Source organism: Fringilla coelebs (genome assembly GCF_963513975.1).
Source record: "Fringilla coelebs genome assembly, chromosome: 2".
In the NCBI taxonomy this organism is placed as follows: domain Eukaryota; kingdom Metazoa; phylum Chordata; class Aves; order Passeriformes; family Fringillidae; genus Fringilla; species Fringilla coelebs.
The window spans coordinates 34,881,583-34,953,671 of record NC_140029.1 but is presented as its reverse complement, the minus strand read 5'-3'; the positions used below and the strand labels follow the sequence as shown (position 1 = coordinate 34,953,671).

At 41.1% G+C, this 72,089-nt stretch overlaps 2 protein-coding genes across 3 annotated transcripts in view; both read left to right on the top strand.

The window, feature by feature from the left end:
* The first annotated feature begins 20,385 nt into the window (after positions 1 to 20,385).
* Positions 20,386 to 49,842, top strand: P2RY8 (P2Y receptor family member 8). Its single transcript, XM_084200974.1, has 3 exons — positions 20,386 to 20,424; positions 23,880 to 23,965; positions 48,599 to 49,842. The coding sequence occupies exon 3, from the start codon at positions 48,666 to 48,668 to the stop codon at positions 49,740 to 49,742; it is 1,077 nt and encodes a 358-aa protein (XP_084057100.1). The 5' UTR covers positions 20,386 to 20,424; positions 23,880 to 23,965; positions 48,599 to 48,665; the 3' UTR covers positions 49,743 to 49,842.
* A 14,248-nt stretch (positions 49,843 to 64,090) lies between these two features.
* The window catches only part of ASMTL (acetylserotonin O-methyltransferase like), a 25,373-nt gene continuing 17,374 nt past the window's right edge, over positions 64,091 to 72,089 (top strand). For both annotated transcript variants that reach the window (XM_084223928.1, XM_084223927.1), the window contains exons 1-6: positions 64,091 to 64,222; positions 65,207 to 65,338; positions 67,064 to 67,111; positions 67,744 to 67,808; positions 68,800 to 68,861; positions 70,807 to 70,915. In XM_084223928.1, the coding sequence (XP_084080054.1) occupies positions 64,130 to 64,222; positions 65,207 to 65,338; positions 67,064 to 67,111; positions 67,744 to 67,808; positions 68,800 to 68,861; positions 70,807 to 70,915 (509 nt within the window). In that variant the 5' untranslated portion in view covers positions 64,091 to 64,129. The remainder of the gene's footprint in view (positions 64,223 to 65,206; positions 65,339 to 67,063; positions 67,112 to 67,743; positions 67,809 to 68,799; positions 68,862 to 70,806; positions 70,916 to 72,089) is intronic.

Sequence of the window (72,089 nt, the reverse complement as noted above, 5' to 3'; positions counted from 1 at the left end):
GGGCTTAGGTAGGAAGGAGCTCATTATCTCTGTTCACGGTGAGTTGAACATGATTTCCAGGCTTCAGATTGAATAAGAGTCACATCTGGAACTTTTTTTTTCTTTTTTTCTCATTGAAAGGTGGCATCTGAACAAATTGCCTGAAAAATTTATACTCCCCATTATTCTGTCTAAGAAAATGTTAGATAAGCATTTAATGTCAGAAATTCAACTGATTCTGCCATAGGGAAAGGATATGAAGAAATAAGACCCTGTCCAGCCCTATTTGTTTTGTGATACTGTGGCTGCTATTTCTTAATATTGAGTTATACAGGGCTAAATCTGGGTTTCGGTCTACCTTTGCTCCATCTCTCAGTGAAACAAATTCCAGAAGAATAAACCCCTATACCCCTCAAAAATATTTTACCCAAAGTCCCATGGATTGTAAGTGATGCGGTTTTATTTTTCTATATTGATTGTGTAATTTTGTAATGCTGTACTGTAACAAGCCACATTTTCTTAAAAATGTCTGTATGGAATTCAGGCTTGACCGTAGTTAAATAAAGCTGTGAAAGAACCCCTGTCTAAGGCAATAGCTCTTTTCTAAAAACAGCGTTTCATTGCTATATCTACTGATCTAGTTAATTTATTTAGCTAATTATGTATTTTGCTCTTGCTCAGTTGTGTAATTCCACTTGTGTTTTATGATGCCAAGTACTTTACATATATAAATCCATCTCAGAAAAAGTCTGAGGTTTTCAGAACTGCTTTTGTAATTTAAGAGGAGCCTGAGTCAGATTTTGCCTTCTGAAGTCACTTAGGCTTCGTAAAGAAATATTTTCCTCAGTGTCTCTTTCCAAAGACCAGCTAGTGTTAAACATGGGCAAGGTTCCCACAACAGCAGCAGTGAGACCTGTGTGACAACAAAACCCAAAACTCAGAGAGCTGCTCAGTTTATTCTGCTTGTTCTTAACAAGTCTGCTGCAGGGAGAGAGGCTGTTCTTGTGCTCCTGCCTGCGTATGAATTCAACAAGCTGCTGAGAGGGAAAGTCAAATTGGGGTGATGAGAACAAGGGAAGATGGGTGAGATGTGGGTGCTGGAGGGACAGTGGAGTACGGGGAGATGATCTGTACTGGTGGTGACACACCATGGTCAGCTGGTTAATGTGGGGAGTGAATTGCCTGTTCTGTGGAAAGCTTTCACTGTCCTGGAAAGACAAATGTGACTTTATGAAGACTTTATTGAATTAATATTCACTGCATGTAGAGCTTATGAATACTCAGGCTGAAAACATACAGAGCTTATCAAGGATTTCAGATAAAGAAATTTATTATAGCTAGGCAAAAGGTTCTTTCCAAAGACAAAGGCTAGTACTGAAGTGGGTTGTGGGAACTGTTTTTCTTGTGAAAGAGTTCATGTGAAAAAGTCTGGTTTCTGTCTTCACTTCGCTGTTTTCCTCACAGGACAGTTGCTTGACAATTTAGGATAAACCCCAGGGAGCCAGTGAAAAAGTCCAATGGTTTTCACTGGTTTTTATATGACTTCTTTTAGAAGGATAGCATTTTACTTAAGGAAACTGACACCTTCTGTAAAAACTCCCATTAAAGGACTAAAGCAGATCCTGGAGTCTTATAGATTTTGCCCTCCACTTCTGTTTGATATGATGCTAGAACTAGTGAGTTCACATCATAGCCTATACATATACCTCTCTGGTGAAAGGGTAAATCCTAATGAGAAATGTCCAAAATACTTCCTTTTCTGTTCAGCTGTGCTCTTTTTTTCATGCGCTTGCATCTTTATGTGCACACAGAGTAGCTGTATTATGGGGATTTTTTCCCCTCAGTTTTGTGCCCTGATTTTTATTTAGGAAATTACTGGAACCTGTAAAACCAGGTATGTTCACTAATGACAGTAGCTAAACATGAGCAAGAGAATCCTCTCTGTTTTCACTGTTCCATAAGGATGTCACAGCCACTGTGGGCTGCTCCATAGGAGCAAGCTGGGAGCCAGGGGTGGCCTTGAGGTTGGCAGGGCCATGCCCTCCTGTGGCAGGTCAATCCATCAGCGAGGGAGCCAGGATAAGATAGGGATGGTGCTCAGGGCCAGCCCAGAGCCCTGCAACCACCTGGCATGGCCCCAGTGATGAGGCAGGTGGGAAGCCCAGTGGGGGCAGTAGGTGGTGGCCAGCAGGTACAGGCTGCGCACAGACTGTGGGGTAGCTCAGGAAAGGGCCACGGCTGAGATCTGGGTGTGGATGCAGTTCCCAAGAAAGTGGGAGCTGTAAAGTTACTTCAGTGATACTTCTGGCCCTTTCTGCCCTGACTCTTTTCCAGCAGTGAGAACCCAGCCAGGCTGCAGAAACAGGGGCAGCACCCCCAGCCTGGGAGGATGGGGGCTCAGCAGCAAAGCTGGACTGAATTTTTCTTGCATCACTGAGAAATGCTGTTGTATTACCTGGAGAGTTTTCTTGGAAGCATATTGCATTATCAGCAAAGTCTCTGGGTTCCAAATAGGGCTCTCTGGGTCCTGGAGCATGAGGCCAGCAGTGTGAAAAAGCTTTAGGGTCCAGTAGGGGCCAGTGTGGCCATGGCCAGAGGAGCCTGTACTGGGGGCAGAGGCTGCAAGGTGTTTGTGCAGCAGACAGGGGGCATACTCAGTAAAATCCTTGAGGGTTTGAAGCTTTCAGAAGCCTCAAGCTCCTGGAGGAAGGGCACCACCCAAGGTGTGTTTCCTCAGAGGAAGTATAATTTCTTAGAATCTTTGGTTTGTGAGAAATGGAAAAGGAGTAACATTGTGTGTATAGTTTCGTTCTGACTCAGACCAAAGCCAAAGTTTAAGAGAGCCTGAACTTCCCGGAAACTCAGAACCCTTTCTGATCATCTCTGGAAGAAGGCTTGCTCCACTCACCATTTTGTTCTTTAGAACAAAAAAAATTGATTTCTGCACAAGTCCTTTTCAAGGAAGCACATTGTTTTCTTGCAGTTGTAACTGAACTTTACAGCACAGAATATATATATTAAAGAAAAATACTTTAACAGTAGAGAAAAGAGAGGACTCTAAAGCTATAATGAGGCAGAAAAAATTGGAGCAGGTAAAAGCCTTGAATGCTGAGATGACCCTTATTTACATTTACTTCATACAGCCACAAAGATAATGACTTTTTTTTATTGTGGTAGGACTTACTGGTATCAGGAAGGGATAAAAGCAGACAGTTTTAAAATCTTTCTCGTCAGACAGCAGTTAGACCATAACAGAAATGTAAGTTGATAATAGTGTGGCTCATATATATTTCAATACAAAGTTTCAATGTGCTACCTGATAGTTCTGTGTGAAAAAATATTGCTATGGATATAACAGTCATGAGCATGCAAATGAGCTTCATATCACTTGTTTTAGATGTTAAAGTCTCTTTCCAGGCAGTGATGTAGCTCATGTTACACTCAGGTAAAAGATCTAATATGAACAATGTAAGGCTTTTCAGTTTCTTATCAGAGAAGCTTTTTGGTTTTTTATAGATTTATCCCTACCTCACCATACACAGGCAAGTGTAGGGTGTTATTTGGATGAAATCTTTCATGGAGAAGCAGCTGCATTGCCAAAACCACATCAATATAGAAGTCTTAATTGATTCCAGGAACTGGTCTGTATAGTCTGTCTGACCCCTCCTAAGTGGCTTCCACTTCAGGCAGTTTGCTACAGGAATGAGGTTCTAGCCTCACCTGGATACAACAAAGTAAAAATTAACATCTTCTTGTTCCTTGTGATATGCTACAGGGAGGAAGCAGAACTTTGTTGACAGTGTAAGTGCAGTTTCATTCATGGATTGAGACTGTGGCCATGCCATAATATGAAAGCCAATAGATTTGATCTTTTATGCCCTCATGTTCAAATGTACAGTAGGAACTACCATAAAATCTGCATGAGGCCACAGCATTGACATGAAAAGGCTTTAGGCATCTGATCTGAGACAGAGTAAAATGTCCTTTTCTTCAGAGGTGTTTTGGGTGTTTTATTACTGTTACTAGAACAGTAATATGGGAATGAGCTTTAAATTACAACCCTCCACTTGGGGCTCAGAAACCTGACAATTCAGTCATACAACAAAGCCATGGCATTAAACATGTTCTGCCTGTCCTGCTTTGGCACAATTCCCTGGAAGTGAACAGGAATCCAAAACTGAGTCAGCAGCACCTCTTGCTATGACCCTGCTCAACCTGAGGCAGCTCTCCGACCTGCTGAGATAAGCACGATGCCTCTCTGTCCTTCAGTCTCAGGCACCTTCATCCAAGGATCTCCTCTGATGTGGAGCCAAGTCAGCTGCACTGAGCCCTGGGCCCAGTAGTGTCCCAGGAGCTCTGAGGTAGGTGCAGGGGTTTTGCTTTCAGCATCTGAAAACTCATGTCACTCCTCAGCTGAGTATTCAGGGTCCTGCTTCAAGATGGCTCTGTTATGTTAATGCTTTGTATGAGTGCTGATCCCTTGCAGCATTTGTGAATTGGACTGGCTCCCACTGAAGTTGTTCTTTGAACAGTACTGAACTTTGAGAACTGTATTGTGGGCCATCGCTTCTTGGACTTCAACATTCATCATAATTTTTTTAAGGCTTTTTAAATTATACTTCAGGCTGTCTGGGTAAAACTATCAGGACTGTTCAGTTTTTTCCTCACTTCCTCTCATTTGTATCAAATCTCCAAATAACGCAAGGAACCCCCCTAAAATGAGATGCATTGAGAATCCCTTCCCACCTTCTCCCTGTACTTCAGTATTTATCCCTTGCCTTCAAAATTACCAGAATTTCCTATAGCTTGTGTCTCCTCAGCCCTGAGGATCAGCTGCATCCAGAAAGGGATGATAGACACCTGGGAGGAATGAGTCAAATGGAAAGGAAGTCAAATGCTTGGTATAGATGAGTAAACTCCTATTGGGGAGTTCAGGAAGGAGATGGAAGGCCAAGGATTAAAGATAACCTTTTTGAATTCTGAAAAAAATATTGTTAGAATGGGGGAGAGGGAAGGAGAGGAAGAGAGGAAGGGCATGATAGTAAAAATAATTGTGTATACAAGTGGAAGAAAGAGAGAATATTACTGGGTGTCAGAGCTCACCACCTCCTACTCTGGGACTGCAGATATTCCAGTATTTCCATCCCAAGCTGTATTCTGTCAGTCTTGATATTTGCTGACCACAACCCAAAACTTTTCCATTATTGTAACACCAGTGTTCCTGCTCATGGCTGATAAGTCCAAGCTTTTCAACTCTGAATCACCAACCAAGACTGAATACATGCTCATGTATTCAGGGAATAGGGGATAGAAAGTACATGGACATAGGGTCAAAAAGCTATTAATTATACCAGTAGTTTCTTTCTTGTTTTTTCCTTCATGATTACTTTACATTGTTGGTTGAAAAATAGAATATAGCTCCAAAGAGCAGAAACAGATTTGCAAGAATTATTTGAGTTGATTTGTGCTCAAAAAAACCCAAAAAACAAACAAACAAACAAACAAACAAAACCACAAAAAACCAAACAAAAAAACCCAAACAAAATAAAAAACAATAACAAAACCAAACCAACGACCCCCACATATTTCTAGAGTTTGGAGCAGCCGAGGTGCTGCTGGAGGTGCCGTGCTAAACCAGGGATGGGAACTCCTGTTGTCATGGCACCACCTGGTGGGACCTGCTCGTCCCTGCAGTTTCCAAATCCCTCATGTGATGGCAATTCCCCGGAGAGTGTTTTGCATTTTGCCCACGGCTAGTCTTTCAGTGGAGCCCAGATACACCCGGAGCCCAGTCCATGATGGGGCACAGGCGTAGCCAGGTCTTCAAAACTTTGTCCCATCATCACGCTCCAGGTTTCAAAAGTCAAGTCAGGTGTACTCCAGGCTCCTCCCCTTGCAAATTGAGTCTGATTTATCCGTAGATACTGAGCCAAAACTGCAGGTAGTCTTGTGTGCAGACAGAAAAGAAAAGGAATTGTGGGGCTGGGAGTGCAATAATGAAGCTCCTCTAATGAGCAGTATCAACAAAACCTGTTTTTTAGCATGTATGATTGACATTAGTAGTCCTTTGCATCCATAGAGGCAAGTAGAGCGAGGTAACCTAGAAATAGGCATCCTCTGACTGAGGTCAAAGGAAGAAGAGGAATTTGGGTAGGTACTTAAAGAGCAAGCTTTCTCACAGTGTACAGGGATAGGGTGGTTTTCATGCTATACAATTTGGCATTCCAAGCTAATTCTAAAAGTGTCATTTAATGAGCGCTCACTTTCCTTTTGGTTTTTCCTGTTGTTCTGGAAACATTTAGCTTGCAGTCTATATCTCTGTGCTGCAGCTGCCACAATATCCTTCAGAGAAAGATTCTCCTACATCTTGCAAAAGCAGCATGATGTGTCAGTGCAGCTGCCTGGGGTTATTCCACCAGGTCATATTCCAAACTGTTGATGATGCTGGATTTTTTCATTTCACTGTGAGGAAGTCTTTTGTGGATAACTATTACTGGTTAAGGTTCAGCTCCATATCACCGAAAATCCTTTTTTTTTTAATTGCATTAATTGGTTATTTTTAAATTATAACTTGAACTTTCTTCTTCACCTATTTTTTGCTCTTAAGAGAAAGTTTTCCATCCCCATAGTTGCAGGAAAAAGTTCAAGATATGGATCTCAGTGAATGACAACCCATAAAGTAGTTATTTAAGCAATACATAATAAATAAATAAATTATTTGAAACCATTTCTTACTAGTTATCACATCTAGGATTTCTAGGTGCATGAGACTGGCAGTAGGACTTCCAAGTAAAAGTGTGAAGGAATAAAAAAGCATTACTTTCTGGTCCATTCTCTAATTCTGCCACATTTAATTTGAAAGATCTCTACACATAACTAGCAATATTATAGACTTAATCTGTTAGAGCATCAGTTGCACCAACTGGTACTAACTCAGATTCTTTTTCTAATGTGTACACCCACATATGTCATAGTTATATCACTTCATGAGAAATGGGGATGGGAGAGAGAAAATCACTTCTATACTTGTCTGTTATCAGATTTCATCTAAGCGTCAGTCTAAAGTAGTTTAGTTTTGTAGGCTGAGTATATCAAGGCTTATTTTGGGAACCTACATCCTGAATATATACTCAGCAATGGTTTTAATGACTTTAACTCATTAAAAAACCTATGAGCTAAAACTTTGCCTTTCTGGAGTAAGTCACGAAGGATGGGATTCAGCTCATGTGAATTAAATAGTCTAAAATGCAAGAGTGTGGGTAATTCCTGGAAACTGGGGAGTGATAGACACTCCTAGCTGGAAAAGAGATTTAATTTCTTGCCAAGGAGGAAGCGATGGAGAGGGGGAGAGGAGGGAGGCAGGTCCCTGCTGGTGATCAAAGTTTTCTAGTTTCTGTTGCATCTGACCGTCAGAGCAGGGCCCAGACAGGTTCCTGAAGACATCCCAGGCTCTCCAAGTCACAGTCTCAGCTAGCCTGAGAGAGGCACACTTCAGTCTGGCATTGGTTCATGGGGCAGCAGTTTGAAAATATAATCTGTGGGACAGACCCCCACATTGCCTCCAGTCCAGAGCCTGCTGAAGGGGTAAAGCTGGGGAGAGTGTGGGTAAAAAGCAAAGATTTGGAAGTGAGATAATTTGATTTTCCTGAAGCTGGCCGACAACAGAGGAGCATTGCAGACACTTGGAGTAGCATCTGGCTTGGCCATCCCTCCTGCTGTGTCCCTTCCCTTCCCTGGGACAGCAGCTGTTTGCTCCTGCCTTGTTCTGGCAGGAAGAGGAGGATGTTTGTGGTGCCAGCTGTTGCTGTAGGGAAAGGGGAGCACAGCTCATCTCAAAAGTGGGGAGCCAGGAGGTTCTGCGCAGAAGGAGGATCTTGCAGCAGGTGGGAGTAAAGTTTCAGGATTTGATGCTCGTGAAGGTCCATGTTCCTGTATGGGTGTCAGTCAAGGCTTCTACATGTGTGATTAGCCTACCAAATAATTAAATTTAAATGTATTCAGTGTAGCTCAGTGAGCTGCAATTAGTGATGCACTAGCCTTATTTTTTATCCCATATTTGCTCATATTTCTTCTCCTTTATAAATTGGTAAATTAAGTATTCCCTAATGCTTCATCAGTAGGAAATGCAAACTAAATGTGTCATAAAATTGCTGATTTCAAAAACACATTTCATTTTTCTCCATTGTTATAAACAATAGATGGAGCTGAAACCTGCAGGAAGTATGTCTTATCATCCATGGCCATGGGCTCGTTAAAGACTCAGCCTCTCACATTTGGGGTATGTTTCTAAGCACAGAGGTTACAAACAGATCACTCCATGTGTTAATAAAAGCTAAGGCAGCCACTCACATCTGTGTGTGGAAAGTCAATAATGTCTCCACATTTGAGGCAAAGCAGGATCTGCAAGATAGAAAATTCAGGACAAATTAGTTCATGTTTTGGGAACTGGGGCAACACAAAATATTTTGCTCTTTTGGAAGCTTACATGTGCTCAGAGTTTTGAAAATCTAGCTGCCACTGCAAGTTCAAAAATCAAAATCTTTAAATTTCCATCAAGGCCTTAAATTAAGGTTAAAGATACTTCAACATTAGAAGTGGAAAAAGAAATCAAACCTGAGAAAATTTTATTTTAGATCTTAGCCTTTTCACAAAGCCATAGTGCCCAACTACATAGGAAACCAAGAATTTCTTGATTATTTTTTCTTTTTTGCTTATCTCATTTGGCTTCTAGCTGCTTCTTAGGAGTTTGTTCAGTGCTGAACTGGTCAATGAGAACCAAAGAACATGCTGCTGCAGATGTTTTTGGACTGAATTTTTGTTCCCAGTAAGCCAAACAGGCTTGTTTTTCTGCCACTGGATCCAGCATCCCCAAAGGTGTCCAGGTCATGTGAGAGAAGAGTGGCTCATAGTGGCCGGCAGGTTGGCCACCTTAACTGGCATAGCTATTGCTGCATCCCACGTCTGCGTTAGAGCTACGTAAATGTGTTAAACAAGCCAAGTGAGCTCAGCACCTCCCCTCAGGGCCCTTCACCATTTGCATTGCCTTCCCTTGGACACTTTATAATGGCTTTATATCTTTCTTATATTGTGGTGCCCTGCAATTAGTTGAGGACTTAGCATTTGTAGCTCCAGGAGCTGAGCATCACGGCAGAAGCCGCCAGGAAGCCACCATCACCTGTCTTCTCTCATGCTGGCCCAAGACTTCCTCTACGCCTCACTAACCTCACTAACCTTGCAGCAGCAGGAGCTGGGGCAAGTGAAAGTTAGAATTTCTGAGGTGGTAAGTGGGACTTTTTTAGAGGATGGATGGAAAAAGTGAAAACCCACATAATGCTCAGGGAGGAAACCCAGGGAGGGATGGAGGGACTTTCCCTGAATTCACATAGGGATGGTGCTTTTCAGTCTCCAAATTCCTCCCACCTCTCTCCTCCAGTTTCTGTTGTGGCAAACTGTGGGGTGAGAAGCAGCAAGCAGTGACCCCTGCCCACCTTCACAGGGGGGATGGGAATCACAGGAAAATGAGCAGCTGGGTGGTGTAAGAGCAGAGCTTGCCTTTAGGCTGATTGCCCATCTCTGTTCTTTAGAATGACACCTCAAGCACAGAGCATGGCAGGTGCCACAAGGCTGTTCCCAGCACAGTGTTAGCATGTGCTTCCCTACCAGAGAAAGAAGGAATACCTTGACTGGGGCTGAAAACATGCATTAAAGGAAATATTCAACTGGTGGAACAGCTACTCAGAATGCCTAAGAGAACACACTCCTATGATACATTATGTACCAATACCTAAATTGCTTTTACAACTAGGAGACATCTTAAGTACTGCATAAAATAACTATTAAAACTATTTATGGATGAAAATGTATATTCTTTTCTGAGATGAAAATGAAGAAGTAAAAAGGTTTCTGATATGTATGGCACTTGTTCCTTAAAAATATATATAATATATAAATTTTTTAAAAAAGGGTTTCTTCTTTACTCATTTGGCTTTCTTCCATAAAAAAAAAAAAAAAAAAAGGGCCTTCTTTTTTCACTTTGTAAAGCAGTTTGAGTAGAGATCACCAAATCCATCCTTCAGCTGTGGCAGCATTGGGTGCAAAACAGAGGAGATGCCCAAGACCAAAAGCTGCACACTGCCCTGTCAGTCCTCTGCCTGCTCATTCCCCTGCTAGCCCAGGCTTCTGTGAGGAATCCTGTAGCTGCCCTGGGCTTGGGCTACAAGCTCCCTTGGTGCCTTGGGCTCCCTTTGTGAAACTCCCCCATGAACTGACCGGCAGCCCTTTGTTTTACAGCACAAATGCCTGCATTGCCTGCGGTTCTCAGCAAAGAGCCAGCTCCTCCGCCCCGATTTCTGCCACCCTGCAGACGCTGCTTTCTGCAGAAAGAGCTGATGTTCCAGCTCAGGCTGCACACAGAAGCCTCAGGCACTGCCTGAGTGCCTTGACATTGCAACAATTCGAGGTGTTCAAATCTGCTGCTTTTGGTGTGCACCTTCTCCAACTCTTTAATTTAGGAAGACACATCACACTTTTCATTGCAGGAATGACAAACAGCTAACTGATCTGTTTGTTTCCCTGACCTACATTTTCCTGAAGAAACACTGCTTACATTAGAGATGCTGCTTTGGCTCACGTGTCTCTTACTGCTCACTAGCAATGGCACCACAATTATTCAAAAACTTCTTACTAAAAACTTTTCACTTCCTCTTGTACACAGTTCAGGGAAAAAAAAAACACACTGGTGCTTTCAGCTTTGTATTGTGTAGCATTTTTATGATGTGCTCTATGCCTGAAGCAGTGATAACAATAATCCAGTTAGCCTGTGTTGCCGAACTGAAGAGTTTGTTTGGGGTTATATGAGCTTTTGTTGGCATTAAATAGTTTCCACTTTGATCCTGTTGTTATTGTGCTGCAAAGAGTTTCAATGAAAGGCACAAATGAAGATCTGCAGATACATTGCTGAGACATGCATTGGAAATGAAGATATGCTGAAAACTTCCTGAGACAAGAATTGCAGAACTGAAAATGCATGTAATCTGGAATAGATGCCCATTTCATGATTCCTTGGGAACCTGAAAAGACTGCTATATTAGACAGCAAACTGCTCTCTGCCAGAACAATTGTAACTTCTTTGGGAGACAATTACCATCACAAAATAGCTCAGTATGAATAACTCAGTATGATCTTTCTTGGCATCAGCACCCTCCAGCATATGAATGTCTCTGAATTAGAAATGCAAGGTGTACATTAATGCAGGGGCCCTGCACCCTGTTGGACTACATTTCCTGGGCTTAAAAAAATTCTTCCAAAGCTTCTTTCCCTTTTGCATTCCTAAAGGAAATGACTCAAGGCAATACAATAAACATTCAGTCATGGAGCAAAGAAATATCTGGACTGAGAGCAAAATACATTGTTGCCTGGGTCAAGGCTAAGTGCAGATGAGTTGACAGACCCTGCAGTTAAAAACTGAATGGCAGAAGGATCCACAGATTATCTTCAATCTGTCTACGTAAATTTAGTTTCCTCTTTGCCATCAGTGTTAGCGCTGTTGATCACTGAGTGTTAGCACATTGCACATACATTTCCTAATGGTGTTTGTGCTTTATCTGCCATTTCCGGGCACCACCCGTCATGTTACATACCCCCAAATATCTGAAGGGTAAGACAAAGACAGCACAGCAGAAAATCAGCCTGGTGCTCTGCACCTCTCCTCCCTCCAGGTACTGGCCTTGCAGCCTCACCTGCTGCCCAAGGTTTGCTCCCAGGAGCGTGTCTGCTGCCAGGGAGACTCAGCCACAAGAGCAGCTCCATAGGGCTGTAGCTGTGCCCTAAGGGAGCCCAAGCTGAGCCACAGCCAGAGCACTGTGGCTGTCCAAGCCACCAGGTTTGCATGTGAGTCTGCCACTCCCCTGGAAACCTGCGGCTAAAAGGACACCTGCCACAGCAACACGGGTCACAGCAATATCTGTCACAGCAACACCTGTCACAGCAACACCTGTCACAGCAACACGGGTCACAGCAACACCTGTCACAGCAACACCTGCCACAGCAACACCTGCCACAGTAACACCTGTCACAGCAACACCTGCCAAAGCAACACCTATCACAGCAACACCTGCTACAGCAACACCTGTCACAGCAACACCTGCCACAGCAACACGGGTCACAGCAACACAGGTCACAGCAACACCTGCCACAGCAAGTACCCCAGACAGCTCTTGGCCAGCTGCCTGGGCACTCCTATAAAACTCCTACAGGGACAGCTAGATTCACAGGAGTGCTGCAGGTGGCAGCTACAGACCCTCCTGACCCATGTGCTTACTTCCTCCCTTCTTTCCCCTCCCCACTGCCCTTCCAACACAAGAGCCATAAGCAAGCAGGCTTTTGCCTGAGTCACCTCGATGTGCCTGCCCTGAATGGGAGAATTCTGAATGCACAGCTTTGCAGGCCAAGGCAATGAGGATGTCAGGAGCAAGCCCCATAAGGATGTCAGGAATACTGGAATCATTCCAAGAGCTGCCATGGTTTACTTGCACCTTAGCAGTGCTGGGTACATAATTTGACCCTCTCTTTTTTTTTGTGTGTGATGGTCTCTGGAGTAATTACAAGAATAAAAGTACAAGACTGATGCATTTATCATAGGAAACAGAATCCAGGTTTCTGATTTAAACTGCTATACAGAGCCTTTTGGAAATGTGCACGACCTGACCTCCCCCTCTCACACTCCCCATTCCCTTTTTGCAAGAAATAACAAAATTTTTTTTGTATCTTGCTGAAACGATTTCTTAGCAAATGTGTGTCTGGAGAAATCAAGAGCTTTTCTGAGTTTAATAGCCATGCAATAAATAATTAATGAGCAGTAAGATCATCTGGTTTTTTTTTATTATTTTCCTCTTTTTTAAAAAAAAAATGGGTAAAAACTGACTTCTCTTGAGTGAGACACCTTTTAGCAATGGTACATGATAATTTAAGAAATTGGGTGGAGTACTTCCTTCCTGCTATCTGTAATGAGTGAGAAGTTAGAGACAAATAGGATGTCTTATGCAACATCTGAAAAACAACCTTTTAACAGTTAAAAAAAAAAAAAGTTTTCCAACCTCCCTGTTGGGCCTAATCCTGAGTCTTCTTTAAGACCCAGATGACAACCTGGTTCTTGGTAGATGGAATTGCTGGTGCTGTCCAGCTGGTAACTCTTTCACCTGTTGTTTTCTCTTCTTGCTCAGTGGGCAGGCTTGCTTCTTGCACACCTTTTCTTGGGGGTAAAAGTAGATTTGACTTCCAAGGTATTTCTGGTGGCAGACAAGACTTGACAGCGTCTGCTTACCCAAACACGGATGAATGCATTTTCCCAGCAGCTGTGGGATGCAAGATGGGGACAAAGGGGAAAAAACACAACCAAAACCTGCAGGGATCTCACCATCCTGTATGCAATTGCCACAGCCTCCTTTTTCAACACCCTCCACTTGAGAGCACAAGGCTGCTCTGAACCATCAACTGGCCACATTTCAGTTTGTCTCACGTACATCTGGGCAACAAATCAAAAAACACCTTCGCTTTTCAAATAGCTTAAAAAAAACCCCAAAAACAAAAAACAAAAAAAACCACCACGCCCTGAAATACTTTGGTTGATAAAACAAAAAGCAAAAAGAACCCCAAAGCATTATATTTTTTTTTCAACTACATACGATACTTTGCTTCCCTAGGTATTGACTTTTGCAGGAGCTGACCATTTTCCTGCTGGTTTTGTCCAGTGGTCACAAGGATCTAGGAGGATGGTCAGCCTGAGGAAAGGCTTTCCCATTTGCATGTCCTTCATTTTGGGTTGGACTAGGTGATCTTTAAAGGTCTCTTCCAACCCAAACCTTGTATTATATCCATGACCTTGGTTAATCAGGGAACAGGCAGACAGGAAGCATTGGTTTCCTGCCCACTAGCCACTAAAGTATCTGGTCTGGCTACTGAGGTCTGACAGGAAACAAGTCTGGTGGATAAGGGACCAAGCAGCCTTGACAGCTGGGGGAGAAAAGTGCATCCCATTGTGAGATCAGGTTTGTGGCCACTTGAAGAACCTGGCTGTGCACTTGAAGAACCTGGCTATGGGACCTGATGAGATGCATCCCAGAGTCCTGAGGGAATTGGCCATTGTAGTTGCCAAGCCACTCTATGATATACCAAAAGTCATGACAATCAGGATTGGAATTTCTTGGTGACTGGAAAAAGGGAGAACATTTTACCCATCTTTAGAAAAGATAGAAAGGACTATGGGAACTACAGGCCTGTGAGCCTTGCCTCTGTGCCTGGGAAGATGATGGAACAGATCCTCCCAGGATCTGTGCTAAGACACATGGCATGGAGGATGGGGATGTGACTCAGGACAGTCTGCACAGCTTCACCAAAGGCCAGTTCTGCCTGAAGAACCAGGTGGCCTTCATCAGTGGGGTGACTACAGCAGTGGACAAGGGCACAGATGCTGTCTGTCTGGCCTTCTGTAAGGCCTTTGACATGGTTCTTTCCTACATCCTTCTCTCTAAGCTGGAGAGAGAGTGACTCAGAGGGTGGATTGTCCAGAGGAGTAGGAATTGGTTGGATGAATTTGCCCAAAGCTGTGTCCCTAGTAACAGCTTTAACCAGAGCCTTGCCCATACTGATTGCAGTTGGTCAGTCCCTAGGAGTTTCAAGGCATGATCCCTGGATCTGAGACCCAAGAATATGTCTGCTTTGGTTGGCATGGTTTTACCAGCATCTCCTCTGTGAGAACTATGGGGCAGAGACCCAAGACAGAGTTCAGTTCTGGGGTAACACTCAATTCCTTCTACCATAAGAGTGTAGAGGAACCCCTGCTTTCTGTAGGACCACAGAAATTTGTCTCTTGAGCTGACCCCCACTTTGGGAGGGCTTCAGAGCAATGGGGGATGTGGCCATGTCTGCTTACTCTTAGGGGCTCAGCTCAAAAGGTGCCTGGAAAATGGCAACTACTGATTACATTTTCTCCCAACCTAAGTTACCTTGGGTAAATTTCTCATCACTCTGCTTGTCTCTGTCTGAGGGAAAGTTCCCTCTGTGAAATGTAACAACCTGATAGACCAAAGTCATGCATCCTGCCTCTTTCCAACACTTCCCTCACAGAATTAACACCTGAGGTTCTCAGTCCTAAGTGTGGGTCTTAGGCTCAAATTCAGAGGCCTTTTTTTTTTTTCAAATGAAAAATGACAAACAGAATTGGACTTAACACAACTGGAGGAAAAATACTTCCAATAACTAAACACTAGGTAAGAAATTCTGATCCCTGCACTTTTTTCCCCTCCTCCTTTACAATGACTGGAAAATTAAGGGAGACTCATTTATGTAGGGATAACACTCTGAAATAAAAATAAGAGCAAGGGGAAGTCACTTTTAAAGGCTGACTGACTATCAGGATTATCAAACTGAAATCTGCCTTGTATGGGTTAGTCAGACCAGCAGTCTGTCAGCAAATGTGCTATTTTCTGAACTATTTCAAAGGCAGTTAAAGGTTTTCTCAAAGCTGAGTCAATTCAAGCTAAGGCTCTAGCTGCTTAATGCTGTGCAGGGGGATTTATTCACAATGAGCTTTTGAACCATCACAATGGAGGCAGTGATCAGAACAGCAATGACAGAGTGATTAGAACTTTAAAAACACTACCATGGTGAGGATCAGAGATACAAATCTCATTAATTTCTACTAGATCAAGAAACGTGTGCTTTATTTTGCAGTGATTAAAATTTTAATGTCAGTCCAGAGGCATTTTTTCATTTGGGATTTTTTTTCTAAAAATGCTCTTAGGGAGTCCAGGGACAGCTAGACTCACAGGAGTGCTGTGAGGTGGTAGCTACAGACCTGGAAACAGAGCTCTGATGTTTCACAAAATGGGGTTTCATTTCAGCTGCAGGAAACTGAGACACCTCTTGGTTCTCATACAAGCATCACCTCCCTCCCAGGAGCAGTCACCAGATCACAGACTTACTTTGCACTGAGAGTATTTTAATATTTTGTACAACATTGAACAGGAAAGACAAATGCTGCATCTGAACTTGCACTCTCATGCATGCCACAATGCATCTGATGAGCCTGGTTATTCCTGATTTGGTGGCTGTGCCCTCTGCTTCATCCTACCTAAGAGCTTTTCCCCATTTTCTCTGCTCCCTTGCTTCTCCACCCCACCTTGCACATCAGAGAGTATTAACTCTCCTCTGCCATCTGTCATCACTCTCCCTCTATTCCTTCACAGACTTTGCTTGCAATAAGGTCTCATTCACCTGAACCTTTGCTGTAACAAAAACATATGCCAGGAGTCTGCTTTGGAGAATCCCTCCAGTTTTGCCTGAAAACCAGGAGGAAGGTGTGAGTGTGTTTGGAGGGGGAGGAGATGCTGAGACTCTGGAAGTCTTGAGACAGTTTGGTTCAGATGTGTGACCAGGATGCTCTCCTCAGTGTAAAAAGTAGGAAGTTTCCCTGGCTGTGGTAGAACAGATCTGGAGATACCCTGGCCCCAAAAGGCTCTGCAGTCCAGTGACTGAAATGCTCCCCCAGAGGATGGAAGGCCCATTCAAAAAAAGCAAAGACCCACATCATGTACTACTACCAATGCCCCTCAGTTAGGCAGCAGCTCTCATTTCCTATGACAGAAATTTCCTATGCTGAAATAAAAAGATATCAGTTTGAAAACACTGACGTGAATTTTTTCACTTTGAGTTTTTTTCCCATTCATTTGCTCTTGGTCACCATTACACAAACCTGCAGTTTGGAGGTTGAGTAACCGATAGAAAAAATTTTTTGAACCTTGAAAGTTTGGGGGTTGGGTAACCGACAGAAAAAATGTTTTGACCCTTGAAGGCTGTGACATAGGCAAGGAGCCATGTCACATCTCATGTGCAAGGAAGAGCTGTTAGGTACATTTTCTTTCTCACCATACCACCCCTCCACAGGCCTAGAACATCTGCAATGAACCTAACTAGAAGCAATTGGCTGAGATATCTGCTTATTCCTTAAGAACTGATAGGAATGTCTCCTTTCTGGAAAGCTCCACAGGTGATTTCAGGCTAGCACTAAAATGAACAATCAGTCATAACTGAGGACTGGAATTTCTTCAGATGTGTAATAACATCATAGCACACAGGTCAACAGCATTGGGCAAAAAGGCGTTTTGCCACCTGGACAATGAGCACCAAAGTCATGTATTCTGCCTGCCATGTATTCTGTCTTTCCTATCACTCTTGGCATCACAACTCAGTTCTGAGAATGGGTGAGCGTTCCACAGATTGGAGATAACCAGATTGGTTTTGATTCTCCTCATTCTTTTCACTGGTTGCCTGCCTGCTATTCATCCCTCAAAAAAGCTCACCTTGCTATGGGACAATTCATGCCATGGTTATCTCACCTGCCAAGCACCTGAGCCCTGGAGATCTGCTCAAGACCTCCTGGTCCTGGATGACAGAGAAACAGAAATTCTCAGAAAACTCTTTTTCCTTTCCTTCATGTTTGCTATGATACAGAATAGATTCCCCAAACCCTTTTTCCTCCTTCTCTGTTCTGCTTGTCTTCCTTCCACAGATCAGGGACTCCTTCTCTCAGTCTCCCTTGTTCCTGCCACCTTCTCTCACTTCCATACAGATTTACCCTTCTTCCATCTTCTCACTCCCAAATCACAGGACTTCTTTTTGGGGGTTGCCCACCGTCACACTCCAATATCACTGTGCTTACAGACCTCCCACCTGTGCAAGCTGCTGATCTCTGTGTCCCAGTGCATCGATGGCTGAGCCCCAACCAGAGCTGCACAGCTCAGCTCAAGCTGAGATGGGGAGCCCCTTGGGAAGGTGGAATGACAGCTTGCATCTCTCTTGTTTTCATGTCACAGCTAACATTGTGCCGTGTCCTCCCACTGTTAGAACTTCCTCTGCTTAGGCATGACAGGCCAGGTCTATCAGAGAGACCCAAAAGCAGTTCCTGTATTTAGCCTGCAATTCTGCGTTCCTCCAGACCCTCCTCAGCTGCAGAAGAGAATCCAGTGTTTGCTTCTCTGGGAATAGCATTGCTGTTCATGAATGATAACATTCAGCCTTAGTGCAGCTCCCCAGAACCGTTTATTTTTTCTCTTTTTATTTTCCAAAGGGTTGGTATGGCCTGAGGCTGGGTAGCCCTCAGCACCTTGTGCAAATCAGGTCCTCATCTGCATCTGCTTCCTCTGGGCTCCAGGAACCAGAGGCACATTCAGGTCAACCTCAAGGCTGTTGCAGATTGACTGTAGAGGAAGACCTCTGCACTGGAAAGATACTGAGGAGCTTTCAAGCATCACTAAAAAAAAAAAAAAGGTCTAAAATGCTACCAGACTAGTCTGAAATATCTTAAACAAAAGTCATGTCCCTGTCTCCCAGGAGAACACAGTTGAATTGCAGTTTTTTTTTACCAACAAAGTCAGGAACCCAAATACTCATAGACTGCTTCAAACAGCTCCAGGGAAGACTCTCAAAGTGAACTCCAGAGCCTGCTGAGCTCAGTGAGAAGCTAAATGTGGACTCTACCCAAAGGAAACTCACCCATAAATATTCACACTGTTTCTCATAATCATTCTGAAAGACATGACCGGTCTTTAGAGAGATGCTTTCTTAGCACTTAATTGCTTCTGAGGAAATTTTAGCATGGCCAAATGAACATCATCAAATTGATTACCTTGTAGAAGTAGTATATTTCATTATTAAATAATTTTCTTTTCATTATACTCTGTTATGATGTATCACAGTATATTGTACTGTAGCATTAATTAATAATATATTCATTTTAATACTCCAGGACTGTAGAATTTAATGGTTTCTTACCAAAAGTACATGCTGGGTCATTTCATTCTGAATTTCCCCAGTTTTAGAGAGGAAAGCTTCTTTAAAATGGGTAGTGAATTAAAAGTTGCAAAATATTAATTATTTGGAGCCTTAAGGATCAAAAAGTTGAAAATAAAAAGCTCTATTTATAGCCTGCTATATTTAAACTAAAAGAAGATTGTTTAAAAAAATAACAACCAAAGAAGTGATTCAAATCTCACTTTTTGGATGAGTTTTAGGGGGTTTGATTTAATATATTTTGTACTCTTTGAAGCTATGAGACTGAACCTCCTTCCTGTTTACCTGTGGGCTCATGGTGAGAATAATGACAGTTGGTTTCAATTTTTTATATGTGGAAGTGAGAGGAGTTAAAGCAAGAACTTGAGTCTCCATCCTGCAACTGTCTTCAAATCAAAATGCCCTGGTGTTTCTGCATATGCAGCTACAGCATCAATAGCCGCAGCTTGAAGAGTCACACAAATGTTTTGTCCTCCATTCCAAGACAGCACTGAGCAGCAGCTCAGATCTAGAACCTTGAGTATCATCATTCTTTTTGTGGTGTACTGTAAAAAGATAAACTTCAGGTGCAGACCAGCCTCATCAGTGTTTTGTGGGAGCATGCCTCTTGAGTCTTTGTTACTGGAAATAATCATTGGGAAAACAAAGGTAAAATTTAACTTGCACAGAATAAAGATTTTTTGTAGTTTTCGTAAAATCTTGATTGCATTTTAAAAAATTATGTGAGCTTATGTATATACATAACAGAAGAAACTCTTATTTGGATGTAAAATTCCCAGATAGAGTTTTGCAAAGGTCTTTTTTCCACTGCCTATATTCAAGAGTGCCTTGAATGACAAACTCTGCTGTAGACATCTACAGTGCAAATGCCCAGAGCAGCTTGTGGGCAGCTGGCCTTTGATAGCTTTCAGGCTAGTGGGTGTTTATAAGCTCAGTCTCAGAAATGCCTTTTAGTCAAACGTAAACATTTAGGCAAGGAAAACAGGTTTTAGGCACAGAGGGGTTTCACATGCAGAGGAGTAACTCCTGATACTCTGGGATGCCGACTTTCAGCTGGAGACCTTCTGCTGTACAAGTATCATACACCACATGTATAGAAATGCTTGTCCAGGCTGTAATGGATGCCACTCCTTCAAACAAACTCATTTTTTACCTTGCTCTCTTGGGCACCACGGCACTGAATTCATGATGAGAATGTTGCTCCACTACTCTAAACCTCTTCTGCAAATGAGAGTTGTGAGGTCAAGCCATTACTCTGGGTCATTTCTGCATTTCATTACATAAGCGTCACTGGACAGTAAAATGTACTTGGTCACAGCTATGCAGAAGTTTTTCTCTTTCATAGGGGTGATCAGAGTCTTCTCCTCTGGCCACCTGCATATTCTCATTGTGAAACAGAAAGCATGTATAGGGCAGGGCATTCATTATCAAACTGCAGTGGAACTGTACTTGAAAGACTTCGAAGGAAGGAAGGAGTTAATAGCTGCAAAATAGTCATTTCCTGAGTCCTCTGGTTGGATGAGTAAAAACTTTCAACTATTTCTATTTCTTCTGTGTCATTTAAGAGGCTTTCAAGGTGCACTCTACTTCTCAGACCAGGTAAGGAGTACAGCTTTTCACTTCTTGATTGTTTATTCATAATAGTTTCTTAGAGAAGCCAGACTCAGTCAAGACTGATTTTTCTGCCTCCTATTATTTACATCTGAAGTGAGAACGAAGTTCATTGCAATCCAAGAAGTACATGTGTATCTTTGTGCCAGATGACTGTGAGCTGTAGAAATAAATGAAGAACTGTATGGCTTAATAATATAGCAAAGATCATTAAGAAATTATGTTGTACATATTTAGAAGTCAGAATTATTACAGCAAATACTGCAGAAAAAGAGAAAGAAAATGCATCACCAGTTTTGAGGAGTTCACTCTGCAGGAACGACTAAGAAAATTAGGAGTTCTCAGGTACAGTTTGCTTTAGTGAGGAGAGTGTGTCTTCAACAACTCTGATTTTAAAAAGAGGAAGAATGAGCTTCTACATATTGGAGACAGAAAAACAATCAAACCCAGATAATTTTGAACCAGTTTAGTTTTAGTTGTAAATCTGGACCTGATATCTTTCTTTAGCTATTGCAGAGTCATGTACTGTACTCATCCTGAGACTGCTCCAGCGGTTTGCAACAGCCCAATATGCACACAGAAGTGACTGTGGAACAATATCATAAAATGATGCAATTTCATCAGGGTCTTTTGATGCATAAAAGCTGAACTCAGGCACCAGAAGAAAGTCCCACAACACAGTGCACTTTACCATACGGCATTTGTTGCTTCTTAACAGATAAGGAGAGGGATTATTTGTGTGAAAACCTTTTTGTTTTGTTCAGTAGTTCAGAAACAAGCATAAAATAGCCATCTGTGGGGAAGTTATTGTAATAATGTGCTGTCATTGTGTCATCATACAGAAAGGGAAATTGTATGTGCCCTGCTGATCCCTGAGTGAAATCATACACTGGTATGGCATTTGTGGGTTTTTTTAAGACTGGGTTTTTTTGCATTTGTGGTTTTTAAGTCTTTGCTTGTTATCAGTTTTAATGTTTGGATATTGACTCCTTGAATGTTTGGTTTAAACGCTTTCTGGATTTTATACATAGTAGTCAGGAGAATCTAGTTAGGACTTTTAACAGCATTGGTTTGAATCAGATGCAAAATTCCCATCCATGTTGGGACTTAATTCCTAAATCATTTCCACTTTTCTTGTGAAATTGCTGTTAGAGTAGCAATTGAATAGAGTAGCAATAGAGTAATGAATTTCACCATCAACAGACTCAATGATCCACATGAAGTTTTGTCACTGCATCTACAGATAGGGACTTGATATGAATCTCAGATGGTGCCAGACTTGTGCCCTGGTTTTTGCAGCTGCCCTTTGCAGGCAATCTGCTCAAGAGCCCCAGTCTGCCCTTGCAAACAGCTGTGTCAGATCAGAAACAACCAGAGAGCATGTCACCGTTCTGCTAGGGAAGAGGCTATGGCAGGGCTAGAAGCACTTGCATCAGCCTTAGTCTTAGTTTGAACATCGGTGCTAAGCAATTTGCTGTTCCTTACGGGTCTGAATGGCCTTGGTTGGTAAATAGGTGCAGCCTATGCCATAGTTTGCTGAAGGAAAGGGGCTGAGGTGTGCCTACAGTTCTGCAGACACATTTCCCAGTTACTGGATCGGCACGGCTCAAGGGAAAGTGCTCAGCAGCTTTGTGCGGGAAGAGCAAACGGAATCCAGGCATGCCCTGTCACCAACCAGCATCTTACCCACTGCTTGTGTATTTACCTTCTGTCGCGCAGCGTGGGTTTGGGTTCAACTCAGGTGCATCTGCCCATGCAGATAATTAGGCTTTCACTGATGACTCTTAGTGCAGCAAAGGCAGCTCAGGTGATATAAAATGTTAGCTCTCGGTGCCCTCTTTCAGCACCAGGATCTTTGTTTGATGTGGGAAGAGGGTGCACTCCTCTGTCGGAGGGTGCAGTATGTTATGTGCAGCGGTTAGGTGTGACAGCACTGAAAACAAACAAATAGCAGAAAGGTGATTCATTGTATGGCAACTTTGGTCTGCCACAGTAACTGTTACGTTCTGGTCAAGCGGCAAGAAGGGAGAAACCCAGACACAGCTCAGCCACAAGTTATTTTGCGGTAGACACTCCCCTGTCCTGCTCAACAATGAAGGCACTGTGTCACCACATGTCTAAAATAGGTGCTGGTGTTGTGCCCGTGTATTGTCACTTGCAAACTTCACACTTGCACAGTTTCCAGATAAAAAGTTGTTTTGAGACAGAAGTTCAGGGGGGTTTGCTGCTGACAACTAATGGTTGCAAAGCTTTCAGTTGGACAGAAGGGAGGTTTTCTTATCAGGCATATTTATTGACACTGGTTCCATGCTCTTCACAGCATACAAAAGGAGCTTGAAAATGTAGCTCTCCTCTGAAAAGTGACATTACAGAAATGGCATTACAGTTTGGACCTTGACTACTGCCTCCAGAATTCCTGGATGAAATGAGCTCTATTTATAATTAAATGTCTGTGGGATTGTTTTTTTGGCTTGATTATTCTTACTGCCAGCTCTCAAATGGGAAAGTCAAGCCGGTGTTCCTCTTGGGCTCACTATTTATACACAGGAAATCTCAGAGGGACTCAGCCTGAGAGTTAAGATTGTTACTTAAAATAGGTTTTAATGGGTAATATAATCCAGTTTTTGTCTAAATTTAGTTGCTAATCAATCAGAAATATCCCACAGGATTAATTTTCTACACCTTTGAATCAGGTAATGCCAGTTTTATCCATCTCTTTTCATATATGTTTGATTGGAAGCCTTCTGTCCTTACTGAAATTTTCCATTGGTAATCTTATTTTTCAGTGTTGATGAATACTTAACTAAAGCTAAATATCAGAGAAAGAGGGAAAAAATCTGTGTAGGCTTCATGCAACAGCTCAATAATTAAATACTAGGTTTTAGCTGTGATTGATATTCTAACAGAGAGATTCTCCCTTTTTGGCACAGAGACTGATGGGGGTTCAAGAGTTGTTCAGGCTGGGGCCAAGGATCTGTAAGTTTGGTCATCAAGAGCTGCACATTTTTGTCATAATTTCACCCTACTGCATGAAAAATTCAGCTCAGCAGCTGGTGAATTGAAAATCCTTGCTTGCCCAACTGCTGACTAAATCTTGAACTAAGAACAGAAATGACACCTTGCTATGGTTGTGAAGAAGCAGCTAGGGCTACTTAGTGTGAGATACCCTGCACCTGATTCACATCTGCACAAATGAGAAGGGAAAATAGCAAAGTAACAAGTATGTGCTCTGTTATCTTCTCTTCATCTTCAGATGTCTATATTCTGAAGCAGTAGTAGTCCTCAGGTATGTTTTACAGCTAGTGAACCATATTTTTAAGGCTGTGACAGAAAATAGAAAATGTTATCAGTGCTTGTCACTGTCAGTGTTTGTAATTATCTTTTTTTTCTTTTCTTTTTTTTTTTTTTCCCTTTAAAGATTTCTTGTTTGTGCCTTTCTGCAGATCTTACTCATAGAGGAAATCTGATCTGCTGCAGCACGGAAACATCAGCAGTGAGATGGCGAGACAAATTCCTTAGGGAGCTGCCTGTAAGTCTGGTCAACATTTAAGATGAAAAGTTTTGCATTTTCTTTGGCAGGATGTTACATGCAGAGTTTAGCTGTATGAGGCAATTGCTGAGGCAATAAGGGAATATTCAGGAACACAAGCTTTGAGTAGGTGAGTAAGCACAGAGGCAGAAATAATCTTGTTACGATTTTTTCTTTCTTCCCTGCCCCCTCACCTTCTGAAAACATGATTGGTCTTTGAGACTCACCTAATCATGCCCAATTGAAATCCTGTTCTCCAGAATCCTGGACACACTGAATAGACCACACTTTAGGGAAAGCTGTGAGAATAAGCCTTTTGTACTCTTGTTACTTCACCTTGAGACAGCCAAGCATTGCTGGGATCAAAGGGAAATCCCCTGGAACACTGGCAGTGGTGAGAGATAGGGTAGGAAACTGTGGATAAATCAGCAGTGAAATGGTGAGGATGAGACCAAAAAAAGGAAAACTGGTAGTTCAAACTCAGGGTAGATGAGGACAGAGGGTGGGATCTGGAGAGCAGTTAACAGGAGGAAGAGAGGCATTGGGTTACATGCTGATGATGATGAAAGTGCATCTGTAGAGCACAGCAAGGTGTGATTCTTTCAGGTTTTTCCCCCAGAAACTCTGGAGAAACCCCTGAAATATCCAGGTCTCAAAAACATAGAAGTAAATCTTGGAGGCAGCACAGGTGTGTCTGCACCCTCTAGTGGGCTACAGAAAATTATTTTTACCAGCAGAAAATTACATTACACAGAATATGCTTTTACCCAGCAGTAACCTTCCACTTCATTTGCTGGCACCAGTCATATCCTGATCTTTAGCATATTTGACACACCTGTAATAACAGTTTTCAGCCTCTATAACATGATGGCTGCATCCAAAGTTCTTTTTCTGGGATGGTCTTTTGTCTGTCATAACTCCTGAACTATACAAGAAGTTGATTGTGGCTCTGAATTGTTTGAGGGAGCATTGGCTGGTATGAGACAAAACCATGCCAGAACTGTAACAGCCCAGCAGTTGAATTTCATGATCTGAGCACAGTTCTGACAGTGTTAAATTTACTAATATTGACATGCTTTACATGTAGTAAAATCTCCCTTGTGCAGGTGGTACACTCCTCAGCATCCTAAGGTATTACAGAATTATTATTATTATTACAGAATAATACTTCAGCACAAAAAAAATCAATGAACAACCTGTTTTAGTGGGAGACCATTTCCTGTCTCATTGCTCAGCTCTTATCTACTTGCTGCTGGAGGACATGTTCTGACTGAGATGTAGAACTACAGGAAAAAGCAAAGCAGCTTTGTGATATTTTAGTGACTGAATAATGTTCTGGGAAATATGATTCTGCCACTAATTCTACCTGGAAGTAGATGCTGATAAAAGCTTTTGTGATGGTCACAAAAAAGTCACCTTTTTGAGAAAAGGATACATGTGAAATGCCTGAAATAGAGCTAGAATGGAACTTCAGAGCTTCAGCTCTGAACAGGGAAAGCTCTGATGCAGTCTCTGACTACTGGGGGGATTATACCATAGTAGTTGCTTCTTATAACACAAGATAGCAGCATTTAAGATACTTAGAGACAAAAATAGAGAAGATACCCATTAGCAATTATAAGAACAAATGGATTTTGACAGGACTGAGAAAGCTGGTCCACCAAGAAGAATGCTTAAAGAATGTCAGTGAAACTCTTTCTTCTTTACAAATACAGATGCTTGCTTTTAAAAAGGTCAAAGAGTAGGAAATAGTGTAACTCCTCCTCTAGAGCACGCTCCTAGGAGAAAGAGCGTGCACATTCAACTCTGTTCTTTGGAAAGTATTTAAAGGCTTATCCACCTCCTTCCTAGGTAGTATGCTAGAACTATGGGCTGGGCTGAATTGCACCCAGCTAGTAGAGGCTGGAACAGCAAGCAAAAGAGGACAAAAGAGGTCAGAAGCCTGAAATACTATTCAACTGGAAGGCTAAAGACCTTATCTCTAGTCTTGTCTTCAGAGACAGTTTCAAGTAATCACTGGATAACTCCAAAGGCCAAACTAAAGAGTAGATTCCAGGCCATGTGCACTTGACAGCTGCCTTTGTCACTAGACTGGAGAATCTCTTGTACTCTTTCATGGTGTTTTCATCTTTTCCTGAGTTGTTGTATTGGTAATTTTTTAGTGTGCATCTCTGATGTGAAAGATGGGCAGTAAGGAGAAGCTTTGAGGCTAAAGCAGTCTCCAGCTCAGATAATCTAACTCCCATGGTCAGACTTGGAGGGCAGTTTAAGGCATCTATTTCTTGAAATTAACCGCTGCATTATTGTTCAGACAGGGAAGGGAAGTGGTTTTCTTCTATCAAGCATCTTAAAAAATTGTAGCAAATTATATTTGAGCCCCAGAAAGAAAAGGCAACAGGGAATTTTAACAAAAGGAACTTCGGCAAAGAGGTTCAAGGTCTCCCTGTATTTTCCCAGTGGGAGTATGTTCTGTGAGAATTACTATTTTTTCCCCCAATTTTTCATGTTTTTAAGGCTCATCCTCTGTCTGCACTGGATGATCTATGTGGCATGTGAAGTGTGCTGACTTCACAGTTTTCCTTATCACTTTTCTGACTATTTCAGATCCCATTCTGAGACACCTGAGTCTTCACTGGTGCCTTCATCCTTCCACCCATGTGATGCTTTTCCTACAGAGCTTGAGAGTCTGTTTCAAATCTGGTTTCAAGGGGTTATGCTTTCAGAAACAGGCACCAACTCTGAGTTCCTAATTTTCAAATGCTTATTAAAAGATATCTGGATCTGACTTGCAGACTATTGAGTACTGACAAATCCAGGCATGGTCAATAGAAATGTGGCTTTGAAACTAACATTTTATTTAATGCCAAATGCTCTTAGAAATCAGGTCCTAGGTAACTTAGGGTGTTCATTCATCACATTCCTCCTTGTAATATGGGGTGAAATAATCTTTATATTAGACGAAGGCTGCAAATAAGATTATTTTTGGGCATTTTTATGGCATCCATCAAATTATTTATTTAGTTTTTAGGACAAAAGTATGAGCAGTGCATTTTACATAGGGCATAGTGTCATTTATTGAACAATCAGGAGAAAAAATTTTTCTGATAGGGCCTTTGGAAATTTGCTGGGAAGGCAGTGGTTCCAACAGGAATCAAGTGGAAAAAGGCAAGCTTAAACATGTCCATTTTCAAGGCTGTGACCTGTAGAGTTTCTTGGCAACTGATTGAGTTCAGTTAGACTAGAGATAGAGAATCTTGGCTGGTTTACTGTTTTCAGCTTGTCGACTTACACCATTTCACTAGTAGGATCCTTCAGCTAAAAGGCAACCAGGGGAACCTGCTGATGAAATTCTGGCTCTCAGGATTTTCAGCTGTTTATTTATTCAGGCTGCTAGAACAACAACCTTCCTGAGAAGAATGGGCACTGTGAGCATTTCAACATGAAAGGAAAAGACATGACATTTTCATAAGGGACACCTTCTGTTCCCCTCAGTCACAGGTCTCTGCAAAGCTGTTGGTCTCAGTTACACAGTGTTTAAATCCTCAATGCACAGATCAGAGCTGCTGGGGTCTTTAGAAATACACAGTTAGTCAAAAAGTTTGCAACCTATCCATGATTGCAGCTAACAGAAGCTGGCTGCTAGCACATGAATGTGAGACTGAGTTAAACAGAAGCAAGATTAAGACCTTAAGCTGGACTAAACACTGCCTTGCACATTGCATACATCTCCTTATCAGCCCGATTTGTGACCTGTCTATACAGACTTAGGTCACAGAAAATCACTGGAACCCAGTCTTTCACATGAAGATGTCCTTCTTGGTCACCCATTCTTCCCATGGGGCACAAATATGTCTTCAACCCCTCTAAGAGGATGAAGAATGAAGTTTCCTGTTAAGTCTCTGGCTTTTGCAAGCTCAGCAATTCTCAGCAGTGCAGATACATAATCTTAAAATCCGGTGTTGGTGGATAAATAGCCTCACAAACCCATCACTGAGGTTTTTCATGGGGAAATGCATGTTAAATGTTTGACATTTAAAACCATATCTACTTGTGAAAATTTTTTTTTGAGCTTTTTAAATGAAATGTTTTCTACCAACACCTCTTCTCTGAGAAATAGGACATAGCACAGTTTTACATGTTATAGTAAGCTGATAGGTTTGCTCAGCTCACATGTCTTTTCTGCTAATGTTTGTGGGTTGAGTACATAATTGCCCCCACATGACAGGGGCAGAGATCATAGCCAGCATAGATCTCATTATCCATGTCATTAGATCATAGCCAATATGGATATCAATAACAAATATGATTGGTCTGCCCTGAGCTTGGAGATGTTTGCCCTGAGTGGGGTGGATTCTCAGCACTTCCCAGTTTTCACTGCTGCAGTATGGCAAAAACTAACTGCAAACTCTCACAGCAGTGCCTGGGAATCACTTTGTTAAATGTGGAGCACCAGCATGTGGAAAGACTATTGCTGTGTCAGTTAGCAGCAGGAGAGCAGAGAGAGAAAGAAACCAATCATATTAGAGAAAAATCAGTTCCTTTGTTGTGCCTGTTTTTCTGACTGCTCCAACTTGTCTTGGGGACTACTGCAGTAGTCATGAGTGTAGAAGGAAAAAGGGCTCAGTGAAAGGCATTTTGAACAGTTAGGATGAGACAGTGACACTGCCCCGCAGGGGGACATAGCACCAACACGTGTGGATCCACTGGCTCTGGAAACAGTAGAAAGCACTGGTCTGTTTTCCTACTGTGACTTACAGTGGAATAATATATAATGAATATTATCCTTATTGCCATTGCACACATCTACAAACTTCTCCTGAGTTATTATGGCCATTACACACAGAAAACCATATGCAGTTGCACTAATCAGGAAAAGGAGCTAAAAAACATAAGGTGGAATTATAAATGTCTGAATTCCTGGCTTTCATCCAGCCAATTCACATTTTTTGAGAAAGAGAGAAAGGAGAAATATAGACTCATGTACATAGGCCAAATATCTTTTTCAAACAAAGCTGGACAGCAGCTGGGCTCAGTGGCTCTCTGGGTTTTATTTACATCCTTGCTTCTATGTTAAGGGTAAGGTGAACAAAAGTGTGATACCTGTTCTGGCTGACAGTTGCCCAGGTCATTCCCCTCTGGATTGTCCTGCATTGGATCCTTTCCCTACAGGTGAGGCTGCATTGGCTCACCCACACACTTCATTAATCTGGTAGGAAAGTGTACTGAAATATCAGTCTTTCACTTCTAAGTCTGACTGCCCAGCTGGTTTCTGTGAATAGCATTCATTGACTGACTCAGAGAAAGAATTGCCTGGCCCAGCATCTCAGTGTAGGTTCTCTCTGTTATCTCCAGTGTGCTCCACTGAGCCCTAGCCCTCACCTTCCATTTCTGCAGCCCAGTGTCACTGTGCCCCTTCACTCTCTTCTGGGAGGGAGACAATAGATTCAGGCTGAGATTTCTGCATGGACATTATTGTCTCAGTGCTCTCCTCCTCCTCCTCCAGAGAAATGTGCTGTAGAAACTTGTGGGGGCTTATTTCCTTTTTTCAGATCTGAGCCAAAGCTTAAGTCTCTTGATGTGTAGCCATCAAAGGCATCAAAGATAAAACACTCACAGTAGTGCTGGTAAATAAACATCTTGCAGACCATTACTCACTGCCTTACTGTTTCATGCACAGAGTTAAATGGGATTATATAGAAGCAGAAGGTTAAGCTTGCAGTAATTAAACTTCTAAATAGTTTTGAACATCAAAATGAAATGTTTTCAATTTTATCTATTTATTTTATATTTTATTCACATTTATTTCACTTATGAAATTAATTAGTCCTAAACCATCCTTAATCTAAATCCTTTCCACAACAACTCACATTGGTGAGAAATTATGCTATAGATTTTGGCAAGGCCCTACATACAGACAATTGCAAATGACAGCACTTTTTTGAATACATCTGCAATGTATCTTATGCATTAATTTTTTTATATGTTAGGGCTACAAAGATTGTATTGGTACTGAATCACTACAGTCGATCATGATAAATGACAAGAGTATTTCCCCAGTGGAGAAACAGCCAAATATGGTACAATTTTTTAAAAGCCAACAGAGCATCCTCAGATCAGACTTACAGAGTATGTAGATGTTCTTTGCAAATTAGTTTGTATTTATCTTTTTGACACTGACAGTCTCAGTGTCCTTTGTGGTAAACCTCACAAAGGATTTTGATGTGTTTGTTCTGTTTTATATACTTTTGATCCACTCGTTCTCAAATTAAATAACTAGATTAAAAAAAAATTGTGCTACTCTACACTGAAAGGGTTTGGAAACCAACCTCTCTTCTCCTTATTAGAAATAATCCCTTCACTTCATGTTTCGGTCTGGTGGATGAGAAAACTGTGCTTGTTTTTTGGCTAAAAGTGTAGTGTTTCCAGTTCTGAAGTTCTCATTGCAGTTTCCACTAGTTATGCACATCCACAACCCCAGGAAAAAAATGAAAACACCTAGTTTGGGGCTTTTCTGTGTTGTTTATGCACTGTTTAATATGTTATCAAGTATTTCTTAACCTTTCTCTTTGCTTAAAAGCAGATTGTTTCAACCACCACTTCCTTATTTCTCCTCCCTTCCTCTTAACTCTTTAATAGAGGATCTCCTCATGTGCTTTTCTTCTTCATTTCCCATCTATGAATAAGTTGATCTGTGCATCCTTCAAACCAACTAGGAATATGAAAGCCAAGCAAACTTTAGGGTAGCTTTTCATCAGAACAGCAAGATAGAGTTGAAAGTTGACAACTGTTTGCTAGGAGTGGGGGGAGAGGTGGTGTCAGTCTCTTACCACTGAAAATCTTGTATTCTTCTATTCATCCTTCTGGCAGTTTTATTTTGACAGCCTGCATCACAGATAGCATCATATTCTTACCACACAATGCTGAAAATGACTTGATCATCTGCTGCTTTCCCCAAACCTTTCCTTCACGGTGATGTACCCCCCTAGCCACTGATAGGAGTTAGTTGTGCCAGCAAGGACAGGATGTCACAAGAGACAGCTGAGGTCTCGTGCTGGCAGAAGAAGGTGTGTGTGATCTTCTCCATGTGTGTCCTGTGAGCCTTGTTCTGTTAAAAAAACAAAGGTTGGTCTTTGCTCTGAGGCCAGCCTGAGCCTTGTTGTAGCTCCATGAGCACAGCTGTCATTCTCACTGGAGTCCCTTCCTTTGTGTATTTCCCTGTGTAATTGCCACCCTGGCAGAAAATGTAGTCAGTGTAAGTATGGGATCTTTCTACTGCTCTTCTCCCATTCCAGCCAGGAAGGGGAACGTGTAAAGGATCTTAGCAAGACGTAGAGCAAGTAGATACCTATACCCCTGTAGGCTGAAGCTCATCATCATGAGATCATCCATCTAAACAATGCAGGAAGTCAGGAATTTTTGTTCAACTAGAAACAGCTCTACTTCACCTCAGCCTGTCACAGGGGGGAAAGATACACGGACACTCAGCCAGGTGATTTGCAGTGAAAGCATCACACACACCTACCAAACTCACCCTCACACACTTCCACAAGCACCTTATTTCTGCCTGGGGAATGGTGCAAAAATGTGGAGTTGAGCCAGGTAGTTTTTCTATGCTGAATGTCTTTCCTAGTCTGCTGGGACAGGATATCTGTTCTCAAAGAGTTTAGCAAGACATTTTAACTCCATGATCTAGAAGACTGATTGAGTGGCAGTATATTCTGGAAGATCTGCCAGAGTTCTTGAACTAAAGAAAAGCAATTGGCACTGCAATAAAAGCAGAAAAAGAAAGTATTTTAATTTGACTACCTCTGATTCTTACAATAGAGGATGAAGACCATCCATCCAGTGTGGCACTATGCTCACCAACAGATGGTTTAGCTAGGAGCTTAAGAGATTCTTCTGCAAAAGGGGCAAAATCCCAGGAGGCAGAGCAAAGCAAATGTGCATTTGTGACTCACATTATATGCCTAGCATCCGGCCTCTGCCTGTTCATATGCCTGCCCTACTTGCTGGGATCCACTGAAACCCAACACTGAAGGAGAAAACTTCCACCACAGGTGGAATTTCCATTTTTTGATCTTTATGCTAGCACTGGCAAAGGCTTTAGGAGCTTAAATGCTCTTTTGTTGCCACTGAGTGCTAAATCTCAAGACTGAGGTCTTCAGCTGCTCAGCTTTTGCTAAAGGTGCCATTATAAATATTATGAACCCCAAGCATTGTCCTCAGAAGCCCAGATATCCTAATACCCAGCTCAGGCTGCAGGCCTGAAATCACAGTTGGGTGGGGGGAAGACTGTTCCTTGTGCTGCATCAGTTTGAGAACCTGATATACCATAAAGTGCCAAAGCACTTATTGGAGTACATCCCCCATGGGACACAGAAGGAAGCAAGGTGGCAATGCCATGTGCCCTTTAGTCCTGTGGATACTCAGGGCACTCCCTACAGACTATGGATGTTTACCTGGCCTGATTAGCACCAAGCATTCCTGCAGAAATGCATTAATCATAATGGCTTTTATCTACAAGTTGTCTTTACTCCTGCAGCTGAATTTGTTCCAGGTTGCATGGTACCACTGCGATATAAATTCCATAGGTGAGAAAAACAAACTCTAGTGTTTGTTTAGTACTGGAGAGGAGAAGACATCCAAAATGCAGTTCCTATTTCAATGTAATTTATATATTTTCTGTGAATCAACTAATAGAAAATCCTATTGCTTGATGGGGGGTGGGGGGTGGAGGGTAGATTTAAATCTCCTCACTCTGAAGACAGAAATAAATTCATATCTCCCACTTCCCCATTGTGTGATATTTAGGAAGTGTGAATAGTATTCTTTTTGCTGGTTTGGATACTTCTGGGTTTTATGAAGTAAGACAGAGGCAAACATCTCACTGAGATGATTTCAGGGGTAATACACGGTGGTATCTAGAGATCTCCTTGAAATCCTCCACAAAGGGTGCGGAGGGTTTCACACACCTCCTCTGAAGCTTTCTCAGAGACCAAGGTGTTTCTGTCTAGCTTTCTTGCTGCTCAGTGTCCTGGTTTTCTGAATTTCATGGTACAATGCCTAATTATGAGCTGATAAGATGGGGACATCTCAGACGGGGTCATGGAAACTCCTTAGCAGGCAGGTGTAAAAACTTACATTTCTACAATCTGACTCAGAGTAGGTGTGGATGGTGGTGCACTGGGCTCTCTCTGTGGGTTTACATTCTGTTTTAACTCCTCTAGTACTTGCTGCTCTCCTGTGTCTCTCTTTTTTTTTTTTTTTTGTGATTGAACAAATCTAACCACAATCTCTTTTTACACCCAGTTTCTAAAGAAAGTCATGCCTGGTTTTCAGCTGAACTTTGCTTCAGTAGTAACAAGAACAAGACATCAGAAATCTAGTATACAAAATAATACATTGATTCTGTAATATGAGGCATTCAGGCATTTGAGAACCAGAGAATCTTACAGTACCCTGCAGTTTGTGGGGATTTTTCCTCTTAGGATATTATTACATTATAATAATTCATGCAAAAAAAATCCACTACCTCTAAAGAAATACTTATTTTATTTTGATAATTGATTTAGGAAGTCTCATTATATCATCAGTTAAAGTTCAAGGAAGTGCTCAATTTCAAAAGTTCTCAATTTCTTTTTTTTTTTTAATGTTGTTCTTATAACTCTTGTAGCATTTACAAAGCAAGGCACTAATATTCCTTGACCCATCATCAGCAAGGTAACTTAGTTGTGCAAAAAATATTAGTATTACTTAAAGAAAAAATTATATGAGATTAGGAAAGGGACTTTTCAGAAGGTATTGAGCAAGTGAGAGCGAGCACTGGAATTTAAGATGTTCTGCTTATCATCCTCAAGAACACACCTACAGTCTTGCCAGCTCTTGCCAATCCAGTCAGCCCTCAGAAGAGACCTGATTCTTAATCATCTACCTCTTGTAATTGCAAGGGGACAAAAGAGATGCAAAGAGATGCAAAGAAGTCGTTAACATTTTCATCTCCTTATTGACATGGCTCTCTGCAGGAACAATAATGAGGAAGCTCACTGTGAGTGTTGCCCTCAGTCCACTTCATCCCAGCACTTTCGAAGGGGTTTTGGAGTGCCAGATCCTTTTACACAATTCAGTAAGGTGGCTCCTGACTCTAATCTAAAAAGTGATATTGCTTAGGATATTGTGGCATTGTGGGGAGGCCACTGACATACTGGTCAGAGTATTGTTGCTATGTTCTCGCTGGCAGTTTTGGCAGCAGGAGACAAGTTTGTGTTTGCTTTTGCTTTTGCAGAAGCATACAGGGAAACTTGTCAGAAATGCCACTGCTAAGGACTGAGCCATAAAATATTTGGATGGCTTCTGAGGACTTAAGGCAAAATTAGCATATTTTCCAAATATTGCTTTGCATCAGGTGTGTAAAGAAGTGGGGGAAAAAAAAAAAAAAACCAGAAAGAACTAGTGTTAATACAAATGGCAATGGCAAGGAGTTGGCATGTGATGCGACCTCAAAACAGGGGACTAATATAATCACTTGTTCAGGCTAAAAAGGACTCGTGATTAGTGTGAACATTTCAAAATATTTCCTGTTGTGATTGTATAACCTTTCAAAAGAAAGGGTAAGTTTGAGCTGGTGAACGGCTAGGTCTTCTCTTTCTGCTGGTCTTGGTAAAAAGAGGTATTTCTTTCACATTAAAGAAACAGGGAAACAAAACTAAAAGACAAGCCTTGAGGGTTTTGTGTAGGTTAGTTTACATCATGCTGCAACAGAAGGCTCTAAAAGTTATCAACCTACGCAGTACAAACACAAGTAACTTTTATATGTAGTTTGTAGTACATCTAAGAAGCATCTGTAGAGATGGTGTGGGAGTGAAGGGAGGGCTGAACTGAGGAAACTGCTTTTGAAAGTTGTTTTTTTTTTGTGTGTGCAATTTTTTTTAAAGAATTTCAGAGAATGGAAAGAGGAACCTACACTGAGAAGCTAGGTCCAACTTGTCAAAAACTTTCCCCACAGCGTGTGGTGAAACATCTTTTATCACTGCACTCGTATCTTTAGTATGTTGGCACCATGGTTTGCTCACCTGCATGGATGGATGGGGCTAGAAGGGATTCTGAGAATTTATTTTGTTTTTCCAGGCTCTTTTATGAAAATTTAATGCACAACCTTTATTAAATCACAATCCTCAAGAAAATTGATTTACTTTAAAGCTTGAAACTCCTTTCCTTTTCTTTCTCTCTCTTTCTCTGTATATTTGTATGATGATAAGGCAGTCTAAGAGAGAGAAACACACAGAGAAGAAGAAAGGAAACTAAAGTTGCTCTCCTGAAAGGTATTGCCTTTAGGTTCTTATAAAAGTCTTTCTGAGATGTTGAAATAAAAAGGACACGGGTCTGTTTCTTTCAGTTTCCTGAAAAAGCTCTAAAACACTGGCATTTCCCTTCATTTGCTTGCCAAGCCACATTAAACCCCTCTGCAGGCTGTAGTGTTCAGTGGCTGTCACAAGCATGGGTGTCACAAGCATGGCATGCCCCACCAGGCTCTCCTCTGCTGAGCTGATGCCACACAGAGATGCACATGCAGAAAGGGGGCCAAGGTTCCAAGGTTTCAGCAGGGCTGGGGAGAACAGGGAGTCTTGGCAGCTCTGTGGGAAAACCCCATGAAGGCTCTGAGCCCCTGAACTGCTCAAGGGCAAGCATGAGCAACGAATCCCAAAACAGAGCTGGGAACTAAGCATCAGTAAAAAATAGATAACCTCCACTGTTCTCAGAAAGAGAAGTGAGAAAGGAGTTGGTGCTGATGTTTCACTGTGAGCTGGGGAGCAGGCTGCATTTTCAAAAGGCCTATCCTGTCTCCACTGCCAGGTAGCTGAGGGCATCCTTGGGGTTTCAGAAGAGAAGGTGGCTGCTGTGATGGCTGGGATCACACCTCAGCCACTGCCAAAGCATCAGGTGTCTGCCAGCAAAGGGCTTCCAGCAGCAATTCTCCTTCACGATCTGTGGCACCACAACAGAGTGAAAAAGAGAACCAAAACCTTTTGACAGGGAAGCCCTCATGAAAGTACAGGTTTCAAGATTGCCATTTGCTAAAAGTTCTCAGTTAAAGAGTTCAAGTTGTAGAAATTTATCTGCAATAGTCTATAGGCCAAAGCTCTTTGGTGTCTCAGTTGGGAAGGGGAGAGCCCAGGTGAGTGCCTCTGCCACTGTGGACACAGGGTGGCCAAGGCCTGAGCCAAAAGCTGATAACCCTCATCTTGTGAGGACCTCCTCACTGGGTCTTGAACAGCTGATTTCCACAAGGAATTATGGTTGATGTGCCTGAAGACACACATTGCCAGAGTGCATGTTCCTAGTTTGGTTAGGGGTACTTAAAAGATTTTGTTATTTCCATATTGTTTGCTCTCACAGCTGATTTTTTTACCCCAAGCACATCGCTACCACATTTGCCATCCTCGTTATGTGATAAATGATGCGCTCCTCCAGTCACAGCCTTCAGCCCATGGAAATTCTGTCTTGTGTAATGATCCTGAAGGAACTTGGCCCATTCTGGCAGGGCTGTATCAGTGTGTGCCTTGGCCATAACTTTCCTAACAGTCACTTGCTGTCATCAGACTTCTCAGATGCCCAAATTAGGTCAGATTCCCAGCTGAAAACCAGGGCAATCAGCCTCAGCATTTTTACACTTTTCATTTAACTGTTTTTTTATGAATCTGGGTTTTTTTGTGGCTCACTGTTTTATGTGATGTGCTTCACACACTTCACATGTAGCAACTGTTTGTCTGGTTCCTTCTGGGACTTTATTAACACCTTTTCCTGTCCTTTTTACTAAGATTGCAGGGGATTTAATAACACTCCCACCACTATATACATGCCCCCCTGAACTATACACTTTTCTGTGCCAGTTGGCTCTCTCTAAATTTTAGTTTAAAAGCTATAACATTCATTTTCAGTAACAGAAAATGGCCCTATTTTAGTTTAGGTCAAACCATATTTTCTTGATGGCACCGTCTGCATTTCCTTTATTCTTAAGTGCATCTATATAATTTTCCTATGCATCTGCTGTCAAGTTACACACTGAAAATGCAGAAATGTGGTAATATTTCAGAGCTCATCGCTTAGAGATCTCTAGGGCTCTTAACAGCCCAAATTTTGTCTTCAAAGCCCTGTCTCCTAGTGCTCTACTGTTATATGTAACTTACTGAAGCATGACAGCACCAGTCATCAAAATTGCCTTAGAGCGGAGTCTAGCTGGGGTGTTTGATGGTGATACAGAGCTGGGACGAGTTTGATGGTGATACAAAACTGTGAGGAGTCTGATGGTGATACAGAACTGGGATGAGTTTGATGATGATACAAAACTGTGAGGAGTCTGATGGTGATACAGAACTGGGAGGAGTGGCTGATACACCAGGGTGCTGAGCTGTCAGCCAGCAAGACCTGGACTGGCTCCCCACATAAACCAGCTGCAGAACATTTGACTTCTGCCTGTGATTTCACAGGTAGCATTCATTGTAATAATGTATCAGCATACATCTGACTATAGTTAGGGCACTTACATACTTCTCCAAGCAAAAAGAGTATGTTAAACAAGGATAGAATCCAATTTCTCTCTTATTTATGCGTTTAAGTTAATTAAGTGCAGAGAGGACTGGAGAGAAGACCAAACCCTAAACACCATGGCATTTGCAGTCAGGTTCAGCTGAAAAGCCGAACATTGACTTCCTGTCTCACCTGTACTTGAGGATGTCAAGAGGAGCGACGCTGATGTGGTTTCATGGGTGCTATTCCTGTTGTAGCTATTTGTATTAGTGTGGTGACAAAGATACTGGACTAAAAGTGAAGCTTTTCTCAGAAATCTTTTTCCTTTTTTTCGCATTTTAAAATCTCTGCTTCTTGTATGTTACCAGTCATACCTCTAACTGGTATCAGATTGCCAAGCTGAGGAAAAGTCCAGAAAAAAAGTTTTAAGTCACAGAGAAAGTAATAATTATGCTGACTCTTTGCTTCTCCTTTCTGTGCATATATGATGCTGCTTTTAAAACTAGGTGATATCTGCTCCTGTAGTCTGTTGTTTCTGAGGTTCCTGTTACGTGTGCACTGTGCCTTTGGGCAGACAAGCTCTGCACTCTTCAGGCACTTGTGAGTCCATGTTGTGCCCTGTGCCAGCCACAAGCAGCACAGCTGCAGTTATTGATACTCAACATAAGCTGTGAGCTTTTGCAGAGAAGCCAATTTCCAGTTCTTTCCACATGTGAACAAAGTGATTTTGCACAAGCTGAAAAACAATGATCTTGCTTCTACCTATGAAGCAAAGAGCTCCGAGGTGCTGTGCATACAACACCCAGAGCTGCCTCAGACTTCACTGTGTGCTGCATGAATAGCAGAGCTACAGCACTGCTCCTGAGAGAAATGCTTCCTGGTCATGCCATTGGGCCTCCATAGATGATATCATCATAATTAAAAGGCAGAATCAGCCATGACTGTAGCTTGAACACCGTTGAATGGTGATGACAATTTGTTAAAAAAATGAAGAAACTTTCTCTAGCAGAGAACCACAATTACTTATATGTGACCATACACACGAGCAACTGAACATCACTCTGGAAAAATACAGCTCATACATAGCTCAGTAGGACAATGCAGGGTTCACATTTTGATCTGTGACAACAGCAGTAAAAGAAACTGGGCAAAGGAAAGAGTTGTGACAGTGCAAGGTTTCTCATGGAGATGACCTAAGGCGTGCCCCAGCCACCAGTCCCTTCAGGCCAAGCTGGAAAGGAAGCATTGTCCAAAGTCCTAGGGAATGAGCTGACGTTTCCCACTGCCTTGGATTGCCTACATTTCTGCCTCCTAGCCCTCTGTCAGCCCAGGCACACCTCTCCTCCTGAAATATATGCAGTCTCCTGTTTTCAGTGGGCATGGAGAAGAGGTGCAGGAGAATGGCTGAATGCAATATCACTTCCAGTCATACCAAAGGGCGTCCAGCAGCCTGGTTTTGTATCAAAGCCTTCCAGTAAGATGTGCAGTTTGACAGGAAGTGAGGCTCATTCTTTCTGTGTATCTAGCTCCTCTTACCCTTTTGGGAGCAGAGAATAACATATGCAAGAAAGCTGCACAGTGCACATCAGTTTAGCTCCTACAGAGCCCCTGGTCTCGTACTTTTCAGCCAAGACTGTTTTCACTAGCACTGATGGGAGAATTACTCCAAACTGACATGAAAATCAGGAGAACACCCAGTCTGCAGGAGTCCACTGCCAGAACATTGCAGAAGGCACCTGGGGGAGAGCAATGGTCAGTCCATGCCATGGTCTGCCGGGAAGGGCTAAATGATATGTGCTGAGCAAGTACTGCAGCAGGAACACAAGAAGACAAAATATTTTTTATTCTGAGTCCTTATGATCATGTGAAAGTGACTGTAGGCTTCAACACACAGGTGGAAGAAGATGGATACAGGTAAAACCATGCATTTGATCCTATTCTGTGCCAATTTATTTTGACACCAAAGCTGACCTGGTCATTTAAAAGTAGCGGCCGAGTGATCCAAGTGTGAAGGGGGTCAATTATGTTTTAGTGCTCAGATTCTAGCTCAGATTCTGACAGATTCCAGGCAACTGTGGGCGTCCAGGAAATCAGGATCTGAATCAACAGGATGTTTAAAACAGGCTGGAATCAGCTTCAAACACCTGCATTTACTGTGGAAGTGACTACGTATGCAAATACTGCAGTCTCTGGAGATCTGCCCAGTACAGTAAACGCTTTCCAACTCACCCTAAAATAGATACTTAGATTTCTATGGATGATAAATCCATAGCTCTAGCAAAGACCAGGCAGGAAAGGCCACCTATACCCAAATCCTGCCACTTACTACTGCTGTGGAAAGAGTTTTGCCTATTCATATAGATCGTACTTAGTAGAAGGAACAACAATTCCAGTGTTTTTACCAGTCACCAGTTGTTATGGATCCAGCACAGATTTTAGGGACACATCTATTTATTCAGGGGGTTGAAAGAGTAATCTACTGAGACCAGCTAGTGGAAGCAGTGGAAAAAGGCCCATCTGAAAGCAGCTTACACACTCAAACAAGTTATTTGATACACCCCTACAAATACTACTTCCAATTTCTGGCCCCAATATGTTATGTGGCTGTTTGAATTACTCTACATTGTTTGCTCAAAACATTTCCCAAATACCACACCAAATTTTCCTTTCAGGTACTCCTGCAGAACTTTGTGGCCTGTCCTGTTTATGGGCTCAATCATAAACTAAATTGTTTAACAACAGCTACAGACTGTCATATCTTTAGTGCAAGTATGAAAAAGAAAAACCCTAATCTGAGGTTCTTTTTTTTTTTTTTCCTACATTTTTATCTCTGAAGATAATCTTCAATAGCACACAGCAACTCTACCTCAATTCCTTTGTGGACTGATCAGGAAAGGAAACACTTGAAGAGAGCTTCACAGAAAAGAGAGGTGAAAAGATAGAAAGTAGAGATTTCAAACAGAATATATATATACACACATACGTGCTTTTATGTGTGTATACTTATATATATTTGTTTGCTGCAAAATGCCAGTTGGAGCACAAGGATTCAGTGTAAGTCCCCCAAGTTTCTGAAGATTGAAGGATTCTCTGTTAGGAATCTGTCATACTGTCTACCACAACTGCCATGTGCCAATAAACTGTTAAATTATTTTCCTGGAATTTGAGGTCGGAAGGTAAATGATTGATTACACTTTTTCCTCTGACTCTCACAACAGCTATGTGAGGCAATTACTTGTAGAGGGAAGTAGTTGATGACCAGAAGCCATTGTCTGTCAATCCTGGATGCAGACAATATTTAAAACTTGAACTTATAAAGGAAACCAGTTCATGTGTTATTTTCATTTCAGCTAGATCAGGCAATTTCATCAAAGTTGTATTAAACATGTGTCTTCATCTTGCCATAAGTCAAGGCCAAGTTACCTGCAGGAGTGTGCTCTGGCACAGGATAACTCCACACTATGCAGGATGCCTGCCAGAGGAGTTAAAGGAAGGTTTACAAGCTGATTGCTCATGGCCCTGCACCATCTGACAAACACTATGGTGCACTCAAGTGAAGGTTCCTTGCCAGGAATCAGCAGTTTCAGGATGGCATGAAACTCTTCCTCCCTGTGCAAGATAGCATGGTTTCACCCAGAGGAAAATTACCTTGTGCTGTTGGGAAATACTAGTGTGCATATGGGCAGTGATCACAGAGGACTCTATGTCCTATAGAATGAATTCTTGAGCTGATATGTTGAATTCTTCTGTTGCCTTAGCTTTGCTAATCTTTTTAAAAATATTAGTCTTCAAAAAACTAAGCTTAAAAAGTCTGCTTATGTAGGAAAGATCAACATATATATAATATTCTAGCTATTAGCCCCTAAATTGGAACCTCTTCAAATCCTGTTTAGGACACTTACTCTTACTGAAATTTAAACCAGCCTACAAAATTTATCAGTAGTCATACAACTTGGGTTTCAACTGACCTAAAGTTTTGTGCACAACATTTTTATAGGCTGACTTGTGCACTGGTAAAGAAAACTGCAAACTGATTTATTTTGTAATCTAAGTAGCACTTGAACTGTAAAATCATACTTCAGGTGCTGAGAGGTTTTTTCCAATACTGTCCCTCAGACTTACTATTTCCAAGAACCTCACTACTGCAGAAATAAAAGTTTTTTTAAAGACCACATTGATGAGTTTCGCTCTGAACGGTTCATAGACACAGATGACAGTGGCTGTGTTTATGCAAATCTTACCTAAATTAGAGTCAATGTTGCTAGCACCAGCAGAGAATCCTGACCTTGCTGATTTATACTTCGAAAAGGTGAAGGTTCAAGTGAACTAAAATTCAACTGTCAGCAAAACTGCATAGTCCAGGAGAGACAAAGGAAATTTGAAAGTAGATATGTACATTTAATTTTACTACTTAGCTAGTTCTGAAGATTTGGTGCAGTATTTGCTTATGGACTTTCTTTGCCTCTCATCTGTATTTTTTAAATTTCCTGTTAGGAAATTTTTGGTTCAGTCTTGGAAAGTGCCTGCTTTTACTCTGTCAGGCTGGAGAACAGAAGCACTCTCTAGTAGGCAGAAATGACAGCATTATTTTTATTCACTTTTGAATAAAGCAGTTTTTCTCTAGATTGATATATCTGACAAGCTCTAACAGGTATGCCCCCCTCTACTACATGAAAGCTGGTGATGTTTCTATATTTTCTTGATGAAAAAAGAGAGGGGTTTCTACCTCTCAATGTGAAATCCTTGTGGAGAGAAGACACTCTTGTTTTACCTTGCCCTGATGGTTTGAGGTCGGAGCTATAACCACCATAGGGTTTACTTTGACTGTGTATACTAAGATAAAGACTGACATTTGTGTCAGAAAGAGTTTTTGATTAATATAATGAGTATAGCTTAACTTTTTCATTGTAAAATATATGCCAGCTTTTGCAGTGAAGGTATACATATGGTTTACTTATGTCCTTTATCTGAGTGATCTTTGGTGAAAAATAAGAAATAAAGAACAGGGTTTTTTTAAAACTAAATGGCATGGAAGGTCAGGAATATCATAGCTAGTTAGATGCCTTCAGTTTTGTTTTCTCTGCTCAGTAATACTTGCACATACAAGTGCACAGACAGTAGAAGTGTCATTTCCCAAATGTATTTCTTCTTAAAAGAAGGTAAGCTAAAACATCAAAAATGCCTTTTTGACAAGATAACTAAGGCTTGGCAACAGCTTCTGGCCTTTGTAATAATGATGCTCAGAACAAAACAATAGGAAAACAAATGGGCTAAAAGAACAAGGAAGCCCAAATACAAAGAAATTTCTTAGAAGACTTAGGTTCACATCTTCACTGAGTGAACCAAACTCTTGGCTTTTAGAGATGTAGAGATGTAACACTGCCAGCTAAAATTTGCATGAAAGTTTATTGCAAGGGTGAGAAAGAGCCATCAGTGCAAAACCTGCAACCCTTTTTGGTAAGGCCCATGTTCTGTTTAGGAAACATTCAGACAGCAATGGACTCATTTACATTGCTCAGTTTGCTGAACTTGAACATTTGCAGAAGTGTTTCTCTGAATTGCATGAATGATGCTTTAGGAACTGTACTTGAGATGTGTTACAAAAGGGCACTTCTTGTTCTTCATATTAAAACCCCTTACTTTATTTAAATATCAAAGTGTTTGTCACTTTTCCCACAGCTCAAGATTACCGACTCTTGGCTCTTTACCTTCCTGATTCCTTCTTCTCCTCACACTCAGTCTACAACAGAAATTAAGCATTTGTTTTGTGGGCTTTTACTCATCTCAGTAGTAATTCACACAGTCCAGGAGGGGTTGAAAACCCAGCAGGAACACTCCATACTGAGAACCCATAAGTCATCTCTAGTTTTATCTACCATTGGGCAGACATAAACTATCCTAACCCTTTAGCTCTTGTTACTGCTTTGTAATCAAACTGACTAAGTAAAGAATAATGTAAAATGAAAATACACTAAAAACCAGTCTTTTAAGAAAAAACAAAATACATTCTTCAGCTACATTTGCATTGATGAAAAAGTATTAATAGGGTTTTTCTAAGTGCTTACAATAAAATCTGTGCTTTCACTTTGCTTCATTCTAAATCTGTTTGCAATTGAGTTGAAATTGTAGTTCAGCTTGTTTTTCCTATAATCTGAAACATGTCATTCTACATTCTCCAGCTAGAAGGGTGTCTTTCTAAAAGTGTAACAATATCAAAGAATTTATGAAATAAGAACTTTTTTCCCCTATGCAATAGTGCTTTAACAGGTAGTGAACCAAAAATTATATAACACCATAAGTTTTGAAAGGCTTTCTGCTGTGGGATACATTTTAAGAGTTATTTTTCCATCTCAAATCACAAAGCAAATCTCAATTTTTTTATAAATCGGCAATTTTCATTTTGACTTCACTCAAGGGCTTTTCAGTCTTTTTCACAGGTGCACTTGACACTGACAACAGGAAGATAATAGATGTAAGAGAGAAATCACATCAGCTTAATTTAGCAGTTCTCTAAAAATAGAGATCTCTACTGTTCCTCTTCCACAGCAAAGAAGCAACACATATCTTGTGATTTTTTTACTGTTTGATTTTCATACACCCTTTAATGTTTTTTTATCATCTTTTGCCAATTGAAGGGAAAGAAATCTCTATTCCTATCAGAAAAGCATTAAGCATCTGTCACCTTAGCTTATGGTTGCAGCTTGGATGAAAACATGATGCCACTGAATTTCCAAGAGAGTGTTCTGTGCAGAGTGCCACAAGCCAGAGAGTATAAAGAATAGAAAAAAAAAAATCCTACATGGATTTAGTGAGCATTGCTCCAGAGGCTTAGTACTTAATATGAGACTAATATACATCCATCTACTAAATGTTTCAGAAATCAGGCAAGCAGAAAAGCTTAACATTTCTCCTTCTATGTCACAAGCTTGAGGACTGATATAAATCCTTATTTAGTTTTTGTTTTAGTATGTCCATTGGTCTGTCGTATTTTAAATACAGGTCTCCCAAAATTAAAGAAAAAACATGTATTTTCTAACAGGGAAATATATGTAACAGAACTATATTTTGAAAAATGATGCATATGAAACCATAGCTTTGGGTGGATGTTTTAAAATCCATGTAAGCTTCACTGATTTGAATTCTGAAGGAAAGCTGAAGTTGGATGGAAAAAGCTCATAAAATGTAAGAGGAATCTAATTTTAAACCTCTGAAGAGGGATTCTTTTTTCTCTTGATATATAACATTTACAAATCAAACCACAAGAGACAGACAAGACTGCGGGTGTAGTGGAGGAAGGACACAGTTGCCCTGAACCAGATGAAAATGTAAACACAGCATTAACTAAACCCAACAGACACAGCAATGGGAGTGGCACATTGTGGTTCCAGCAGCTTAACCTGCTTTTGTAGTTTCAGTCATGCAGCCAGCAGCCAAACCCCACCCCACAGTCACTTGCTCACCTTCCCCATAGGCAGGACTGGGGAGAGATTTGAAAGGGTAAAAGGAAGAAAACTTGTGTGTTGAGACAAAGACAATTTAATAAGGAAAACAAAAGCCATGCACACAAGCAAAGCAAAACAAGGAATTAATTAGCTGTTTCCCATAGGCTGACAGGTGTTCAGCCATCTCCAGAAAAGCAGGGCCCCATCACATGAAAGGGTTACTTTGGAAGATAATCCCCATCACTGCAAATGGTCCCTCCTTCCTCCTTCTTCCCTCTACTTTATATACAGGTAATGATGTTACAGGTATGGAATATCCCTTTGGTCAGTTTGGGCTACCTGCTGTATGTGTCTTCTCCCAGCCTCTCGTGTACCCCCAACCTCCTTGCCAGCATGGCACTACAAAAAGCAGTGTGGTGGCTCTGTGTAAGTCCTGCTCAGCAATAACAAAAATATCTCTCTATTGTCAACTCTATGTTCAGCACAAATCCAAAAAATAGTCTCATACCAGCCACTGTGAAGAAAATTTGCTCTATTCCTGCCAAACCCTACACACCTGGGCATTTAAAAAGCAAATCATTACAAATAAGGGTGAATTAGAGCAGGAATTTCTTCTAGTCCAGGCTTTCCTGGCAAGGAATTCAGGATTAGTGTCAGAGAATCTGGCAAAAGGAAAGACGAAATTGGGAGGAGGATTTTCTGTACTCCACATTTCCTCAAGAGGCTATTTGCCCTCATGAATGACATGTAACACCAGTCTTGTGTGCTTTGCATGTCCCCTTCTCCCCTGCAGAAGACTCTAAAGGAACCACCCATCATTCTTCTTCTGCTGATTGTGATGGACATCTTCATTACTAAAAACTATGTCAAGGAGACCTACCCTTTTTGGAAAGCGCTTGTAGGCACATAATCAGTAAGTCTGGAGTCTTTCAATTCCAGTTCAAGAGGTGCCTGCATTTGTAGGCACTTATGTTTTACTGACAGTAGCATTCCACGAGTGCATAAAATTCGCCTTTAGTCAGGCTGTGAATGCTGACACTCTTTTGCATTTGGCAGCATCTAGGCATGCATTTTTTATCTCCTTCTTATCAAGGTGTTCTCTCAGAAAAAGCAAGTACAGAAGAAAATACGTTTGAGATTAACACAAACCAAAATGTGAGACATACTAGATAGTTTTATGGCCAGTGTGATAGATCTAATGGAAATTTTCACCTATATTCCTACCTTCCCAAGTACCTTTAATTTCCATAGGAATAGCTTCTAGGGGCCTGTGATAGCAAATATCTTTCACTTGCCCCATATTATTAGAGCTCTGTGGTAACTCTGATATAGGCAACAATTTTCTGTTTGCTTTGAGAAGTATAGAGTTGTTAGGCACAAAGGGATGCTACTTGAGCAGGATTTTTGAGGTAACAGACTTAATAAACATTTGCTATGCTAAGTCACAGACAGATGAGTTGAAATAGAGGGCATTAAGGCTTTTTCCCAAGAGTAATGTGACAGTGAGTGCTTTTTCAAGTTAGCCTGAAAAATGAAGAATTCGTTTCATTCTTGATAGAACTTCCCTGATAAGATTTGAATTTAATTTGCAACAGATTTGGCTCAAAGGGCTTTTTGCAATTGTGTCCATATGATGACCGCTTCACTACCTGAAACATGTTTGCTCTGTGTCATGTGCATGATATATGTCGATCTCTGATTTCTTTTCAATTCCTATTTTCTTGTTCCTTTATCTAGGATTCCAACAATTTAGCTGGAAAAAACATTAATCAATACAGCTTTCTTGATACTGACTCTTACCACTTCTGAATATTTTTACCTGACATTTAAAGCACTATGTCAAATATATCAGATCAAGAAAGAACTTTAATAAGCCCCCACTGAGCTGCTTGATGCTGTAGCTGTACCTTTTTCTGGATCTGCACTCAGGCTCTTCTCAGTTGATTATCTCTTTACTGCACTGCTGCCTCCAGTAGAGACTTCAGATCTGCCAGGTCTCAGGACTCATCAATGGTTCAGAAAACAAGTTTTTTTCAGTAAAAGCCTCTCTCAGAAAGCACAGTTTTTGTCAGAATGGTTATTTCCAGCTATAGAGTTTGAGGTACTGACCAGTTACACTGCTCATGGCCTATGACCACACAAACTAAAGCTCTATTTAAACAAGATATCAGGTTAAGTGACACCAACTGCAACCTATGTTTTTTAATCTAACCTCCTACAGCAAGGGCTGTCTTGCAACAAGATGCTTGGAATAAACCGTGCCGGTGATGAGAGTCCACAAGCAGGACTGTACCTGAACCCACTCTCTGCCGGCAATTAAGCAGTAGAGATGTGCCCACAGTTATCAGCTGACTTGGCCTGGCACCTCTTCAGCCCTTACTGTAACTCTTTGAAGAACCTACTGTAGATCTATCCTGTGCTCTTCTTGGCATTTGTTGCCATTTCTTCACTTTTTCAATGTTGTACTTTTGTGAAATTGCCTCTCTGTACTTGCAGCTCAAGGAAAGCAAGCATTGAGGTGTGAGTTCTTTCCTGCAGCTGTGGAATGCTACCATGCTGCTTAAAATAAATACACTAAACCATGAGCTATTGCATCTGCCAAGAAAGATCTATGAAAAGCAGACAGTGAAAGCATGGGTCTGCTTTGCAGACTGCAAAACTGAAAGTAATCTTGCAGAATTCTAGATTATGCAAATAGGACAGCTGCAAACAGAACATTTTTAACTAACATTTTGCAGAAATTGAAGCTCAATAGTTTTTTTTTCTTGGTAGACGAGGGCTTCTCCAGCCTGTGAACCAGTCCAAGCAATTGCAATCTGTCCCTGATTCTCATGCTTCTTTCCTTATATTCTGTTTATATTATAAATATAGCAAGAGTCATTGAATGCATGTTCTCCTTTCCTTAAGTTGAAAAAGAAGAAGAAAAAATTAAAACCAGCCTTTATTTGAAATTGATCACAGTTTAGTGGGAGGGGTGGGGGGGGGAGAAATGTCTATGATACTATGCACTCAGAAATCGAGGTTATGACATCTAGAGTAGATACAATGGATTTACCTAATGGACAATCTATGGACTAGTGTTCTCACGCAGACATCAATTGAATTTCAACTCGTGATATGTGATTTTCTTTATGTTATACAGGAGGTGTGATAATGAATAGACTACAGAGCAATCTGGATGAGAGGGATTGATGGGCCAAGGTCAGTGGTGTGAGGTTCAATAAGGCAAAATGCCAAGTCTTGCCCTTGGGTCTCAAGAACCCCATTGAGCACTACAGGCTTGGGGCAGAGTGGCTGGGAAGCTGCCCAGTGGAGAAGAACCCAGGGGTGCTGGTTAGCAACAATCAGTGCTATGATTGAATTGACATGTGATGTTTGCTCAAAGGTGCCATGATCTTTTTCAAGTTTAATGATTCTGTGAGTTTAAGTATCAGAAAAGCATTCACCAGGGAAAAGGTAGCTGCTCCAAGATAGGAAGAAGTCAGACTGGTAAAACATTATGATGATTTGGAGTGAGGCAAGACTTTTCAGAAAGTAATTTTAATGGATTGAGTGCATTCAATGAAAATCTGTCAAACTTAAGTTTTTTTTTAGTTGATTAATACATGATTCATGTCCTAAATTTCTGCTTTGACATATTGTTTTTCACTTGACATTTCTCCTCTAGGTCTTCAAGCCAAGTGTTCATGATATGATCCAGCTGGCTTACAGGGATAACAACCCACTTGTGAAAAATGGTCAAAAACGAATCCCACCTGGACGCTTTGACACTGGCAATGCTCCAGAATAAAACAGTCTCCATCACCCTCCCAGCTGTTTATTCAGTGGTAGCTCTGGTCAGCATCCCTGGCAATTTGTTCTCCCTTTGGGTGCTCTGTTGGCACATCAAACCCAAAACACCTTCTGTTATTTTCATGATCAACTTAAGCATCACAGACCTTATGCTGGCCTCATGTTTCCCCTTCCAGATTTATTATCACCTCCAAAACAATAACTGGATATTTGGCAAGACTCTTTGCAGCCTTGTGACAGTGATGTTCTATTCCAACATGTATTCTTCCATACTGACCATGACCTTTATCAGCATGGAGCGGTACATGGGTGTGGTACACCCCTTGAAGCTGACCAGGTGGAGAAGAAAAAGATATGCCTTGGCTGCCTGCCTAGCTATGTGGTTTGCCTTGCTGCTAGCCTTCTACCCACTAGAAACTACAGATCTGACCTATGAAGTGAAAGAATTAGGGATTATAACCTGTTTTGATGTCCTTAAATGGGATATGCTGCCCACCTTTGCAGCTTGGGTAGCCTTTCTCCTCACTTTATTTGTTGTGCTGTTCCTGATCCCTTTTGTTGTAACAGTTGGATGCTACATTGGTATCATTAGGAAGCTAATTCAGACATCAAGCAGATATGGTAATAAGCAAAAGACTAGATCCATATACCTGGCGGTAATTGTCCTTCTGTCCTTCATCACTTGCTTTGCCCCCAATAACTTTATCCTACTTGCACATATGATCAGCCGCCTATTTTACAACAGCAGTTTGTACCCTGCCTACAAGCTCACCTTGTGCCTCAGTTGCTTCAACAACTGCATAGATCCCTTCATTTATTATTTTGCATCGAAAGAATTTTACCAGAAATTCATGCAAGTGTTTCGTCCGGGTAAGGTACCGCTCAGCGACAGCTCAGAAAACAGAAGGGAAAGTTTATTCTCTGGCAGGACCATGTCAGCCAGATCGATGTCAAGTGGACATATGGATGGATTAGAGGGAGTAAAGATCAATTTGCAGAGGCAGGAAAGTGTTTTTTAGCTTTAGATATACCCAGAAGAAAGAGACACATTTGAAACTCATGAGTAGACACAGAAGGCATTTCCTTTTGAAAGGCCATGGTCAAAATACCTTGCTCCAGTGACAGAACTCAAGCTGTACTTAAATTGCATTTCAGGATTTTCTAGTCATGGAAGTGCTAAAGGTACTGAATTTATTCAAGGCACTGAAGCAAATCAAGCAGGGTTAGCCTGGAGATAGCCTTGCTGCATAAGACCAAGGAATAGGTTTAGAACAGTTACTCTCAGGTCATACTATAGTTAACCAAAGACTTGCAATTCTCAGTGAATGTGAAATATTATTGTACCTTAATTAGAGCATCCACCCAAGCTGGTTTGGGAGTAAGAGAGTTGTTTTTCTAAAGAATGTGCTAAGCTTTGTGGGGGTTTTTTTATTATATTTCCTTCTCTGTTGCTGTATTTTTATAAAAGAAAGAAAAGTAGCATAGTATTTTGCCAATAATGCATAATGCAGAGCCACTGTGAAATCACCACAACACTCACCCAACTGCTTTTCAGAGTCAAACCACATTGACACTTGAAAAGGTTAGGTTGGCTCATATTATTTATTTATTTCAATCTTATGCAGCAAAACATCTCATACAATGAAAGGAAAGCTAACAATATTTGCAAATACAGCTGCACTTCTTGAAGTTATTAATTTCTCAGGACTATGGGGAGCAGTCTATTTAAGGTAACAGACTTTCCCACATTAACCAATTACAGTACCAATGCTGCTTGTATGGGGCTAATATCAACTGGTCATTCTCACCAATGTGTAGGCTACACATAGAAGAACCATCCTGCTCGGCAGAATTTAGCTTTACATAGTGCCTGGGGAGTGATTTTTTTCCTTCCTTACAGAGATGGTGTAGATTATAAACCAGACTTTCAGCTGGATAAATGAAAATTCATCCACAGACTAGAGAGTCATTATGTGCCAGCCAAAACCAGATGAAAACTTTTCTTGATGGCCAGATGTCAAAAACAGATTTCCTTCAGGCAGGCAAGAAGAAAGAAGAAAAGAAAGAGGAAAATAAGGCTTGAGAATAGGAGCTGTACCAAACATCCTGAAAATAAGTTATGGCATGTGGATTGAGCAGTCCTGTGTTTGGAGCCCTCCTCTGAAATATCTTTCTACAACTTGTTTGCATATTCTGTGCCATGTTTAATCCTTCTCACATTGCAACAACTGCCTGCGTGCCTGGAAAGACAACTGCTACAGAACATGCACTGGGGACAGAAAAAAGAGAAGTTTTTCCTGTAGTATTTACAGCTTTTTACCCACATTTCACTCTCACTGACAGAGGAGAGACACAAGCCACCTGAGAAGACCAGACAAGATGCCCTCACAAGCAAGACAAAAATACACCATATCCTTTGGCTGCATTTCAACTCCATCCAACACTGAGGAGGAAGCCATCTGCAGTGTTGTAGATAGTTGGTTGAGACATCTCATGCTGCACTGATTCCTGAGCTCCTGTGCCTAAGTAACACCCCAGGCTCTTAAAATTTTCCATTTTTCTTTGGGTATCCTATAGTTAAAAACAATTTTCCACCACTAATTATCACAAATTTTTTCACAGTGGAGGGGAGGAAACCACAGCATGCGCAGTGAGATATTTGAATGTCCTGTCTTCTGCTAAAGTATTGTCAGTTTTTGGAGCAGAATAAATGTGAGTCGACCTAGCACTGCTGTTTACAAGACAATGTGAACATTCAATGCTTTGTGGCATTTCACAGTGTCATTTTTATTTGATCTGCACATTTTCTGTGTGCAAGGCAAATCTTTGGGATACATAACTCACCTAAACCCTCCCATCAATTTGCCTGGAAGCTACCCTTCAATATTCACTTTCACATGATTCCAGCTTTCTCATTATCACAATTGTTTAATTGTTTTCTGCATTTTGTTGTGCCAGAAAGTTTTTTAAAGTTTATACTGAAATGTCTCTCCCTTTTTTTTTTTTTTTTTTAACATGGAAATATTTTTACATTGAAAGGCTTTACTTCTCCTACATCCAATGCAGACCTTGACTCTGTTTTATCTTGAACATGGTCCTCAAGTGCATAGTCCCTCCTAAAATATGCTGGGAAGTGCCTGAACCATAACTGACACAAAACAGAGCCAAAATGGTAGAAACCTTGCACTTTGTACATCAACTGCTATATTTTGAAAAATAGTGAATTGCTCCTTTTTCAAGTGAAAAAAGATGCTCACAGTAGACTGAAAATCTTCTCTCCAAACTCATGCAGCTCTTCATAACCCTTCATCTCTCTTCTGAAAATGTTTAAAAAGGAACAGGAAGGATGCCTCATTTGAGTACACTTCATGCCATTTCACTAACTAGCTTCTAGTTAACTCCTGTTGGGTCAGTGAGATTGTTCCTTGAGAAAGGAATATAAAAATGCACCCATTAACAGCAATCCTTTGAGTCCAATGGCATATATTGTGAAGTCTTGGAGAGTTTTTATTGGACAGGAAGAGAATAAATTATTACTAAAAGAGGCCCATCATACTGTTATTTGATCCTGGAAATACATCCTTCTGGAGAGCACCATAAGAATAATAGCTTCTACCCTCCTTGATCAGTAAGTGTAAGTTGACATCCATATACATGTAAATAAAGACATATAAACATACATTGCAATTTGTGAAGTTATTGAGAAGTTCATGTCCATATTACGTTCAATTTGAGGAATATGGGCCCTGGGGAACTTGCTTACTTGTAAGCATTACTATGTAGCTAATGTAGTTTTACTGAAAAGACAAGAATGTAAAAGCTTCTGTTTGTTTTCAGGGTTGGGGGGGAGTTTTTGTTTGGTGTTGTTTTTTAATTACATTATATAAATTTAACCTATGAATGTGCTTGAAATTTTTTGTAATATAATGATAATAATAAAAAAAATTAAAATAACATGATTTAAGATTCATTCCTGTGTTTTTACCTGCCATGCATGAAAAACTTCCAAGCATAGAAGAGGGCAAAGAAACCAAGTTATGAAATAAAATTAATCTATTTCTCATTGTTATTGTGGATTTTTTTCAGTTTTTTTCAGATTTCTTTACAGGATAGATATATATATATTAAAAGTTGGCATTGTCATAGATACTTCACACAAATTTTAAAAGTATCAATACTTTAATGACGTGTTAGCTACCTTGAATCCTTCTCCTTATGCAATAGGTGCATCGATACATATATTTTTTTAAATTTCTATGCATTTATGAAGGGGCCTGTCCCACCCCCAGTCTGGAGCAGGGCGTTGGAGGAAACTGGGAACAGACTATCAGAGTCAGTAGTCATGGAATCATAGAATCATAGAATATACCAACTTGGATAGGATCCACAAGGATCATTGAGTCGAGCTTGTGGCCCTGCACAGGACCATCCCCAAGAGTCACACCATGTGCCCAGGATTATTGTCTAAACACTTCTTGATCTCTGTCAGGCTGGTGCTGTGACCATATCCCTGGGGAGCCTGTTCCAGTGCCCAAGCACCCTCATGTTAAAGGATATTTTCCTGATATTCAACCTAAACCTCGCCTGACACAACTTCAGGCCAATCCCTTGGGTCCTATTCCTGGTCATCAGGGAGAAGAGATCAGTGCCTGCCCCTTGGCTTCCCCTCACAAGGAAGTTATAACTGCAATGATGTCTCCCCTCAGTCTCCTCCAGGCTGAGCAGACCAAGTGGCCTCAGCTGCTCCTCATAAAGCCTCCCCTCTACACACCTCACTATCTTTGTAGCGCTCCTTTGGATGTTCTCTAAGAACTTCATGTCTTTCTTATATTGTGGCACCCAGGATGCAAGGTAAGGCCACAGCAGCACAGAGAAAAGCAGGACAATCACCTTGCTCAACCAGGTCGCAATGCTGTGCTTTCATAAATGTTCTCTAGACTGACTATGTTCCATTTTGTGTTCATTGTCTCTTTGGCTACATATATGCTGATATAGGAGAGGCCCAGAGATTATCCTGAAGTCAAAACATCACTTTTTGCAATTCTTTCCAGTTCAAATAGTTTATAATAACATAAGGTGTTATCTACATTGATACCCACCAGGGTGTTATTTCTCTAAGGTAATGGTTAGGGTATGTGCTTACCCAAAGATGGGAGGGATAGCACAAATGTTTGTTTGTGAAATTCAGTGTTGGTAAGTGTGAAGTAATACACACAGTGAAACCCAGTAACAGCTTTGTGTATAGAATGATGTTGCTTGTCAATGACTACAGTGAATCATAATCCATAAGTCCATTCATCAGCTCAGCATCATAGAAATACATGGTTCATCCTTTCCTAGTTTACTCTCTGCACTTCTGGCCTTTGGCACAGAGAGGATCAACAAAAGACCAAGGTAAGAGGATACAGTATCCTCTAAGAAATTAATTTAAAATCTTAGAAGTTAAATAGTTTAGGACTGCTCATCTCAGAAAAGAGACAATATAAGATAGGTAGGAAAAAGCCCTCCGAAATCCTCAATGAAGTTGCAAAAGCTGATTTGGATGACTTACACTGCCTTTGCCCAATAATTGGTGAACAACATATTAAGCTAATGAGATCTAAGCTTAAAACCAGATCAAGTTCATATCTCTTCTTAAAACACATAGTATAATTAGAAAACACTTTGCCAAGAATGTTGTGGCTGCACATCGTACACTGGTCCCGAGAAACTAGAAAAGAACATGGAAAAGAAATCCATTGTAGGTTATTAAACAGGCAAACCACCACAGGCCCAGGAAGACCTCAAAGATTAAAATTGTCAAAAGCCGGAGGAGTACTAAGAGGAAGTCATATCATGTGATTGCCCTGTTCTCCCATCTCTTGAAATGCCAGTGCTTCAGGCAGGACACCATAAACAAGACAGCCCCTTGGCTCCCCTCTGGTCCATCTCACACTCCCATTAAACCCTGCCAGAATCACCTTGGAGCCTGGCCTCTTCCACCCTGCCTGCTGGGGCACTGCCAGGGGGATTCAGCAGGAAATTCAGCCTGCTACTGTCTTGGAAGAGGCTATTCCACAGTCAGGGGAGCATGGAGCACAAGCCCGATCATCTGTCATTTAGTCCTTTTGACAGGTCACAGAGTCACAGGATGGCTGAGCCTGGAAGACACCTCTGGAGGTCACCATGTCCAACCCCCCTAACCAAGTGGTTTCTCACAATCAGGTAAAGATGAACTTGTGTCCTGCCCTTCAACAAATCTCTCCAGGTGCTTGTAACAGTTCATCCATTTTGCTTCAAAACACATAATTGTTAATTCCATTTCTGACATATTGTCTCACCTCTGGTCTCATTTTTTCCATCAACTATCTCTCTCAAAGGCTGCTGCTGTTGGAGCTGACTAGCAGCAGACCTGCTTGTGCATTTCAGGCATGGGAATTCACTGTTGCTGGTTTTTTTAAACTTCTCAGGTAGCAGCCTAGTCTACTCTTTGAAGCTCACAAGCTTACAGCTGTATTAGGGAAGAACACAATTCTCTGACATGAATTGTCACAAATACATTGGCAAATACACTCTAGTGCACCTTTTCTGAAAAAAAAAAAATATATTTTTCAATGACCTGACAAGTTCCTCTAAAAAAGCTAATTTAAGATGCTATGACCTGGCAAAGTCCATTAAAATAAGCATTTTATTGGTAAAATTTTTAGATGTATCTAAAGTCACAGTTCTTTTAAGTGTCCCAAATGAAAATTCTAATATAAAATAACTCTTACAAGAACGATTAGGATATAAGACTTGGTTATTGTTCTTAGTAATTAAATCCATCCTGAAAAAAAGCAAAAAAAAAAAAACCCTGGAATCTTTTATAAGAATAAATATACTTTCCTCATTTATGCCACAGTTCATAGTTTCAAAAGGAGTTACTGAGAGCAAAATTTCAGTCATTTCAGAAGTTATTGAGAGCAAAATCCAGAATGAAAGTAATCCAAATATTTTAAAATTAATTACTATTAATAGTAATTAATTTTAAAATATTTGGATTACTTTCATTCTGGATTAAGTTTTTGCAAGTAATTGTTTTCTTCTTGAACATATAAAGTGTAATTATGTAGTGCATAATAGAGTACAGCATAAAGCTTAGTTGAAATATGTTTTTTAAAAGCTTTCTTTTTGATTTGAAAAAAAACCCACAACCCTGCATAACTGAAGTCTGGACTGCCACTGAACTCCTGGTTTTTCATGACTTAGTTGCAAGTCTTCTAGTATATTTCCTTAAAGTCTAAACAGCTGGAATATGCTATCAAATGAGGAGACTCTCAAGCATCTTTAATTATAAAACATGAAGTTCAGAGCTGCCAGACAGATTACCTTTCTAGCTTTTAGCATAAATAACTTGACTCCCTTCTTGACTATCTTATCTCAGGATGATGTCTTGCAGTCAGACTGTTTCTTCTGCAGAAATTTTCAGCACAGGGACACTGATGGTTCTCTTTCCCCAGTTTCTGCACCACTGCCCACATGACCTGGCTCTGGCATGCCCCAATTTGCAAAAAGAAAAGTGCCTTTGTCCTACTGAGAGCTTCCCAGGCTAATTGTCCTTTGGAGCTTTTCCTAGTATGCTCCACAATCTTAACTGCTGTTGTTGGGTATGATGAAGTACCAGGAAAATGGAGAAGTGTTTTGTTGAGTGCCTTAAATCTGAGGAAATTAAAAAGTTTTTCTCCTCTGCTGTGTACCTGAGCAGCTTTATCAAAGGAGAAAGGACAACAGACTTATATGAAGTATAAACAGATTCAAGCTGTTCTATGAAGTATAAACAGTTTCAAGCTAGAGATGGGAGAAGGGTTAAAGAAGTAACTTCTGTGGCAGCTGGGCAGAGAAATATTTTAAGTGTCTGCAGAGAGACACAGGAAGTCAGTTTCTGCAATAGGCTATCTGCAGTTAGAGAATGTGTGCAAACAGTTCTTTCATTTTAGAAACATGGCGCCTTTAAAGCAGAAAAGCTGGGAGCAGCAGTAAATCTCCAGATCTCTGGTGTAAGGAAAGCAATGTGATTAAGAGACAAATAAACACTATCGAGATACACAACAAACATCTCACAGAGTGACTCAAACCTCTGGAAATGTGGGCTTGCCATGCACAAAAGGTGTAACATACCTGATCAAGTGTTGCCCTAAGCATCTTATTGTTTGGAAGCACTCATGATGACTGGTGATCTCCTTCATTTCCTAAACAATACCTGCTTTGGTTTTTGATTGCATTCAGACATCCAGATGTCAGTAGATCTCTATATAGACAAACACTACAAAAGAAATACTGGTATCCCACAGCTGTTACCCTCTTCTTCTGGACCCTCTTCTTTTTGAATTTTGCCATCTTCATGCTTGTAACAGCAGGTTACAATAATATTCCTGAGGATCTCAGCAAACACTCAAATAGGCTGTGGGTCTCTCTTATCTCCCCAAACTCATACAGCTTCAGAAAATAAAGGAAAATATACAGGTTAATGTATAAACTAAAGTCTCTTCCCGTCATTTACCTCTAAAAAGGGTCTGTCCATCTTCTCAATTAGAAACTCTCTATGAAGTGCAATGGCTTTTTCTCTCTCAAAAAGTTTCAGCACCGCACCTCTGACTTGGTTTCCTCAGTTCCTTATTATTGTCAACATTCTGATATTTTTTTCCTTTCCCTATTTCATCTTGCATTCCATACTATATGCAGAACACATTGGTATCCCGCCCCATTTTGATGAGTAATACAAATTTCTCTCTACACTTTCACATAAAGTGTCCATATGTTTGAGCTTTTTTAAACCACGAAACGAGTACAAAAATAAGTTAAAATACAACATCTAATTGCTCTTCATTTGATTCATCTGATAAAATTGAGATGATGGAAGACAGAAGTCTGACAGTGTTTTATTTCCATATTCAGTAAAGGTACTTATTTCACAGGGTAGAATTATTCCATGAAAATTTGCTGAAGGAGCCTTAAGATCTGTGGCAATCATATCTTAGCACTTCTTAGGGTGCTTATGGTGTCTCTTTATCCCTCCAGTCTCAATTCATCTCTTTCAAGATATTGCTAGGCATATTGCCGTTCACATCAGCTCTGACTGTCCCTAAAAGTGCACATCTGCACACACACACGTACAGCCATTGCTCAGCCTGGAGAAGAGGACACTGAAGGGAGACCTCATGGAGACTCCGAGGTCTTCTTGACTTCCTCTCGAGGGCAAGAGGAGGGGCAGGCACTGAGCTCTTCTCTGTGGTCACCAGTGACATGACCCGAGGGAATGGCCTGAAGCTGTTCTGTTATGTAATGCTTAAAATTAGGAATGTGAGCGTTTGGGGTGTGTGGTCTTTAGTTCTTAGAAGTTACAGCATTTTAGAGGTACTTGAAAGTTAGGGTTCATGATCAAATTCGTAGGGAAAAGATGGGACGCACTGCCCTCCAGTGGAGATTCACATAATAAATGGAAGAGGTCCCAGATAATAAATATAAGAGGTCCAAGATGCTCTTCACCTCGGAACCTTGGAAGTTATTTTCTGGAAAAGCTGGGATTACAGCGAGCCAATTGATATTCTCTTCTCTGCACCTTATTTTAAGTTTCCCTAATTTCATGCCATTGTTTTTGAAACTATCATTATATGGTACAATAAGACAGAAGACTTATTTTCCAGTCTTAGGCAACTATATATTTGTATCTTACATCACATTTGTGTATGTACATATTTTTTTTAATAAGCACACACACACATAGATAACATGTGCAAGATGCATATATAATAGATATATTATGTATATTCACATCATTTCCCCCAAAATATTTTATGTACTTGTTTATGTATTTTTCAAATTTAAATAACACAGAACCAGTGTTTTTTATACTCTGATACACAGCTTCTTTTCATCTAGAAGCTATGTAAGTGCTAATTGAAGTGAGACTGGGGCAATGCTGAGATTGGAGGTGGAACCTGCATGTGCAGCAAAAACCAGACATATGACTTCAAGAGAGGCTCATGGATTCAGTATAATCCACTGGCTGTCAAACACACAAACACACATATCTAGGGATGCTGTCAGCAAACACTTATCCTCCTGTCTCAGAGACTACAGCGTTATTAGACTCTGCCCAGTCTTCCCTTCTGAGGCTGATTGTTGGCCTCAAGCTCACAGCATGTAGAAAGAAAGCTGCAGACCAAAAGTTGCTCTCAGCAGCAGACATTATGCTGTGGCAACAGCGGGGAAAGTCAGCACTGGCACTGTGTGTAACTGTAATGCTGTTTCTATGTTGTGTAAATTGGGACGTGCTTGCAGCGCTCCACTTTATACTGGAGGAGGATATAGCACTTATTTGGTATCAGGTAGAAACTAGCCGGAAGGAAGCATTCTTTTCTTTCTTCTATCTTGTGTTGCTGCTGTGGACTTGGCAGCCCACCCTCTTGGCCAGCACAGGCAAAACATCTATCATTCTCTGCTCCTCTTACTAGGATTTAGTTGTCTTCACATTGAAATTTTTTTCAAGGCTCTAGGTTTCTCCAATTTACAATACTGTTTTCTGTGGCAGAGGCCAAAAGCAAAGTAGTTAGTTTGAATTCCTAACATTCTTTCTTCAATTATTCTTGGAATGACACTTTTTACACTATTTAAATGTGCTGGCCAAGGATGACTCTTTGGGGCTTGGGTAATGATTTCTGTTGTTAAAAGTTATTTGTGAATGGCCATGTCCTCCCCCTGGGCATTGCTACATCCGTGTTTGATGTAGCTGCTTTCCTTGTCCCAGGAGATGGCATGGAGCTGCCTGACAAATGTGTTGGTATTCTCCTGGTACTAATTATACCGCACTCCCTCAGCAGTTTGTGAAGTTTCTTCCCAAGGTGTGATGTCTTTTGATAACTATGCTGTAAAGACAAAGATCTTTAAGTATATGTAAAAATATTTACAGGGACATTACAGCCTTTATCCTACAGTGTATTTAAATCTTTTAAACAGAGTTACTGATGATTAGCTGATGAAATATAATCCATCTGCAAACAACTAAAGATCTTTTCCCCTACAGTAACAGAAACAAGATGTATTCATTACTTCACAAGTTAGGCAGATACACTATACTATGACAAGGATTTCAGTGGCAGAAAAAGGTTCCTTGAAAAACATGTTAGCTTTTTGAATTGATGAGGTTATCCTAGAAAAGTCAAGCTGCCCTGTGAAAGACGAAAGGCTCATTCCCTCCATAGCTACTTTATAGCTAAGCCCCTAGGGCTCACTAATTTCCTCACAATGGAAGTGCATTGTTCCCCAAACAAGATGATCCTGGGCTTGCACAGGTGGCTCAGGCAAATAATACCTCGGGGTTGAAATACATACACTCATCACAATACACACAAAAGTAGGCACAAGAACTTAATCATCACAGTGTTCTTTACATGCTTGAAGGTGTGACTGTTATGGCCACTGTGTAAATGCATAGACAGAAAAGCAGTGAAGTCCAGAACAAAAGTATTGAGGTCTCTGCAGTTCAGAGCTTTAACTGCTGTTTTGCTTCTGCTCAAAATACCTTGGATATTTGAAAAAGTCAATAGTTTCATAACCAACCTTGGACAAGCTTAATCTTTGACTAACACAGTCAGCCATGAGACAAACCTTTCTGATAACTGCTGGTGTCATTGATCTTCCCCCCGGTCAGCTCACTGCAGCCTCACACTCTCTGTGCCTGGCTTGTGAGGCCCCCGTGAAGCAGTTAACAGCTCTCTGCCAAACCTCTCCCAGCCAGGGCAGCTTATGTGATGTGGTTTAGATTTTCTCACAGGGTTCTTGAGTTTGACATTTGGACCAGCAGAAATAACATATAAAGATGGCAAATGAAAATATGTATTTCAACAGATTTTTGGTTTTGTCTTGTAAATAAACAAAATCACCACTTGCCATGCAAGTTTAACAGAATAACAGATTTAGTAACTACCACTCCTTAAAAACAATAATCCAAGAGCCACAACTCATTTTCTTAAAGTAAAAAACTCTTTTGGTGGTCTCTAGTTTTGGGCATTTTCTTAACTTTCATGGAAAATATATAGAAATTCCACAGATTTCTCATTTATTTGTTTAAGTTTCAAAAGGTCTGTTGTGCAAAGCAGAATTCAGTTAAGGGAAACAAATCAGGCTTGTTTTATTCTTCAGTTAATGGGAGGCCACACCTACAAAAGAGGAGTTATGTTGGGTGCATCTCTAAAAGCTCTACAGGTGTCTAGAGACAGATCTCTTTGTTCCTCTCTCTCAAAAGAAGCTGCCAGGAACAGGTGTTCTTTCATCTCAAGTCTTTCCTTTATTCATACACACAGATTGGGATGGAGTCACAGCTTCACTGCTCTGTTGCTATGATAGCCAAACTATATAGGAAGACTGAATAAAATGAGGAAAAGAAAATTTGGCTTGTTGATTAGATTTATAAACCTTTGCATTATCATCTTGATCCTCTGGAGTGTCTGATTTTAGTTTATTATGCTTGCTTATATTCAGCACAAAGCAAGGCATAGCATAGAAAGATGACTAGATAAGAAACATGTCCCAGGTTCTAGGAACACCCATACAATTGCAATTTCCCTTTCTTTGGTTAGTAATGCAGTCACGTTGAAGATGTACATATATTAGGATTTACATTTATGTTAAACTTGCAGAGTTGTAATATTTTTTCCCAGAGGAATAACTCTCTTCCAGTGTGTGCCAGAAAACATAAGCTTTTGTTACTTGATGAGATCCTTGTCCTTTCATTCCATCAAAAATTATATTGGTATCATAAGAAAGATACTATGGCTTTCATTTCTGCAGTATCTTTCAGACCTGTCATTTGCAAGGAGCAGTGTCACACTTCACAGCTCTGAAAAAGGAACAGTGAATTTGTTCTGACAAGCATACACTATTCCTTTTTCACACAGGCCCTATTTTCCTTGCTGACACTCCAGATATCCCAGAACTGTATTCAGTATTATGGATATGCAGAGTTCATTCACAGTTGTCTACATTCACAGTTGTACTTAATCTAAGGTTTTTTTTAATTCTGTTTTCAATTCAGCATAATTTCCCTAGGTTCTTTGCATTTTGTAATAACTTGAGAAAAAATGTCTTTAAATTTTCAATTCTGCTCTCAAGTCACCTCACCACTTAAAAAAAAAAAAATTAAAAGATCGAAATTCAAACCTTAAATCCTGGCAGCTAGGATGATATACAGCCTATCAGGTTATGGTGACAAATGGCTGATCCCCATGCACCATGACAGGAGCAGGAGGCCCAAGCCCAGGGGAGCCCCAGCAGCCCCACAAGGCCAACAGTGTTCCCTGTCCCAGCCCCTCCAGGTGCCACAGGAGTCCTGTCCAAGCTGTGCTACTGGGGAGCCCACATATACCATAGGTAGGTAGAGGAATATGTGTGCATACAGAAAGGTTTTTCATCCTGATCTGCCAGAGCGGAACAAAGAGACTCCTGGTGCTGTTTGTGCCTGTGTGAGTTCTTAGCGTCACTGTGTTGCTCCGGGTGGTTTTCCATGTCTCCATGTACACATGCCATACAGTGTGTGCATGTCTGCCTGCTGGCAATGGAACTCACTCAGCCCTGCTGCTGAGGGGGCACCTGGGGCATGGGGCTGTTGCAGTCTCAGCTCCACTGGGCTCAGATTTGGCAACCCTTAACACAAACCATGGAATCACAGAATGGGAACTGGAAGGGATCATCTGGTCCAATTCCCTTGTTGAAACAGGGCCATCCTAGAGCACACTGCACTGGATTGTGTCCAGATGATTCTCAAGTATCTCCAATATGGAAGACACCACAATCTCTCTGGGCAGCCTGTCCCAGTGCATGGTCAACCACACATTAAACTTCCTGCTCACACTTGGGTATGAGGAAATGGACAAGAGGCAATAGGCAGAAACTGAGCATCAGTTTCTGCTTATTGCCTCTTGCCTATTGCTTGGCACCACTGAGAAGAGCCTGCCTCCAGAAATGAGACACGTGGTCCATGAGAGAGGTGTCAGAAGATCCCAATATGCAATGCAAACTGCTGTTTTAATGACTGGACATATTTTTAATGCTGGAGGATATGTTTCACTTTCTTCCAAACCAACTGAGAAAGCATGAAGCATCGCACTATTTGAAAGCAATCTGAGTTTTTATGTTCTTCTTCTACTACTTTTTCACTTAAAAGGCCAAATAGGGGATATTTAAAGTTTGGCGAAAATGCAACAGGTGATGATGAAAATAGAGTCACAGCACCATAGAATGGTATGGGTTGAAAGGGACCTCAAAGATTCTTCTGAATGCCTAACCTAAATTTCCCCTCTTTCAGTTTGTACCCATTACCTCTCATCCTATCACTACATGCCATTGTGAAAGGTCCCTCTCTGACTTCCCTGTTTTCGCCCTTCAGGTGCTAAAAGGTTGTTAGGAGGTCTCCATGAAACCTTTTCCAGGCACAACAGCCCCAGCCTTCCCAGCCCTCTTCATAGCAGAGGTGCTCCAGCTCTGATCGACTTCATGGCCTCCTCTCAACTTGCTCCAACACTTTCATGTCCTTCTTATGTTAGGGCTCCTTCTGAGCAAAGAAAAAGTGATAACACCTCTTTTCCAAGCACTTCATGCCAGCATTAGGGGAGCAGAAGGGATGGGATGTCACACATGATGTGAGCACTGGTGAGGCCACCTCTCAAGTACTGTGTCCAGTTCTGTGCCCCTCCATTCAGGAAGGACATAGAGGTGATAGAGTGGATCCAGACAAGTGCAATGGAGCTGGTGAAGGGTCTGGAGCACAAGTCCTGTGAGGAGTGACTGAAGGAGCTGCGGTTGTTAAGCATGGAAAAAAGGAGGCTCAGGAGGAACTTTATCACTCTCTAGAACCACCTGAAAGGAGGCTGTAGCCAGGTGGGGTCGGCCTCCTCTCCCAGGTAACCAGTGACAGGACAAGAGGAAACTCAAGCTATGCCAGGGAAGGTTTAGGTTGGAGAGAAGAAAAAATCTCTTCATAGATGGGGTGATTATATATTGGAATGCCCAAGGAGGAGGTGGAGTCACTATTCCTTGAGGCATTTACGGAAAAGCTGGACCAGCGCCATGGTCTATCGGTGGTGTTCAGCCATAAGCAGGACTCGATCTCAGAGGTCTTTTCCAATCTGACCGATTCTGCGTTTCAAGGCTGCCGTCAGCTGGTGCGCGGGGGATGACCGGGGCAGCAGCAACCCTTCCCTCACGGCAGGTCGGCTGCCGAGCCACTTTCCCCACACGCGGGCCCTCCGTGCCGCCGGGGATATGGCCCCAAGGTTCCCCGGCCGGCCGGCCCGGCTCCGCCCCGCGGCCCCGCCGCCTCATAAGGCCGCCGCCGCTGCTTCCCCGCCCCCGACCAGCGCGGAGCAAAGGCTGAGGGCCGCCGTCTGCCGCCATGGTGTTGAACCCGGTGCTGGGGAAGCTGGTCAGCAAGCGGGTGGTGCTGGCCAGCGCCTCGCCCCGCCGGCAGGAGATCCTCACCAACGTGGTGAGTGCGGCCGGCGGCCGCTGGCCTGGCACGGGCCGCGGGCGGCGGCGGCCGCAAAGCGCCGGCCGGGCCTGCGGGGCCCGACGCCCCCGGCCCGCCCGCTCCGTGAGACCAGTGGGAGGGCAGCGGGGCAATAAAGGAGATGTGTTCTTTCTGAAATGCACTAGTGCAGAGCAAAGGGGGCCGTAACCTGTCATTGAGACTTCTCAGTCCCTCCGGGGGAACCTGTCGGCCACGCCGGGCGGGCTGCGGGAGGCTTTTAAATAGCATTTGGGTATTACTTATCGAACTTACTTGCTTAGTATTACCTTTCTTAATGATTCTCCCGATGAATTGAACTAAAATGGAAGAAATAACTTCAAAATATGGATGTGTGGAGAAGCACCGAGGTTCAGTCATGCACTAAGTTATTAGCAATACAGCATGCCTGCTGGGTGCAGTAAATGTGTAAGTGTAACCTAGAGCAGAAAGCTGGAAGAATAGTTGGGCATTGATTGACGAAACCAATCAGAAACTGTTTGGTTTTGGTTTTTGTTTATCATGTGTGTAAGGACGCATAAAGTGCAGGAAAGTTCCTCTAAGAATGTGCACTGCTGTTGCATGGGTAAAGTGCTATGCATGGATTCAGTAAAAAAAAATCGAGTAATACTCTGTTTATGACGTGCGTAAGCTTATACGTTACTTTTTATATGAAAGAATAATGAAATTACAAATGTGATCAGATTTTAATAAATTAGGGCAAAATCAAATATACACACTAATTTCAGCATTCTGATTGTATCGTTTTAGACTGCTTGTAAAAGATATGTATGCACTAAACACTGATAGAAGCACTGGGGGTTTTTTCCTATGTGTGTTGGCGGGGGGGGGGAGGTATATTAACATGTAAAAAGCAGATGTCAAATTTGCTTTTTGCTTAATGTACCTTGGGAACACTGTTTAATAATGAGGTCAGATTGACTGCATCACTTTCCTGTGTTACAGGGCCTGCGGTTTGAGGTGGTTCCATCCTGGTTTAAGGAGACACTAGAAAAGTCATCTTTTACAGCCCCTTATGAGTATGCTGTGGAAACGGCAAAACAGAAAGCTCTTGAAGTAGCAAACAGAATGCATGTAGTAAGTTACTAACTATTACAGCAATGAGCTTTTGTGTTTAGGTGGTGCATGTTACTGTGACTGCTTAAGTGATCCCTGAGGTTTTTTTCCTCCACTGAAGGCTAATGGCTGTTTTCCTGTCATTTGTGAAAGATGGTGTCTTGAAATTGCCTAATCAGAAGTCTAATGCCTGCAGTTCAGGCTTTCCACAAACTAAAGCAGCCTGCATCTTTTGTCAGCATCATACCTACTCTTGTGTGGGATTATATATTCCATTTCTTTTTTTCTTGAACAGTCAGGTGTATGGCTGACCTCATTCCACATATTTGTTGATTGTGGAGACAGACTCCACAGAAAAACACTGATGTGATTCCAGTGCTTTGCTGTAGCTTTCACTGAAGGAGTGACAAGAATAGCTCAGGAGTTGAGTATAGAGGTACTGGAGGAAAACAGAAAAAAAATTACTCTTTCTTTGCTCAGAATGTTCTAAAATAGAATTTGTCTGTCTAATTTTAAGAGGGGAAGAGTGGATATTATTTCAGATTCTGTTGCACAAGGCATCCATTTTGTATCCTAAATTTTGTCAAAACCAGTGATGCAACTTAGATTTTCAGTGGTGTTTGACTTATGCCCTTGGCTGTGATCACTGTTTGAACACATAAGGCTCTTTGCTACCAGAACCTATTTAAAAGTGGAGCGGATTAAATCTCACAAAATGGACCATAATATTTTCTTAATAAAATAGCTCTGAAAGAGTGGGGTGTTTGCTGATCCTATTCTAGCGGCAGAAAAGGAGTGTTCAACACATTAAGTTAACAGTGTTGCCAGATGTCACCATTCTTCAAAGCAAATATTGCATGACCTCCAGTGTAAATCGTTACCCAGTTTTCTGTCAACTAACTTCCAGACAATGGTACAACATAGGAGAATGGATTTTAAACCCAGCCTCACTAAATTACTTCTTTGGCTTTCATTGCAAAACACTGCACTGGTGATAATGCTAGTTCAGTGGATTTCAAAATGCTTCTTCATACAGGGATTAGTAGAACTAATTCTAGATATCATTAAACAATTTAGAGCACATCAAGTCTTTGTCTAGAATTGCCTCCCTGTAAATGTTTTATTAGAATGGTCACACATACAGACAGGTTTCATGTCATGCTGTGGTAAGTAACAGCAGTATACCTTATAATATGCAGGTAAATCAAAACTTAGCTATAAGGACAGGTACTGTTTAAAGTCAAGAAAGGCTTAAAAGGAATTTTTATATATCACTACCTCTCATATTTTAAGAAAATATATTGTGTTCCCTTATAAGAGAAAAACACAAAGTGCAGCCAAAAAAAAGGGATTTATTTTTCAGTAAAATTTTGCTTGGAGAAATGATCCTCGAGGACTGTGTTCTGTGGCTTCCAAGTACTAGGCACTTCCTTTAAAGGAATTGTTTGCCACCTTGAAAACCAGCTTGGCTTTTGAGAATGCACTTTATTTCCTGGATGCATTTATTCATCAGTAACATATTTGGGCAAATTTGTGGCTTGAGAATGGTGTGCTCAAGCCTCACTTTTATGGTGATATAAACATTTACTATTTTGAGAACAGTGCAAAAGGATAAATAATGTCTTGTTTTCAGGGCAGTGTAGAACCCTATTTCTAAACCAGTAAACTGCTATTGTCTCACCTTATGTCTTAAAAGATTTTCTTCTCTTTGCATCTTCTGACAAATGCCTTCTTATGATTTTGCAGAAGCATATGAGAACACCTGATGTGGTCATAGGAGCAGACACTATTGTGGTAAGAAGTCTTTAGTGATTTAGCATTATTTTAATTTATGACAAGTATAGGAAATACTTGTATCTTTAGGTTTAAGTTTGAAAGCTGCCTTCACTGTGAAGTTATACCTGCATTATGTTACATCTTTTTGGGGTGTGTTGATGTGGCTTTTTGGGCTTTTTTTCCCCAATAACATAATTTTTGAGCTCTTGAGAGTTAGAAGCCTTGCTGCTGCTTTTGGGGACATTAATACTGCCATAAATACTGCCTTGGATCTGCTAATATGTAATGGAAATTCTGTTCTCAGGTGACTTGTCTGTCAGGAAGTCCAGATCATGTGAATAGTTCTGTGCTGTGCCTTGTAGGAGGAGGTCACTTAGTACCTGACATCTTCACAGAGACAGTGAACTGTTAAGGACAGAAAAAGTTGAATTATCCTTTTGTTTGAAAGGTGCAGCCATGGGAGGGTAGAGTATGGCACTCCTGTGCTTGACACTAAATTACCTGTTCTACCAGAGTATTTGTGCTTCTTGCTCTACTCAATAGACTCAAGTCTGAAGCCCCGGCTGAAATCATGGTATGCACATGATTTCTGACCTCAATTTCTGAAAAGTGAGAAAAAGCACCACAGTCACTCTGTTTTTCTGTTTTAGTCTGTGGATGAGCAGATCCTGGAGAAACCAGTTGATAAGCAAGATGCCTACAGGATGCTATCAAGGTCTGTAGTTTTAAGATACAAAATTTGAAGATGCAATTTCTCCGTCACTTAGATTCTCAAAAGGGTTCCACAGAAACTATACATGCAAATTTTTTTGGGGTTTTGTTTTGTTTGTTGTAAGTTTAGTAGGTCAGTCTCTTAATTAGGGACATGAAAAGCACTTAAATATTTAGCTTTTTAGAACTCCAGGAAAAAAGGCAGACAAGATGATGCATCTTTGCATATATGCAAGGTGTCAAGTGAAAACTTTCACACAATTTCATCTTAAAATTTGGTGTGGAATCTCTTGGGGGACAGAGCATGAGATTCTTCTGGTCTCATCCAGAAATATCCTGGCTAATCTTTACGAGATTATTCCTTAAATAGTTTCTTCAAAGATTCACAGACCCTTGCTAATGATACATGTGTTGCTTGCATGACCGATAATAAAGTCCTCAGAACTTAATGGCCACAGCGTGGCACTCTGGAGCCACTACAGGAGAGAGCCAGGGATGAGGGAATCTGGGTTCTTCCTCTGTGCTCTGGCTTGCCATGGGATCTCTGGGGACCAGTCTGGATGAAATGAGAACATATGCTCTAGTTCCCTATTACATGTTTAGTCTGAGTTACATCACCTAGCAGTTTATTGCCAGCTTTCAGTGAAGATGGCCCTAACAGTAGAATTTGTGCCAACTGGCCTTTTTTTAATGCATTTGAAATAGTCACTTTTCTGATGTACAGTGGATGAGCTGATACCATGGGCTACTCTTATACAAGTGGTATTTTGGAGACTTGAAATGACTGCAGCTTTTGGTAGTGTTTTTAATGTGGTTATTTTTTGTTCATTTTACCATTATCTTTGCAGTGATAGTGAAATAAAATTTGTTTTGCATGCATGTCAGATCCATTGAGTGATACATTAATGTAATGGTCTGTTTCTCAGGCTGTAGCAATATAATCATGTAGACTGTTTCATAAGACTGTTGCTTAATGGACATTTTTTCCCTGACAGGTTAAATGGGAAAGAGCACAGTGTTTTCACAGGGGTGGCTATTGTACACTGCCACAGTAAAGGTACGCGTCATTTTATTACAATTCAATATTTATATTAAAAATTGCTCTCATGATAGCTTGTACAAGTAAAGAAACAGGATGAAAATGTTTCATATACAGTCTGAATTGGTTTTCCACTCAAGAACTACCTTATCAAAATATAAATTCAAGTCTCCCCACAAAAGCCAACCTTCTTCCTGTATTCAGTTTTCACACAGAAGGGAAAGCGCCAAGACACAATGGAGTTGAGAAATACTGTCTCTGAAAGCTGCGAGACTAATTGAAAGGCCAGTGTAAGTGGTGGAATATTCTAAATTAAATTCAAGTAAGGTGCTACAGACTGTGAGACTGAGCTGAATGTGTTCCATATCAACTTTACTCTGTGTTGTGCTTAGACCAGTTGAGGCTTAATGCCTCACACTGTTAAGAAGCTGTAGGAAGCAATACACCAATGTTCCTCATCGCATAATTCACAGAGAAAGTGAGTCATTTTTATGGAAACTATACCATTAATATAATTTGAGGAGTGTTTGAAGGGCATTGTCTGATAATTGTGACAATAGTCTTTTAGTAGAGCTTTTGTAGACATTTTGCTGGACCTAGTCTTTCTGTACACAAATTAACAGTTTTTAATCTTTTCTGGAATGGTTGCTCTTAAACTCTTGCAAAATGGAATTAAAGTTAGTGATGCAGTACTGCTAATATGCTAGTACAGTAGAGGGAAGGCTGCTGCAAAAGAAGTAAAACATGTTACCAAGGGCATCTTCCTGTGAGCAACCCAGCAATGTAAATAACACCTTTAACTGTTTATACTGGGAAGAAGGTTAAGTGCCCCCAGCTGTAGTAGTGATACTATAACAGCACATCTCATTTGAAGTGTACAAATTTGAACTGCATCACAGTCAGATGAATAGCAATATACCTTTAGTCTGCAGATTCCCCAAGAGATGCAATCAGTGGAACACTTTTGTAGAATTACTATAGACTGTGTTTACAGTTTATAATTACAATGTGTTTAACTTGTTAAAGATTATTTTTTTTTTACTAGAATTTGTTATTAATACTGAAAGATATGGTAATCTGTCTTCATATGCACCAATTTTCTTATTTTGTTCAGGCTTCACACTATCACCATTAGAAATTGCTTAGCATTCTTCCTTCAGTCTGTACTGTAAATATTTCTTATTCCTCCTCAAACATTTCCACTGCTACCAGAACTGTGGTTCTGCTTGGGAGATGCTTGGTGTTTATAGAAAAGAGTAGAGAGAGCTAATAATCTGCAATGTGCACACTCATCTCTGCAAGGCTGTTACCTTTTGAACATGTTTTGGAAAAGCCTCTGTCTGCAGTGACAGCAGGGTCACAGTTTACCACATGCAGCAGGGTCCATACCCAGGTCTGTAGTACTTTATTGCTCCTTCCCTCATCCACTTCCAGCTACAGAAGTCTGAGATAATATTGCCATCTCTTCAGAGATGGTAGGAAGATGACAGTGATGGTTCTTGATGGCACTGCTGGATACCCAAGTCTGAAGTGCAGGTGCAGCTGCACGCACCCACTTTTATGACAGCTGCATGTTGAACTCTGATATGTTAAGAGTTCTTTGACAACACTCATAAAGTTGGAAGGGTGGCTGTAGCCCTCTTTGTACTCAGTGCTGGATGTGTGTGCCAGCATCCATAAATAGCTTTGTGTAAGCATTGTTAATTTAAGAGTATATTCCACACAGGAAGAGCAGTCTGTTATCCCTGAGACAGTACTGCAGAGGTTGAAAATGCAAACTCTTACTGTTTTGGGAAAGTTTAGTCCACTGTCCCTGAAGAGCATTATTAGTCATTTCATACATCTGTGCAATATATTTAATTTTTCTCAAGTAAAACTGTCAAATGATTAAGAAATACAACCTAGATGTTACGCTCTCTAAACTACAATTTCTGTGTCTAATAAGACCTTTTTGTTTCTGTAGACAATCAGCTAGAGATGGAAATCACTGATTTCTATGAAGAGACTAAAGTAAAATTTTCTGAGCTGTCTGAAGAGCTCTTATGGGAGTACATTCACAGTGGGGAACCAATGTAAGTAAGACCCTGTTGCCACAACACTTGAGAATAGGCCTGAGGGTACATTGTTAAGCCAGTGTAAACATTGTCCTGTGTTCTGTGAAATTTTGTTCTGTGTGTATGAGAAATGATAGTGTGGGTGATGCAAGGGCACTATTCTTTTGTTCTTGTGTAAAGCTGTCATTTCTCCAGTGAAAGTGTGCTACCTTTTTAGAACCCTAATGAATTTGAAAAGTGAAGACTTGAAATACTCTGGATTAGAGCAAGGCTTCATGCAATATACAATTATCTTCCTGTTAGCAGAGACACTCAGGGATGTTCAGTGCCCAAGACAATGCATAGTTTATTACAAACAGGTGAAAAGAATGTTGGATAATCAGGGCATCATGGAACTGTATTGGGAGAAAGCTAGAACTTGGTGTACTTAGTTTATCAAAATCACTGCTCTAATGCAAGGAACACCAGCTTAATTTTTACTTGTCCTTGTGAAAAGTGAAAACAGAGTTTGTGTGTGTTGCTGTGTCAAAACTGTCCTTCAGTTTATGTGTTTCTGCTACATTGGTAATACGGTTACTGATCTATATAGGCAACATGTGCAAAGACAATATACCAGACAACAGCTATTCCATGGAAGAAATAGGATGAGAACAGAATGCCTAATTACTAGTCCTAAGACGAAGTTCACTAGATGCCTTAAAAAAAAAAAAAAGTACTTATTTGGAGACAACAAGGGAAAGGAATTTGTCTTCCTTTTGTGTTAGCTGGACCTGCCTGAAGGCATAGTTAGCACTATGGACTGCGTATCAGGTGATCTGATGTGAACTTTTGTCCCTGTAGCTTCAATTCTGACCATGTAAAAAATTGTGGTGGTTTTTAAACTCATTTGTGCTATAAAACAATAAAGCCACGTTTTACTGGGGAAAAGAAAGTACTGTGGACTTTGGATATACTTCAATGATTATGTGTAAATGAGGTGTACTTTGTGAACATGTAAGGTTCACAGCTTATTGAATAGACTGATTTTTAAATTGGATTATATGGAGAGAATGTTTTGGGAAGACTGCAGCTTGTAATAAATTCCTACATAGGTTTTTGGAAGGTGATATTTACTGTGCTAGTTAGTATGATGTTTAGATTTAGTAGGCCATAAAGTTGCAGTTTGAAGGAGAAATGACCATGGATTTTTAGG

Coding starts and splice junctions, on each gene's coding strand:
- P2RY8 (XM_084200974.1), top strand. CDS start 48,666: ATGGTCAAAAACGAATCCCACCTGGACGCTTTGACACTGGCAATGCTC.